Here is a 67,432-nt window from a genome sequence, read left to right on the forward strand (position 1 = left end):
CCTTCCTACTCTTCTTCCATCCTGCCCCTCTTCCTTTCTGCCCCTCTTCCTTCCTGCCCCCCTTCCTTCCTGCCCCTCTTCCATCCTGCCCCTCTTCCTTCCTGCCCCCCTTCCTTCCTGCCCCTCTTCCATCCTGCCCCTCTTCCTTCCTGCCCCTTTTCCTCCCTGCCCCTCTTCCTTCCTGCCCCCCTTCCTTCCTGCCCCTCTTCCATCCTGCCCCTCTTCCTTCCTGCCCCTCTTCCTTCCTGCCCCTCTTCCTTCCTGCCCCCCTTCCTTCCTGCCCCTCTTCCTTCCTGCCCCTCTTCCTTCCTGCCCCCCTTCCTTCCTGCCCCTCTTCCTTCCTGCCCCCCTTCCTTCCTGCCCCTCTTCCTTCCTGCCTCCCTTCCTTCCTGCCCCCCTTCCTTCCTGCCTCTCTTCCTTCCTACTCTTCTTCCATCCTGCCCCTCTTCCTTCCTGCCCCTCTTCCTTCCTGCCCCCCTTCCTTCCTACTCTTCTTCCATCCTGCCCCTCTTCCTTCCTGCCACTCTTCCTTCCTGCCCCCCTTCCTTCCTGCCCCTCTTCCTTCCTGCCCCTCTTCCATCCTGCCCCTCTTCCATCCTGCCCCTCTTCCTTCCTGCCCCCCTTCCTTCCTGCCCCCCTTCCTTCCTGCCCCTCTTCCTTCCTGCCCCCCTTCCTTCCTGCCCCTCTTCCATCCTGCCCCTCTTCCTTCCTGCCCCCCTTCCTTCCTGCCCCTCTTCCATCCTGCCCCTCTTCCTTCCTGCCCCTCTTCCTCCCTGCCCCTCTTCCTTCCTGCCCCCCTTCCTTCCTGCCCCTCTTCCATCCTGCCCCTCTTCCATCCTGCCCCTCTTCCTTCCTGCCCCACTTCCTTCCTGCCCCCCTTCCTTCCTGCCCCCCTTCCTTCCTGCCCCTCTTCCTTCCTGCCCCCCTTCCTTCCTGCCCCTCTTCCTTCCTGCCCCTCTTCCTTCCTGCCCCCCTTCCTTCCTGCCCCTCTTCCTTCCTGCCCCCCTTCCTTCCTGCCCCTCTTCCTTCCTGCCCCTCTTCCTTCCTGCCCCCCTTCCTTCCTGCCCCCCTTCCTTCCTGCCCCTCTTCCTTCCTGCCCCCCTTCCTTCCTGCCCCCCTTCCTTCCTGCCCCTCTTCCTTCCTGCCCCTCTTCCTTCCTGCCCCCCTTCCTTCCTGCCCCCCTTCCTTCCTGCCCCCCTTCCTTCCTGCCCCTCTTCCTTCCTGCCCCTCTTCCTTCCTGCCCCTCTTCCTTCCTGCCCCTCTTCCTTCCTGCCCCCCTTCCTTCCTGCCCCTCTTCCTTCCTGCCCCTCTTCCTTCCTGCACCCCTTCCTTCCTGCCCCTCTTCCTTCCTACTCTTCTTCCATCCTGCCCCTCTTCCTTCCTGCCCCTCTTCCTTCCTGCCCCCCTTCCTTCCTACTCTTCTTCCATCCTGCCCCTCTTCCTTTCTGCCCCTCTTCCTTCCTGCCCCCCTTCCTTCCTGCCCCTCTTCCTTCCTGCCCCTCTTCCATCCTGCCCCTCTTCCTTCCTGCCCCTTTTCCTCCCTGCCCCTCTTCCTTCCTGCCCCCCTTCCTTCCTGCCCCTCTTCCATCCTGCCCCTCTTCCTTCCTGCCCCTCTTCCTTCCTGCCCCTCTTCCTTCCTGCCCCCCTTCCTTCCTGCCCCTCTTCCTTCCTGCCCCTCTTCCTTCCTGCCCCTCTTCCTTCCTGCCCCCCTTCCTTCCTGCCCCTCTTCCTTCCTGCCTCCCTTCCTTCCTGCCCCCCTTCCTTCCTGCCCCTCTTCCTTCCTACTCTTCTTCCATCCTGCCCCTCTTCCTTCCTGCCCCTCTTCCTTCCTGCCCCCCTTCCTTCCTACTCTTCTTCCATCCTGCCCCTCTTCCTTCCTGCCACTCTTCCTTCCTGCCCCCCTTCCTTCCTGCCCCTCTTCCATCCTGCCCCTCTTCCTTCCTGCCCCTCTTCCATTCTGCCCCTCTTCCTTCCTGCCCCTCTTCCTTCCTGCCCCCCTTCCTTCCTGCCCCTCTTCCTTCCTGCCCCCCTTCCTTCCTGCCCCTCTTCCATCCTGCCCCTCTTCCTTCCTGCCCCCCTTCCTTCCTGCCCCTCTTCCATCCTGCCCCTCTTCCTTCCTGCCCCTCTTCCTCCCTGCCCCTCTTCCTTCCTGCCCCCCTTCCTTCCTGCCCCTCTTCCATCCTGCCCCTCTTCCATCCTGCCCCTCTTCCTTCCTGCCCCTCTTCCTCCCTGCCCCTCTTCCTTCCTGCCCCCCTTCCTTCCTGCCCCTCTTCCATCCTGCCCCTCTTCCATCCTGCCCCTCTTCCTTCCTGCCCCACTTCCTTCCTGCCCCTCTTCCTTCCTGCCCCTCTTCTTTCCTGCCCCCCTTCCTTCCTGCCCCCCTTCCTTCCTGCCCCTCTTCCTTCCTGCCCCCCTTCCTTCCTGCCCCTCTTCCTTCCTGCCCCTCTTCCTTCCTGCCCCCCTTCCTTCCTGCCCCTCTTCCTTCCTGCCCCCCTTCCTTCCTGCCCCTCTTCCTTCCTGCCCCTCTTCCTTCCTGCCCCCCTTCCTTCCTGCCCCCCTTCCTTCCTGCCCCTCTTCCTTCCTGCCCCTCTTCCATCCTGCCCCTCTTCCTTCCTGCCCCTCTTCCTTCCTGCCCCTCTTCCTTCCTGCCCCCCTTCCTTCCTGCCCCTCTTCCTTCCTGCCCCTCTTCCTTCCTGCCCCCCTTCCTTCCTGCCCCTCTTCCTTCCTGCCCCCCTTCCTTCCTGCCCCTCTTCCTTCCTGCCTCCCTTCCTTCCTGCCCCCCTTCCTTCCTGCCTCTCTTCCTTCCTACTCTTCTTCCATCCTGCCCCTCTTCCTTCCTGCCCCTCTTCCTTCCTGCCCCCCTTCCTTCCTACTCTTCTTCCATCCTGCCCCTCTTCCTTCCTGCCACTCTTCCTTCCTGCCCCCCTTCCTTCCTGCCCCTCTTCCATCCTGCCCCTCTTCCTTCCTGCCCCTCTTCCATCCTGCCCCTCTTCCTTCCTGCCCCTCTTCCTTCCTGCCCCCCTTCCTTCCTGCCCCTCTTCCTTCCTGCCCCCCTTCCTTCCTGCCCCTCTTCCATCCTGCCCCTCTTCCTTCCTGCCCCCCTTCCTTCCTGCCCCTCTTCCATCCTGCCCCTCTTCCTTCCTGCCCCTCTTCCTCCCTGCCCCTCTTCCTTCCTGCCCCCCTTCCTTCCTGCCCCTCTTCCATCCTGCCCCTCTTCCATCCTGCCCCTCTTCCTTCCTGCCCCCCTTCCTTCCTGCCCCCCTTCCTTCCTGCCCCTCTTCCTTCCTGCCCCCCTTCCTTCCTGCCCCTCTTCCTTCCTGCCCCTCTTCCTTCCTGCCCCCCTTCCTTCCTGCCCCTCTTCCTTCCTGCCCCCCTTCCTTCCTGCCCCTCTTCCTTCCTGCCCCTCTTCCTTCCTGCCCCCCTTCCTTCCTGCCCCCCTTCCTTCCTGCCCCTCTTCCTTCCTGCCCCTCTTCCTTCCTGCCCCCCTTCCTTCCTGCCCCCCTTCCTTCCTGCCCCTCTTCCTTCCTGCCCCTCTTCCTTCCTGCCCCCCTTCCTTCCTGCCCCCCTTCCTTCCTGCCCCCCTTCCTTCCTGCCCCTCTTCCTTCCTGCCCCTCTTCCTTCCTGCCCCTCTTCCTTCCTGCCCCCCTTCCTTCCTGCCCCTCTTCCATCCTGCCCCTCTTCCTTCCTGCCCCTCTTCCTCCCTGCCCCTCTTCCTTCCTGCCCCCCTTCCTTCCTGCCCCTCTTCCATCCTGCCCCTCTTCCATCCTGCCCCTCTTCCTTCCTGCCCCACTTCCTTCCTGCCCCTCTTCCTTCCTGCCCCTCTTCCTTCCTGCCCCCCTTCCTTCCTGCCCCCCTTCCTTCCTGCCCCTCTTCCTTCCTGCCCCCCTTCCTTCCTGCCCCTCTTCCTTCCTGCCCCTCTTCCTTCCTGCCCCCCTTCCTTCCTGCCCCCCTTCCTTCCTGCCCCTCTTCCTTCCTGCCCCCCTTCCTTCCTGCCCCCCTTCCTTCCTGCCCCTCTTCCTTCCTGCCCCCCTTCCTTCCTGCCCCCCTTCCTTCCTGCCCCTCTTCCTTCCTGCCCCTCTTCCTTCCTGCCCCCCTTCCTTCCTGCCCCCCTTCCTTCCTGCCCCCCTTCCTTCCTGCCCCTCTTCCTTCCTGCCCCTCTTCCTTCCTGCCCCTCTTCCTTCCTGCCCCCCTTCCTTCCTGCCCCTCTTCCTTCCTGCCCCTCTTCCTTCCTGCCCCCCTTCCTTCCTGCCCCCCTTCCTTCCTGCCCCTCTTCCTTCCTGCGCCACAGCTCTGCATCGCACCGTCTGCTTTTCCATCTGAGCTCCCTCCTGAGAGGAGCAGAGCCAGAGAAAAGGATGCTGGTTCCCTCCCTCCCTCTCAGCCGTGCTCCTTAGAGCCTCTGGGTGATTGAAGCTGCAGGTCTGATGCACAATGACACGGTTGTTTTGGGGGTGGGGTGGGTTGCAATGTCACCCACACACCCCTCCCCAAAATAGCCATTTGAATTTGCCTTATCACTGGTCTGCATGACCTGTATTTGTGTGTTGACTGTGTGACGAGTTTGTGAGGTAGATACAGATATCAGATAGAGGGAGAAGGAACTTGTAGGTTCTCTGCCCCCATGGCCTGTGTGTAGCCCATCATAGCCCAGTGAACAGAACACTGATAGCCCATCATAGCCCAGTGAACAGAACACTGATAGCCCATCATAGCCCAGTGAACAGAACACTGATAGCCCATCATAGCCCAGTGAAGAGAACACTGATAGCCCCTCGTAGTGTCCAGAGAAGAGAACACTGATAGCCCCTCGTAGTGTCCAGAGAAGAGAACACTGATAGCCCCTCGTAGTGTCCAGAGAAGAGAACACTGATAGCCCCTCGTAGTGTCCAGAGAAGAGAACACTGATAGCCCCTCGTAGTGTCCAGAGAAGAGAACACTGATAGCCCCTCGTAGTGTCCAGAGAAGAGAACACTGATAGCCCCTCGTAGTGTCCAGAGAAGAGAACACTGATAGCCCCTCGTAGTGTCCAGAGAAGAGAACACTGATAGCCCCTCGTAGTGTCCAGAGAAGAGAACACTGATAGCCCCTCGTAGTGTCCAGAGAAGAGAACACTGATAGCCCCTCGTAGTGTCCAGAGAAGAGAACACTGATAGCCCCTCGTAGTGTCCAGAGAAGAGAACACTGATAGCCCCTCGTAGTGTCCAGAGAAGAGAACACTGATAGCCCCTCGTAGTGTCCAGAGAAGAGAACACTGATAGCTGATAGCCCCTCGTAGTGTCCAGAGAAGAGAACACTGATAGCCCCTCGTAGTGTCCAGAGAAGAGAACACTGATAGCCCCTCGTAGTGTCCAGAGAAGAGAACACTGATAGCCCCTCGTAGTGTCCAGAGAAGAGAACACTGATAGCCCCTCGTAGTGTCCAGAGAAGAGAACACTGATAGCCCCTCGTAGTGTCCAGAGAAGAGAACACTGATAGCCCCTCGTAGTGTCCAGAGAAGAGAACACTGATAGCCCCTCGTAGTGTCCAGAGAAGAGAACACTGATAGCCCCTCGTAGTGTCCAGAGAAGAGAACACTGATAGCCCCTCGTAGTGTCCAGAGAAGAGAACACTGATAGCCCCTCGTAGTGTCCAGAGAAGGGTCGATGACGGTGACCCAGGCTTGGGAATGGAATGTTTGGTGAGTGGGACTAGCCAACCCTTGTTAGTGTGTCTCTACTAGCAAACACCATGCTGGGAGGGGAGGGAGGGAGGGAGGGGGAGAGGGAGGGGGAGAGGGAGGGAGGGAGGGAGGGAGGGAGGGAGGGAGGGAGGGAGGGAGGGGAGAGAGAGAGAGAGAGAGGGAGGGAGGGAGGGAGGGAGGGGGAGAGGGAGGGAGGGGGGGGGGGGAGAGGGAGGGAGGGAGGGAGGGAGGGGGAGAGGAAGGGAGGGAGGGCTCAGGGCTCTAGCTGGTGGTGACTGACTATCGGGGACAAGTGTGTTTTGTGTGTGGGTGTGTAGGGGACAGGAGCACTGACCCACTCTCCCATCGCAGAGGTTGGACTGAGTTCACGCCAGTACAACAGTAAATTTGATTGAATTTCATGTACAATTGTGAGAGAATCCCAAGGCCCAGTACATTTGACTGTGTATCACAGGTTCAAGAGAGGCAGATATAATCAATCCCAGAGGATTTGATTTTGCCATATGGAAAGGAAGAATGGTTGCAGATTGACAGTGGCAATGAAACACTAATGAATATGGGCCAGATCTTATACAATCAAACTGCTGTCCGGAGAGATTAGTTCTTGCTCATGTTGTTGCTCACCTCGGGATTAATTAAGGCAACAAATCCTCAAGGCACGATGTGAAGTAGAATTTATACCAGGTCTCACTTGTAAATAACTTGAACGTAGACTGTATCTGGTTTATAATTAATTCAAAAATATATGATTACATTATCCAATAGGATATTGCCTATATCCTCATGAATATTTATGGATCATTTTTCACAGCCGTTTTTCTTCACGTATGTTTGCAATTCGTCGACTCATAAAAACCCTTCAGGCTACTGCACTGACAGAGGAAGTGACATGTAGCCTACAATGACATGAAATGGACAATAATGTCATTTATCATTATGATTATGCAGGTGTCACATTATAATCATTAACGTGTCATTTAACCACACCCCAACGTTTAACATGCTACTCACCTCTGCATACACAAACAGTGGCAGAACCAACACTGCCAACATCAAATCAGCAACAGCCAAACTGACAATGAAGTAGTTCGTTGTAGTTTTCAAAGATTTTTCTGTGTGAACGCTGAGACAGACTAGTAAATTCCCACAAATGATGACCACGATTAGCAAAATTCCGAATATAAGAGCTGGAAAGTTATATTCACTGTCCCGGACTAGCACAGTGTTGTTTGAGACGGTGAGATTGGCTTGCATTTCTGCAAACAGCCGCTTTCGCCCAGAAAAGGTTCCACTCTCCCTCATTGACCGCGGTCAGAGCGAAAGCGGCGGTCTTGGTAATACTTTTCATGTGGGTATCGGCTCAAACCTGCATTCAAGATGTTTTTCATTTCGAAGTTTCATTTCAAAAGCTTGTCCTTCGTCCGTCAGTCGTCTTCGCGCCGAAGAAAAGATGAGGAGGCGCAGCGTCGTGCTACTCGCCATCAAACTTTTGAGCGCGTTCTTTACGCAGGGCTCTCGAGCCAGTCAGGCAGGAACAATACATCACCAGCATGAATCAAACTTCAGCCAGACGCATGCACTGTCCCATACATATTTTGATGTAGCCTACCGGTTCATTCTAATCAATGATTTAAACTAGTCTTACAATTTGGCACGGTTCTACACTTCCTCGGCAGCCCGGTTATTCCCCACTAAGTGACGAGGCTTATCAACAACACTGCTCCAAATCCACAGGCTTAAAGCCGCTTACACCTTTGTTTCCATTCTGTCCTTGAGCTCTGGTCAGAACAGTCTGGAGCTGCGCGGTGCATTTATGTGCCAGTCACAAGGCCATCCGAGTGGGAGTTTTAACGGCAATAATGACGGATTCTACGTAGACCTCGATTTAACGAGTAGCAAGCAGATATATTACCTCAGCAACAATTAAGTAGGCCGGTATGGGTTAAAAAAGATAATAGGAAACGTAGTTTATTTCATTATAGTACTGTAGCATAATTGTATAAGTCCCTGTTGAATATCAGACTGAATATGTGCGCTTGCACGATGCAGCTGCGTTTTTCCACTTGGTTTGTCAAAATAACCACAGAATACGTCTGGTCCCCAAGTGGGAGCCAGCGGATCCCAATCGCCTCAGGTCAAACTGAACAAAAGCACAAGTGCACTCGCCCAAGACTTGCCACTTCCGAATTGTGATTCAAGTGCCAACCTCTTTCTGTCTGGGAAGGAAACTGTTATCAACTGGCAGCGATGTGACTGATACGTGCTGTTCTTTTCTCCTTTGACTATGCACTCGATCCCCTAACCCATCCTCTGGATAAACAGAACGAGACTAAGAAGGAATTCCAAGTGCGTCTAACGTTGCATCACCAGATGCAAAGAATCGTTGAACAAACCTGAATTATGAAATGTCTATAGTTAACCTATGTTATCTACACCCATGATGAGTCTGTGTTTGACAGTGGCAAATGACAAAGTAATCAAAGTGAATCTTTTTCTGCAGACTATTGTTGAGAATTGCAGCAAGGCGATCAATAGCCTACTCATGAAACTGTAACCGCGTTATTCCTCCCCCTGGATAGATCCGAAGTGAGTGTTCTGACTTGTTGGAAGCCGATACTTCACCCACAGAGGCCTATACTTCGATTCAGTGTTATTTTATCGGTTCTGTCTGTAATGTACGTGGGTCCGTGCGTGTGTGTGCGGGCTTATTTCCATGGAGACTTGATGAGTTCATGATGATACTGTTGATGGAGTCGTCAGGCGCCCGACCCTCTGGCCGTCTCGCGCGTAGTGTCCCGGTGGGCCAGTTGTTTGGATAAGTCACAAATGTTCTCAATAATGCCGAATCTCATCAGATTATTTATTTGCCCTTTCTGTCGCTTTTGTCTGCCAGTAATTGGTCTATAAACACGTGCGGATGTTCTGTAGGCCTACATGCATGGAAATCACAGAAAATCAACCAACAATATTGTTTTAGTAGGCGACTTTAAAGTGTTCAAACGTGAACCAGTAAGCTATTTGAGTTAGTTTACAGGATATTGTGTCAGAAATATTAATCTATCAACCATTGCACAGCCAGTCGGTGAACAAGTTTAAGAAATCTTTATTGCTTGTGGCCGGCCCACAAGGAGACAAAAACATCACACGCCATTGCGCTACAAGTTTGTCTGCTAGCATGTTGTGCTCGCGAGCTATTTAAGGAGCCCCGCTCTTTACAGTCATTGGTTAAGACAAAGGCATGCAAATGTCCCATGGCTCTTCTTCATTGGCTCCCTTGCATAGACCTGGCACGCGCGTGTGGAAACTTACAGAGTTCTCTGACCCTAGGCTTGACCATATGATTCACTAAGCACAGATGGGGTTAACACATTTATTGCACCTCTAGTAAGAATGGTCAGCCTAGGTCAGTTTTTTTACGTAAGCCAAGTGTTACCCAGAGTTCATGTTGGGAGAGGGCTCTCTACTGACAAGGAATGCTGAACACAGAATCATTTTTATTACAGGATAACAGTTACATCTTTAACTTTTCTAACATATTGATCCTAGTTCTCCGTTTTCTGTCATTATCTAATTTTGATGTCGCTGAGATTCACATGTTTCACTCTGAAAACAATGTTGGAAACACATTTCTACTTTACAATGTTGGCCCTGAGATCAAACCAACAAGAACAACAACAATTCCTCCTCTTCAACTGCTTCCTATCAATTCTGAAGGACAAATATAGTCCCTTTCTCCCAGGGCGGGTGAGGCACCTCCAGACAGATTGATGCCTTTCAGGCTGTTGAGGGATGAGGATGTGTCTAATGGTCCTAACGACATTGGTGGCGCTCCACTGCCCCTGCTGACTGGCCCTGCCGACTGTGAACAATGAGGCGTGCAGACCCTTACGCTGCGGACCAGCGGCCAGTTAAACGCTGCGTCTACAAATCTGAGCTCCACTCGCTCGCATCACAGAGCCAGAACCACAACTGTGGGGGCATCCCTGAAGATCACACTGTTTACAAGATGCTTCAGTCACACTGTGTCCTCTACTGGCACCGCACATTTCATTAGAAAAATACGTCTGGCCAATTTACATCTACCAGCACTGCACAGCCATTTGTAAGACTGATTGATATTTTTCTGCGGAGAGAGGATATTTTAGGACCAGGTCATTTAGAGTTTCAGGGAAGCAAGGTTAACGGATGGTTCTGTCCCAGCCAGATTATTTATTGTCATGTTTTTGCAATTCCATCGTGTGCAGCTAATCTTGAAGAAACTGTTTGCCACACCAGTGGAACATCTGCGGAAATTGCTTCAATGGCTCTTAAATGTGCTCGCTGATCCCCCCCCCCAACACACACACACACACAGTCCTTACGCCCTTTCACTGCTGCCTGTGACTTCTAACAGAAGTGCTGGGAAGAGAGACATTAGAAGAGGGAGAGAGGGAGTTAATTGCTACATAAAAAACAGGAATAATCACATTTCTGCCATCTTATCACTTTCACACTTGTTGTTTTCCCTGACAGACAGGTCAGGTTTTTTGTAATATGTTTTTGGTCAGTTTCATGCTTTATTGGACTGATGTGTGACAGGAAAGACAGCGAGAGAGAGAGAGAGAGAGAGAGAGGGGGGGGGGGGGGACGGTGGGACAGAGAGGGGGGACGGGACGGTGGGACAGAAAGAGAGTGACATGCAGCAAAGGGCCAGGGCCAGTCTTCCGTACAGTACCTTGACACCTGGTCTTTCCTGAATGCCAGCGAGGAGAACTCTGGTGGGCTGAGAGAGAAAGAGAGGGGGAGAGAGAGAGGGCGAGAGAGAGAGAGAGAGAGAGAGTGAGAGAGAGAGAGAGAGAGAGAGAGAGAGAGAGAGAGAGAGAGAGAGAGAGAGAGAGAAGGGGAACTGGAAAGGCACTGGCAGACGCTTGTTAAAACTGTCAGGTTTCAGGGAGTCAGTCAAAAAACGAAGGAATTAATCCTCTCTCTTTCAGCAGTTCGTTATCGATTAAAGTAGTCTGAAGGAGGAATACAATATTGTCCCCATTTTAATGAAATCAATACAAGAGTGTGACAGATTTCAAATGAGAAACATCGATCACTATACCATCGACAGCTTATTAGTAAAAGTTTTCTTCGATGCCACCCCATACAATAGAATGAAAGGTAGTTTCAAGATCATACTTTAGAATTTTGTTTGTCCAAAACAAAGATCATCAACTCAGCAGAGATTATCCTGCGTGAATATTCTCTCACTATTTTTTGTGTCGATACCTGACACTGGCTAAAAGATTTGGATGTGCAAACAATAACAAAAAAACATTCACAAAAATGGAATCATTCCATATCAGCACGTAACCATCAGAACCTCTGAACCACCCTGCACATCCCACACTGTGGCTTGTGCTCAATGAATGACACATTGCAATGCTGTTCCAGATATTTGTAATTTAAATGTATTCTCAACCGTGTGATTTAAAACCGTTAACATATCAAATACGTTTGAATAATGACCTTCTGCGGGGGCAGGTATCATGCTGTATTCCTTGGAAGCTCAATATATTTCTGAATGCTCATTTGAGATGTAAGGGGAAACATCACCATGGTCGAGACTGAATCTTGTCCCAGAGGGAGACGCTCTGTTTCTCACCTGACTCCTGATGGTGGGTTTCTCCAGAATATTCTGCGGGTGTTTCTGTGCTGCTGTTTCCCTCACCCTGAGGCTCAGCCAGCCGGAGGGACTGGTCCTGCTGCTCTCTTGGGATGAAGCACCAAGTGCCACAAAGGGACAAAGTTTAGGCTTTTTCTCTGCAAACATCCATGAAACTAACATTACTTATTTTTTGGATTTCATGTTCTGTCCTACCATAGATGGGGTCCAATTAATTATGTTGAAATTAAATGTTAATAAAAAAACATTGAGATTCTTCATAAATGAATAGCTACTGTACACAGAGGCTCTGCTGTGGTCTGTGTTACTGCTGTGGTCTGTGTTAGTGCTGTGGTCTGTGTTACTGCTGTGGTCTGTGTTAGTGCTGTGGTCTTTGTTACTGCTGTGGTCTGTGTTACTGCTGTGGTCTGTGTTAGTGCTGTGGTCTGTGTTACTGCTGTGGTCTGTGTTACTGCTGTGGTCTGTGTTAGTGCTGTGGTCTGTGTTACTGCTGTGGTCTGTGTTAGTGCTGTGGTCTGTGTTACTGCTGTGGTCTGTGTTAGTGCTGTGGTCTGTGTTACTGCTGTGGTCTGTGTTACTGCTGTGGTCTGTGTTAGTGCTGTGGTCTGTGTTACTGCTGTGGTCTGTGTTAGTGCTGTGGTCTGTGTTACTGCTGTGGTCTGTGTTAGTGCTGTGGTCTGTGTTACTGCTGTGGTCTGTGTTAGTGCTGTGGTCTGTGTTACTGCTGTGGTCTGTGTTACTGCTGTGGTCTGTGTTAGTGCTGTGGTCTGTGTTAGTGCTGTGGTCTGTGTTACTGCTGTGGTCTGTGTTACTGCTGTGGTCTGTGTTAGTGCTGTGGTCTGTGTTACTGCTGTGGTCTGTGTTACTGCTGTGGTCTGTGTTACTGCTGTGGTCTGTGTTAGTGCTGTGGTCTGTGTTAGTTCTGTGTTAGTGCTGTGGTCTGTGTTACTGCTGTGGTCTGTGTTAGTGCTGTGCAGTACATTTGAACACCAGAATGCCACATACCTTCAGGTCACAAATCAGTAATCTAATAGAAAAGTGTCAAACAAAAGCTGCTATACTGATCCAGAGCAAGACCAAACATTACAGACAACAAATGTTTTATTTCCCCTGAATACAATCGGGCCTTTGTAGAGTCTTTTTAGATTTGGTTCCAGGAAAGAAAAAAAGACTTCTCAAAGACTGTTTGATGTTATGACCAAGCATCCAGCCTCCTGTGGTTACGGTGATTGGTGTGGTCAGTTACAGTAAAGTCCTATGGAAGGAGATCTGCTATAATTGATAGGCCGAGCATTGAGAAGGATTCCACCTGTCAAAAGCAGTTCAGGGCCGTTCAGCAGATGCCTCTGTTGTGTTGGCCACACCGTTCTCCTTATATGGGCACTGAACCATCTCTGCAGTCTGAACCAGTTTGTGTACACAGAGGGTTATTGTGACCCAAACAGAGTCTAAACTGGGGGAACTGGGGGCATATGATAGGGGGGGGGGGGGGTGCTTCTAACTGGAGTTTAGGTCTGGAGATGTTTTTGAGGGTTCAGATCAAATCCTGGTCTCCTGATCTGCTGGTCTCCTGGTCTCCTGGTCTGCTGGTCTCCTGGTCTCCTGGTCTGCTGGTCTGCTGGTCTCCTGGTCTCCAGGTCTCCTAGTCTCCAGGTCTCCTAGTCTCCTGGTCTCCTGGTCTCCTTGTCTCCTAGTCTCCTGGTTTGCTGGTCTGTTGGTGTCCTGGTCTGCTGGTCTCCTGGTGTCCTAGTCTCCTGGTCTGCTGGTCTCCTGGTGTCCTGGTGTCCTGGTGTCCTGGTCTGTTGGTCTGCTGGTCTGCTGGTCTCCTGGTGTCCTGGTCTGCTGGTCTCCTGGTCTCTTGGTCTGCTGGTCTCCTGGTCTCCTGGTCTCTTGGTCTGCTGGTCTGCTGATCTGCTGGTCTGCTGGTCTGCTGGTCTGCTGGTGTCCTGGTCTGCTGGTCCGCTGGTCTCCTGGTTTCTTGGTCTGCTGGTCTGCTGATCTGCTGGTCTGCTGGTCTGCTGGTCTGCTGGTGTCCTGGTCTGCTGGTCTCCTGGTCTCCTGGTGTCCTGCTCTGCTGGTGTCCTGGTCTCCTGGTGTCCTGCTCTGCTGGTCTCCTGGTCTCCTGGTCTCCTGGTCAGGTCATGCAGAAGGCCCTGTGGGGGCCCATGTCCTTGTTTGCTTTCCTCTCCACACAGTGGGCCCCTCCGGCTGTGGGGCCATGCTATTGTTATCCTGCCTTAATGATGATTGGTCTTTTTGTCCCATAATGATCCCTTTGTTATTCTGTTTTCATTCAGACAGGAATCACCCTCTTTTCATTCTAGGTAAATTTCACATTAGCTGAACTGCATATTAGAGTGCTGCATCATTTACTTCCAGCTAATATACTGTTGTTAACGTAATCTAATTGTGTTTCAGATGGGCTTGCATACAACAATTGTACCTGATATACAATGGATGTAAAGCATGTATCTAAAATGTTTTGTTTTTTCAGAAAATAATTTTGGGACATAAATGTGTGAAGATAATGATGAACAATCCCTTCCCAGACTGTCATCTGGGTCAGTGATCCTCTGTTGCCGGGGTGGGGAACGTCTGGCCCACTGGCTGTAATGCGGTGTTGGTTTGGGCTAAGACCCGAATGTTTACAACGTATGGCTCCGCGCCTGATTAACACTCGGATCGATAAGCAGTCTCAAAAATGGTAGCAATATAAAAAATTATACAATCCCTTTCCGTAATCATGATACCCCTACAGTAATGTTCACTGCAACCCTAGTCAAAACAGGTTGCATCCGTGCCAGCTAACATCACAAACCTCACCAAAGAGAAGCAGTTCCAGACATCACATTAGGGGTGAGTTAATTAAATGTTTGACCAAATATAGCAGGTACATTTTTAAGTTGATAATTCTGTACGGCCCCCGAATGATTTGATAAATATCCAAATGGCCCTTGGCAGAAAACAAGTCCCCCCCCCTGCTCTATTGGATCCAGCTGTGGATAGGATGATACCTTGTCAGCTGGACTCAGTGTGTTTTTCAGACATGGATGATGCTCTCCCTCTCATCCCCTATCATCAGAGGGTTGGAGTCATCCATCATCTCCTTCTCTCCAGGCCTCAGTCTCTGTGGACAGTGTGCCTTGCTATTCTACTATTTTAGGTAATTTGCGGATGTGGAGACAGATGGCTGCAGTTAGTCCAATGGAGAGGGGAGAGAGGGGGGGGGGGGGGGGGGGGGGGAGAGAGAGGGGGGGAGAGAGAAGAGAGAAAGGGGAGTAAGAGGGGGAGAAAGAGAGGCACTGATTTAAAAACAGCTTTGGGTGTAAAGCTGGTCTGAGTCAAGGACGTAGTCTCACCTTGGCCCCTCCACCTTCCTGAGGGTGAATGGAGAAGGATCAATTACCATAGCAGAAACAGGCCATCTGATGGGGCGGACAGTAGCAGAAACAGGCCACCTGATGGGGCGGACAGATATTGTGTTTCTCATCTCAAAATATTCCAAAACAACAGAAAGAACAAAAAGATGCAATTTCTTTCCCCTCCCTCTCACCTTTCATGCAGAAAAGATGCAAAAAGCAACTAAACCAGAGAATCTTATCAAAGATAATCCTGAACAGATAAGGTGGCCTGGCTTTCACTTCCAGATCCCAAAATTAGGCTGTGAAACAATTGTGTTGCATTGTAGCGTTGAGGTTCAGATTCAGAAGGATTGATTTGGCCAAGGTCACATGGGTGCCCCCCTGCACCTCCTGTCAGACTGCTGGCTTTTGGTAGCACATGAAAAGTTCCTAGATGTCTCTTTTAGACGAGATATTGACAAAGGTTGTTGCTGGTCCAGTGCAAAGCAGCTGCTCCAGGGAAGCTATTCAGACCCATTCTTCGGATCTCACCGGCACCCGTTCCACTCGGAAGAAAATCAGGTTCAGTGAAGGTTCGAAAACAAAGAACAAAAGAAACAAATTAAAAGATGTCAGATTTGGGTCAACTGAGTAGAAAAAGGACAGGACTGTGGCCAGAAAGTTTCGGACAGAAGTTATTTCTTAAAACTTTCGAAAACTTTTGAGGTGCTGTTTCTGACATGAGGGTGATGATGCAATGTAACGCTTCTCTGCCTGTTCTGGCTCTGGTTTCAGGAAGCAGCATCCCAGTCGCTCTCTCAGTAACTGCATCAGCTTTCCTCCTTGCCATCTCATATAGTCATTTGGGAATATATTTTTTATCTCTAAAATATTTGCCTACATATTGCATATACATATCTTAACGTGATTTAAATATCAAAACAGGGTTGAGTGTATCTTTCTTTAAATGGACAGTTTTTTCTCCCCCAGAATATTAATTGGTGCCTAAATGCAGTTTCCGGTCTAATTTATGTATGTATGTCTGTACCAGTATCTTAGCTCTACAGTAATGATGTCGAATCTTTTTACTTTTACTTGACATGCAGTAACCGTGCAATTTCCCCTTGGGAATCATTGAGTCAATCCACCTACCTACATATCCACCTACTTAACTATTGGGAACTGAATGGTGAATGGTTGATGAAAAAAGGTAGAAGGTCAATTTTATTTATACCTGGAGGAATGTAAAATGTTAATACAGAAAACACAACTTCAATTGTTGTGTTATTCAAATTTCTGGTGAATGATTCCAAGTGCCTGTCTTTTTGTTCAACCTTTGCACCTTCCTTAAGGTTAAGGTTGAACTTAAGGTTTTTCTGCTGGGTGCACCACACACACACACTCACGCACACACTCACACACACCATGCATACACACACACACCACACACACACACACACACCATGCATACACACACACTCACACACACCATGCATACACACACACCTCACACACACTCACACACACCAAGCATACACACAAACCTCACACACACTCACACACTCAGACACACCACACACACTCACACACACCACACACACACACACACACCAGAGTATAAATGCCTTTAATACACTCAGGGATGGCAGACTCATTGATCCTCTCATGTCTTCCTGATCATGGGAAGATACAGTTTACTGAACCATCAAATTACATAGTCACAGACAAGCATTAGTTCTCGTACAGTACGACTGATCGGTAATCAAGCTTTTACACATGCAGAATTGAAATTTGCAACTGCTGCCATGATCAGTGTTTGGGAGGATACTTAGATTGGGAGTGTAGACATGAGATGGATCAGTCTTGGCTTCATTCACTTCTCATGATACAGAATTAGTCACTTTTATTGACATTCTGTACCTGTAGGCACTTTAATTATTTAGTTTTGTCTCATTTCTCAGAGGGTTTGAACTTCAGGCCTTCACCTCTAGAGAGTGCTGTGTGCTTCCTCTTTTGAGTGAAGGAGTCATAAACAAGTTTGAGCCTCAGGCCTCATCATGATCAGAGAGACCTCGTAGGAGAGAGTCATCATCATGATCAGAGAGACCTCGTAGGAGAGAGTCATCATCATGATCAGAGAGACCTCGTAGGAGAGAGTCATCATCATGATCAGAGAGAGCTCGTAGGAGAGAGTCATCATCATGATCAGAGAGACCTCGTAGGAGAGAGTCATCATCATGATCAGAGAGAGCTCGTAGGTGAGTCATCATCATGATCAGAGAGACCACGCAGGTGAGTCATCATCATGATCAGAAAGACCTCGCAGGTGAGTCATCATCATGATCAGAGAGACCACGCAGGTGAGTCATCATCATGATCAGAGAGACCACGCAGGTGAGTCATCATCATGATCAGAGAGACCACGCAGGTGAGTCATCATCATGATCAGAGAGACCACGCAGGTGAGTCATCATCATGATCAGAGAGACCACGCAGGTGAGTCATCATCATGATCAGAGAGACCACGCAGGTGAGTCATCATCATGGTCAGAGAGACCACGCAGGTGAGTCATCATCCACTAGGATGCTCTTCTTGCAAGTTCAGTCAAGACACTCACGTATTGATTTGACCATTCATTGATAACCATAGACATGGAAATAGGATTTACTTTGGCGGACTGGATGTATCTTGAAGTAACACAGGTGTAGCTGATGAGCGGGATGACCTTTGACTGGACTTAAAGGTCGTGTAGGCAAGTTGTGCAAAGCGAGCTATTTTAGCTTCAATTCCAAACAATTCAAATCATGATATCCCACCCCCTCCCTTCAAAGCCACTCCCACAAAACTATATTTAATGAGCATTGAGTGCAGGGGCAGAGTGCACGCTGGTAGACAGACAGCTCGTCCAATCATTGGTCAGGGTAATGATTGGTTGTGTTTATTACAGTCTTGCGACGCCCACAGACGTCGGATTCATTTCATTTTACCATCAAACCTTTATATGAATTAGTTGCTATCAAGATGTGAAGTTTATTTAGACAAATATGACCAAAAGCATTGCCTACCCTGGCTTTAATTGATTGATGTACTTTGTGGATGTTTGCAGTTTTGGCCCCTGTTTGGAAAGCGGAGGGTTTAGAATAGCACAAACTGAAAGTCCTTCTTGGCAAACATTACAGAAACAAACAAAACAGCATTTTGTCATCATTCTCTTTCAAATGTACAAAATATAGTTTACAGTTCAATAATATGAAGGGTTGAACATTTCAGATAGCAAATTGTGATAGTGTTTTACATCTACAGCCACTGCCAGAGCAAAACTATCAGCTAGGGGGAGACTCCCTTCAGCCAACCTTCACAGCACAGTTAAACAAACAACACAAACATCCTGTACTTCAACTTCAGACACAAACAAGTCTTTCTACTTCAGGTCACAACCTTATTATACCTGTGGTGATTGACTAGCCTGTTCATAACTGGATACCTGCCACAGTGTCGTGTTCCTGCCCCCTGACATGGAGGTAAGAAAGGTAAATAACTCCACCATGTCTAGTATACCAGCCTATCTCATCGCTGGCATTGATTTTTGGATGATTTCATCCCCACAAACACCAAGACGTAATGCCAAAAGGTGCAATCGAGGCAGTCAAAGATAATTAACCGAACGCACAGCGGTAATATCTCTGAGCTTTAACATGCCAGGCACACAAATGTGACCATCATACCGTAATTAGAAATCAGATGACAAACACACATAATGACCTGTGCAAATAGGCAGGCCAATAAATGCGTGTGTCATGTATTGAGGAGGGTCAGAGGGTGGAGGGGTAAATCACGGCGGAGCGTACATAAGGAGACCGAGGAGAGAGGAACACACACACCTGCAGGGAGTTCATCCTCACAACAACACTCATCAGGACCAAGGTGAGTGGTGTGGTTACAGGTCCCTCTCAGATTCAGCATGACACCTCCTCAACTCTAAGGAACAACGTCTAGCTAGGATAGTGGAAGCTTCCAGGATTGTAGGATGAGCTGATGCTTTCTGCTTGTGCTGCATGGGTGTGGGAAGGTGCTGTAGGGGTTGTCTGGGCCTGCACGGTTGCTGAGAGTGGGTACTGTAGTTGTTCACGTACCGTCTCTGGAGGAGGGGATCCCTCACTGAATCGCTCCTCCCGAGGTTTCTTCCATTTTTTATCAATGAGTTTTGCTGGAAGTTTTTCCTTGTCTTCCCTGAGGGTTTAGGTTGGTTGAGGGGCAGTTCTCTGGGCGTATGTGAAGCCCTCTGTGACATTGCTTGTAAAAAGGGCTGTCCAAAAAAAGTTTGATTTGATTTGTTGGCTGTTTGTTAGTGTTGCTAACTGTTGTGTTTCCCCAGGTAGAGGAACGACATGACTGTTCTTAGACGTGTGGGACAGCTGCTGCTGTTCGCCTCTCTTCTGCTCCAACACACCTCCGCTTCTCCAGTCTGGGAGAGGTGAGGTGACCCTGGCCACAACCCAGGTCGTCTGGATTTCAACCCCCTCTTTCTTTTTTGTGTGACGTGTGACGACACCTGGAAACGTCCTCTCCTGTCTCTGTTCTGCCTGCTGATCTGTACAGCTGTACTGTTCCTGCCAAGGAATCACAGAGATCACTTTCTACTACTGTTCTTCACATCTTGGCTCTTTGAGCTTGTTCTGATGTGTAGTGTGTAGTGTGTAGTGGTGGTTGTGATGTGAAGTGTGAAGCGTGTAGTGGTGGTTGTGATGTGAAGTGTGAAGCGTGTAGTGGTGGTTGTGATGTGTAGTGTGAAGCGTGTAGTGGTGGTTGTGATGTGAAGTGTGAAGCGTGTAGTGGTGGTTGTGATGTGAAGTGTGAAGCGTGTAGTGGTGGTTGTGATGTGAAGTGTGAAGCGTGTAGTGGTGGTTGTGATGTGAAGTGTGAAGCGTGTAGTGGTGGTTGTGATGTGAAGTGTGAAGCGTGTAGTGGTTGTTGTGGTGAGTTGATGCTGGACTGCTAACAGGATCATTTCCCTCCTGCCTGCAGGAGTCTGCAGGATGATTTGGAGAGGGTCATTAGAGGTGAGATCGGTCACTTAAACGCTCAGGTTGCAAGGAACTACGTGGATGCTCTTGTGGAAGCCAGACTAGGTCCAGTTATAAATCAGCATTACAGGTACCTACAGTGAACTCCCCTCTCCATCCCTCTCTCTCTCTGTGTCCCTATCCCCCCCCCCCTCCCTCCCTCCCACCCCCCCACTCCCTCCCTCCCTCCCTTTTTGTCTGTCCACCTCCCTCACAATGTGAACCACAAGCACAGGCTCCAGCTGGTACACCGTAACGTTTTGTTCTCCAGGAGGTCTGGTCCACACACCCGGCAGCTGGGGGACATCGAGTTCTCCAACAGGTACTCAGAGTACCTGAGGGCCAAAGCCAAACACTCGTCAGTCTGTGCCTTCTTACTCCGCATGCAGAGCGTGAAGAAGAGGTGATGTTACAACTCTGCTTTGCTTTCAAGAGACACAGTAGGAACTGATTAACTGATATGATTAACGGGATACATTGAAGGTCAAAATATTTTTATGGACCATTAATCATTAAGAAATATATGTATTGCCTGTGATATGTAATACGGATATTAATATTTTATCCTTCTCTTTGTCCTCAGCGGTCTGACCGGAGAAACTGAAAATGTGAACCAACTTCTAAAGCAGTACATGTGTCCACATGTCTATGAGTGGGCAACTGATCTGTAGTTGGACAATGACTGAGTTTCTAAAAACAATGGGTACGACTTGAGCATCGGGTGGACTGCTGTAATATGTTGAACGCAATCAAAGCATGCAACCTATGATATACACAGTATAACATCTAATAACATCACAATAACAGGAAGTGGGTTCTGAAGGCCTCAGGTGGAAAACAAAGCTTGTTATTACAATCCCAGTCACAGTACCGATGCTATGTTCATTTGGTGATGACTATATTCATTCAACTTCCTCACTGCCACACGTTTTCATCTGTGTATCTGCCTGCAATATTTCTTTCTGATATCAAACAGATATTTGTTTCTGGCTTTTTCATGCTGGTTGAAGCGTGCATTGTTTAAGAATGGCAAGTTACACCTGTTGTGAATAAATACTTGTTGTTTTCGAAGAGAATGTGTTGTGTTAGTCACCATGTAGACAACAACTCACTGACATCACAGCCGTCCTGTCTAAACAGTCCAACTACTGAAGTGACTTCCTCAACTGGAAGCAGCAAGTGAAGTATAAACAATCACTGTCTACAGTGTCAAAATACTTTACAGTTATTTACTTTGTTATAATGCTTGAAGGATTTAAGGATTGAAAAGCATTATATCATGTGTTTCTTGATGGGATTGTCCAGCTAATGTCCAGCTAGTGTTGGGGCTAATTCCTTCCAGTAGGTTTAACACAGTGAGTCAAGCACAGCAATTCAGATCTCTACTGATACCAAATCCCAGTCTACTACCTGGTGTTCCACCCTGTCAAAGGTCTGTCATCATCTCTCACAGGGCTGTTAAACAATCTCATTCATATGATACTAGATTGTTCAAACAATAATCCATCCTGTACTATGGTCTGTGTCCTGTACTATGGTGTGTGTCCTGTACTATGGTCTGTGTGCTGTACTATGGTCTGTGTGCTGTACTATGGTCTGTGTCCTGTACTATGGTGTGTGTCCTGTACTATGGTGTGTGTCCTGTCCTGTACTATGGTCTGTGTCCTGTACTATGGTCTGTGTCCTGTACTATGGTGTGTGTCCTGTACTATGGTCTGTGTCCTGTACTATGGTCTGTGTCCTGTACTATGGTGTGTGTCCTGTACTATGGTCTGTGTCCTGTACTGTGGTGTGTGTCCTGTACTATGGTCTGTGTCCTGTACTATGGTGTGTGTCCTGTACTATGGTCTGTGTCCTGTACTATGGTAGATGTAAGTGCTGTTGTGGATTGAATGTGCAAGATTGATTAAGTCATGGCCACCATGGCAACCAACAGAGATGGGAAGTAACAAAGTACTGTGACAGATCACTGGGTTTGTGTTTTCGGTCGGTTGGGAACAAATCTCCTGTCCAGGCAGAATCTCACTGTTGGGCTATGTTTATTTTCTGAAGTGCGACCAGAACAGTCCTTTTCCCAAGACCCGTGGCATAAGAGAAAAAGAATTACAGTTTATTTAAAAAAAATAAACCTCCTTGTAAGGGGAACCATAATTGGGGATGGATGGACCAAAAAAGACAATTGTCCTCAACTTCCTCCACTTATATCCATCACATTAACCAATACTCTTGACATGAGCATAAATACAGATCTTACTTTTGCCAGTCAATACCACACCTCTTCCAGTCATCTCTCTCTCCCCCCACCAGAATCCTCTGCCATTATAGGGGTCTCAGCTAATTACCAAACTTGATTCAGGTGTGTATAATTAGTATAATTATGTGTACTGTTCTGTTGGAAACTAGGAAAATAGGAAAAAAAAATTCTAGTAATGATCACATTTCCTTTTACACCAAGTCATACTTTGTTGTAGTCATGGTTTAGATAATAATAAAAAAAAAACATTTATACATTACAATTTCAGTATAGATTCTTCTTTCTAATAAAAAAAAAAAAAATGTAATTGAACACATCAGTTCATCTTAGCTAGTTTTACATAAAAAGAGAATTGAAATTTAGAAAACACCAAGCAACAAACCGTTCAGACAGTGACTTAGGTGTGCTGTGCCTGCTGGGTGTCTGAACAGAGCAAAGTGTTCCTGATCCGGGGCCCTCTTGACGGCAGATGCGTGATGCTGTATTGTGGGGGTGAAAGTCCAGCCTATACATGGCTCTTCTGGTCATAAATTGCTAGATAAGCATTTGTCACAAAGGTTGGAAGGGAAGAGAGTGCTCTTTCCATTTCAGACAAGACAGACATTGTTTTATGTGGCCAAGGAACAGTTTGTACAAAAGGGTGCTAAGTCTGTGTTTCGTCAGCGTCGATCTGAGAGCGTTCATCTGAGAGCGTTGATCTGAGAGCGATGGAGAAGATCTTTTCTTTGCGGAGCATGTTGAGTTTTCTGCTTCTGATTTGGCTCAACAAATCCCACGCCCAAGACTGTGAGTTCTTCTATCTTGTTGAACTGGCTGTGAACTTACAGCTTTGTGTTTGATGTTCATAATTAGGTGGTGGTGGTTCTGTATGATTCATGTCTATTGTGAATAAATCAGTTCTACCTCACCCGAATGACTATCAGAACTCACATCCGTTTTGCTGTCCCTGTTCTAGTTTGCACATGGACTCCTGTCAATCCTACTATTAGAGAAAACAACTCCGTGAACGCTGTTGTCACGACGATCACCACCACCCCGGGGGTCACCCTGCAGCTCACTGAACCCATCAACAGCAACTTCTCTCTGAAAGGGAATGACGTGATCGCAAACATAGTTTTGGACCATGAGGTGGGTCATGGGTTGAAGACTGCTAGCCAACATCACAATATCCCTAAACCTCTATCTTGTTGTTTAATTTAGTTGTATTTATTGTCTTAACTGTGGCTTTTTGAAATGCAGGCAATTGTGTGGTAAAGTGTACAACAGACACTTCAATGTGTTTATTGTATTTTACAGGAAACTCAAATCCAAAGAGTTGGAATTCTATGCAGACTGGATGAAACGCCAGTAAGCATTTATAAAAATCTCCGTTGCATTTCCTAGTTGAAACATTCAATCACACACAGACTAAGAACCAACACTGTAATAATAATAATAAACTTGTATGATGTCTCCACCTTTCAGTTGGTCAAAGACATGATCATACTTATTGAAGGTATAAATGATAATCCACCGGTCTTTGCACAAAGCCAGTACTCTCTGAGTGTCGAAGAGGTGAGTGAAGAGATCCTTTGTCTGATTCTGTGGAGAAGCTGAATCATAACACAGCAACAGGAAAATATAAAACCATATATTTTGTAAAACCCCTTACAGCTGCTACCTATTGACACGTCTGTTGGTACGTTTCCTGCCACCGACAGAGATGGTGATCGCCTTTATTACACCCTGGATCCAGACACAGTAAGAATCTCACTCTTAGTGTGTATTGATTTGAGATGAGTTTTTTTCAATTCTCATCTTTCTTTTCCCAAATTGTTTGTTCTCACAGACTGGCTTTAAACTGCAAGGAAGCAACACTCCTAATATTTTGGTGCAGAGTGTTTTAGACTATGATACCATCAAAAGTGTGTCGCTGACACTGTATGCTCAGGTGAGTTTAGTCTCTTTACAGCTTCCAGATTTATATTGAAGTAAGTGTTTTTTGCTTTAGAATTGTTTTTACATTTGTATGCTGAGGATATTATTTTTATCTGTGTGCATTGTAGTTCCACATTTCTGACTAGTGTAAAATTTAGGTTGAACTTCTGCCTGGATTCTGGAAAGGATCAAGTGTGTTTTATGGGGCAGTGATAACAGCAGAGCAGTGACTGACGTACTTTACGAACACTGGCTGTTTGTGTTTCCAGGACACTCCACCAGGGGGGGCCCCAGGGGGCGGACCATCATACACAGCCTCAGCCTCCATCCTGGTCACCATCCAAGACGTTGACAACCGTCCTCCCTGGTTCCAGCCCTGCACCCTCACCGTCGTGGGCACAGCCAAGATCTGCGTCAGCCACGGATACTCTGGCCAGGTCAACCTCACAGTCCAGGAGGTAGGCTCCAGGCAAGGCCCCAGTCAGGCCCCAGTCAGGCCCCAGTCAGGCCCCAGGGAGGCCCCAGTCAGGCCCCAGTCAGGCCCCAGTCAGGCCCCAGGGAGGCCCCAGTCAGGCCCCAGGGAGGCCCCAGGGAGACTCCAGTCAGGCTCCAGTCAGGCCCCAGTCAGGCCCCAGTCAAGGCCCCAGGGAGGCCCCAGGGAGACTCCAGTCAGGCTCCAGTCAGGCCCCAGTCAGGCCCCAGTCAAGGCCCCAGTCAGGCCCCAGGGAGGCCCCAGTCAAGGCCCCAGGCAAGGCCCCAGGGAGGCCCCAGTCAAGGCCCCAGGCAAGGCCCCAGGGAGGCCCCAGTCAGGCCCCAGTCAGGCCCCATTCAGGCCCCAGGGAGGCCCCAGTCAGGCACCAGGGAGGCCCCAGTCAGGCCCCAGTCAGGCCCCAGGGAGGCCCAAGGGAGACTCCAGGCAAGGCCCCAGTCAAGGCCCCAGGGAGGCCCCAGTCAGGCCCCAGTCAGGCCCCAGGGAGGCCCCAGTCAAGGCCCCAGTCAGGCCCCAGGGAGGCCCCAGGGAGGCCCCAGTCAGGCCCCAGTCAGGCCCCAGTCAGGCCCCAGGCAAGGCCCCAGTCAAGGCCCCAGTCAGGCCCCAGGGAGGCCCCAGGCAAGGCCCCAGTCAGGCCCCAGGGAGGCCCCAGTCAGGCCCCAGGGAGGCCCCAGGCAAGGCCCCAGTCAGGCCCCAGTCAGGCCCCAGTCAGGCCCCAGTCAGGCCCAGTCAGGCCCCAGGGAGGCCCCAGGCAAGGCCCCAGTCAGGCCCCAGTCAGGCCCCAGTCAGGCCCCAGGGAGGCCCCAGTCAGGCCCCAGGGAGGCCCCAGTCAAGGCCCCAGGCAAGGCCCCAGTCAAGGCCCCAGTCAGGCCCCAGGGAGGCCCCAGTCAAGGCCCCAGGCAAGGCCCCAGGGAGGCCCCAGTCAAGGCCCCAGGCAAGGCCCCAGGGAGGCCCCAGTCAGGCCCCAGTCAGGCCCCATTCAGGCCCCAGGGAGGCCCCAGTCAGGCACCAGGGAGGCCCCAGTCAGGCCCCAGTCAGGTCCCAGGGAGGCCCCAGGCAAGGCCCCAGGGAGGCCCCAGTCAGGCCCCAGTCAGGCCCCAGGCAAGGCCCCAGGCAAGGCCCCAGTCAAGGCCCCAGTCAGGCCCCAGGCAAGGTCCCAGTCAAGGCCCCAGTCAGGCCCCAGTCAGGCCCCAGGGAGGCCCCAGGGAGGCCCCAGTCAGGCCCCAGTCAGGCCCCAGGGAGGCCCCAGTCAGGCCCCAGTCAGGCCCCAGTCAGGCCCCAGGGAGGCCCCAGTCAAGGCCCCAGTCAGGCCCCAGGGAGGCCCCAGGGAGGCCCCAGTCAGGCCCCAGTCAGGCCCCAGTCAGGCCCCAGGCAAGGCCCCAGTCAAGGCCCCAGTCAGGCCCCAGGGAGGCCCCAGGCAAGGCCCCAGTCAGGCCCCAGGGAGGCCCCAGTCAGGCCCCAGGGAGGCCCCAGGCAAGGCCCCAGTCAGGCCCCAGTCAGGCCCCAGTCAGGCCCCAGGGGAGGCCCTCTGTCTTTATCTCTCTCTCTTTGTAGATATATTTTTGTCTTTTTTGGACAGAAACAGTTAGATGTAGACAAGAGGGGGAGAGAGGGGAAGACATGCAGTAATGACCCAAGCCGGAATCGAACCGCTGCGTGGCTCATCCCGTATAGTAGGCGCCCTCTTTCAAGGGAACACTAAATCGGCCGCGTCCACTCACACATCCAGCAGCAACTTGTCTCTGCAACCCCTCCAGACATCTGGAGAAATGTTTCGCCAAAACTAAAGTGCTTGAAACTGCTGCAGTCCACAGGGAAGTATTTACTGAGTCTATAATCTCTGCATGTTGATTGGATGTTTGTCTGGGGTATGTTGCAGGTTGGTGCGTTGTCCTTACAACCAGGACCAGTGTATGCCATTGATGGAGACTCTGGTCTAAACGTGGAGATTACATATAGTTTTCTAAGTGGTAAGTATACACAGCTTAAAATACCATGCAATTTACAGCAACAACAGCATTTAGTTCTAATGTCATGCTGCTTATTTGTCTTATTTTGTCCTTAAAGGGAACGCGGCAGGCACATTTGAAATCAATGCCAACACGGGGAACATCACGATGACAAAGCCAGTGGACGTACCTGGCCCTCTGGTTCTAACAGTCCTGGTAACAGATGTTTCATTTGCTTAGTTCAAACACCGCCCAGCTTCTAGTCAACAGTGTATAATATCCAATTACACCAGATGCTTTCAATGATCTTCATTTAATTTTTTATCAGGCCACGCAGAAAGTGGACAGCGATAAGTTTGCGACCGCCACAGTTACCCTGGAAGTTGTGAAGAAGTCTTTAAACCCGCCTCAGTTCACCCAGCCAGAGTATGAGGGTTTCATCTCAGCGGACGCCGGCCAGGGCAGCATGGTCCTGGAAGGGAAGGGCTCCACCACGCCGCTCAGAGTCCTGGCCACCGACAAGGACTATGCAGATGTGGGCTGGTTCCTCTCTCCCCGGGGTCTAGGCTTGTTCAAACATTTACAAACTTGTGCAGGCTGGTTGGCAGCCGTTTTAATAACCCAGTCTCTTGTCACACAGGGAGTGAACCCAGATGTGAGGTATGAAGTTCTCGGGACAACAGACTTCTCTGTCACTCCGCAGGGCTACGTCCTGTTGGCCAAAGACCTCAGTCCAGGAACTGTGACCATAGAAGTAAAGCGTTAAGGAGTCTAACAGTTTCATCAGACTGAAGTGTGTCAGTCATGCCAAATGTCTGATTCATGCCAATCAACCCTTGTGTGAACCTTTCTTTTTTTCTTCTCAAGTTAAAAGCTGTTGACTCATCAAATGAAGAATCAAGCACAGCGCCATTAGTCGTAGAGGTTACTCCAGGTGAGAGAAAACGAATGTCCTGACATAGTTACAGAGCCATGTTGATTGAAAACCACCCTTGCTTTCGTCTGCATGCACACGTTTCCATCTACGCCGGTAGCTCTGCCTTGCCTTGCTTCTGGGGTGTGTAGGGATGTGTGAGAGCATGTTCGCTTGCCTGCTGAATGCGGGTGTCCCTGCTTTCCCTGCAGGAATTCCAACCACAACCATGGCAACCACATCCTCCACAGACATGATGCCCACGTCCGTAGACGTGACCAGTGACACCACACATGCACCTAACCAGTCCACCTCTAACCCCAGCATGACCTCTCAAGACATTCGCACCTCCACCTTATCAGCTCGTACAGAGAGTGCTACAGGTAGAACCACTCCTTCCTTCTCACCGAATCTGTCCCCATGACAACAATCTTGGATAACGATGATCCCTTTTTATACAGGGTGACAATAAAAACACACACACAGAGACACACACACACTCAGAAATCTATCTGGTGGCTTGTTGCTCACTAACACTGAAATGTGACTCAATCTTTCATGGTCAAAATCGATCTCACACAATCATATTGCTTTAGACTGCCCTCAATCAGACTGCACAATCAACCACACCTAGCCCAAGTTCAATCGGTTTCTGCTTCAAATTCAGTCTGCTCCAATTTCTCCCATGACCTTTGACCCCCACAGGGGGTGCTCTGGGGCCGGGGGGAGATGGGTACAGCGTGGTGGACATGGCAGCACTGGGGGTCAGTCTCGCCGTCCTCCTGGTCGTCTGCATGGTGGTCATCGGACTCCTCGTCTTCCACCTCCAGAAGGGAAAAGCAGCCTGGAGGAAACTGTCTGAAGCCAGCATCTTCCGCAGCTCTGTGAATATCTTTATGAATAGAGAAAATACTTACTTAGTAAAAAATATGCTTTTCCATTGATTGCGATTTGAATTGACAGTATTTGTAACTATGGAGTTGACAGGCTAATAGGTGGAGATAAGAAATATGTTTGTAAACCCTGACGTCTGCATCAAATCATTCATTATCACGACACTAAAATTTTAGGTCTAGGTTACCTTCAGTCTCGCCTCCTTCTCGATGATCCCCATCTTCATGTTTGTCCCCTTATGCAGCTGGTAGGGGGCTCTGGCGGGGCCAAGGAGGGGGTGCAGTACACCAACGAGGGCTTCCACAAGGACGATGACGCCAGCAGCACCGGCTCCCACGTCCCAGACGAGGTGGACGTGGGGCGGGGGAGCGTCCCGGGGGCCAGGGCGGTGGAGCTGCCCAAGGAGGAGGTGGTCCTGAGGGCCTCAGCTCCGCTGCACGCCCTGCTCCCTGACAGCAGCAGCCTGGACGGATCAGACCGGGCGGACAGCGAGAGGGAGGTCAAGCCCATCCTCACCAAGGAGCGCAGGGTGGAGGAGGGGTACAAGTCTGTCTGGTTCAAAGAGGACATCGACCCCAACGCCAAGGAGGAAGTGGTCATCATCCCTGACAACGGAGAGCGGGAGGGGGATGAGGAGGAGTCTCTGGGAAGTGGGGCGGAGGAAGATGATTTGCCACGCTCGACTCCGAAGGTGTTCTTTACCAACGCTGATGTGGATAGTGGACTTGAGGGTCAAAGTAACCAGGAGTCCGATGATGATGATGATGAGAGTCAAACAGCTGACCTCTAAGGAGGAAGAGATTCTGTCTCTCCGAGAGAATTGACTGGTAAAGTTGCTCAAGTTCATTCTCACTTGAAACATCACAGAAATCAAGGGTCGTATTTTCATTAACGACACGTGATTAGATGTTGACCTCTGCCAGTATAAATTACTTGCATTGATTTGATTAGTTGCAGTTAGGGCTTACATCAAGTTAAAGCTGGCTAGCTTTTGACCAAGGACAATCTTAGTATTTATCAAGTCTCTTAAACTTGGCAGAGCAGTTATCAAAAGTGTCAGTTACTATTGTTTGTCTAACAAACCTTAGTTGTTCTTACCAAGCTTAGCTGCTTCATCTTCTAAATGTATTTTTGTTTATGCCGCTTAATATGTTGCTATATGAAAATGGAGGTGTAGTTTAATACGTTTCTATTACATAATTTATTGGATGCCTACTTTTATTACTAGTTTTATCTTTGTAAATATGTAACAATAATGTAAGTCTAATCTATAACACACATTCTGAGTAAAAAGTTTCTAACATAGTATTCATGTTACCAGTCTCAAAGGAGACTAGTAGCTAGTTAAATAACTAACAACAGAAAGCAGCAAGTCGCCCATTGTTACTGCTTGTTTATGATACGGTTCTCGATACCAACAGTGGAGGCTGTAAAACTTAATACACCGATGACCACAACTGCACGTTGTACTTTAATCAAATAATCCATGCACAATAATCATAAAATCTTTGTGAGTGGTTCAGCCTCCCTAATGCTAGATCTACAACACCTAACCTAACTTTGATCCTATTTCTTAATAAAAGCTAAGCATTTACGAGTCTAACAACAGAATTTTTATTTAGCAGAATGTGTATATTTCCCTCCCAGTAGTTTGTGGCTGAGGCCACAGTGCAGTGTGCAGACAGGATCTGCAGAGGAAACTAACATTTCCCCATAGCAACAGCGTAATCATAACACATGCTGCACAAGTTACGTTCCACCCATCAGATCCGACCATGGAGACAACATGGAGGATACAGCGAGGCCAGAAAAACAGGAAGTCTCATGTTTTGAGGAGATTCACAATCTAAAAGAGATTATGAGGTGTTTTATTTTTAAAGATCATTGAAATGCTCTATTGATAAATCATTTCAGAGCATGTGTGATTGTTGGTATTTGTAAATTTTTTTTAGTAATTATTGGGATATGTGACTATACTTTAGAAACAATAAGTTGACAAAATACAAATAAAAAAACGTTATGTTTGGCAAAGTTTCAGCCCCTATAACGGTCCTTTCATCATGACATGTAATGTTGGGTCAGTGAGTGGTTGATAAGCATGAGAATACCATAGTTCTGAGTGGACTCTGCATCGTGATCCAATGCTCCCCTCCCCTGGTCAGTGTGGAAACACTGCGCCAGCACCTTCTACAGTGGAACTGCCTTTTAATCACTACAGTATGGGAACTTTATACCAAATTCAACACTGAATTTTATTTCCATAAATCCTTTAAGAAAGTCCTGTATAAACTCACACCATCATGCTCTCAGTCCATCAATCTATCACTCCATCAATCTATCACTCTATCACTGCGTCATGCTGTCACATGACTCCATCTCTCCAGCCTCCCTCCCCCAGCGTGGCGCCCCCTGGTGCGAGGAACAGGCCGTCCACACAGAGGACGTGAGGCTGCAGCAGGCGCAGGATGGGGCTGGGTGGAGCTCCAGCCAGGGAGAAAGCCTCGTCCACCAGCACGCCCCAGCCCCGCAGGGTCCGCAGGGCCCGGGCACACACGTCTCTGGAGCCCCACACCGTCACCAGGCCAGCCCGCAGGGGGCTGCCCACCAGCCCAAACCTGCTCCTCATCTCACCCATCTGCACGGCAAACTCCTTCACCGAGTCCTGAGGAGAGATGACAGGGTATTGTGAGGGGGCTGGGGGAACCAGGGACGGGGTGATGCGTTCGTAACACGACCAATCAGAGAACACAACCAATCAGAAAACACGACCAATCAGAAAACACCAGTGATTAATGTTGTGCGCTAGAGCATTAGCTGTGTGTCAGGTTGATCACTACCTTGGCAGCTTTGAGAGACTGCAGCTGGGGCTCAGTGAAGCCCTGCCCTCTCAGGCTGGACAGGTCGTCCTGGGAGAAGCCGATGGCGTCGCCTGAGAACACGACTTTGAGCTCCTTCCAGTCCTGCTGCTCCCAGTCCTGCTGAGGGAACAGAAGTGCAGAGGGGATACCTACAATGGCAGAAACATGAACAAAATGATATGGTGACACAAATTTAGGACGATTCTTTATTCCGAGCGACAAAGCTATACATTTGTGTCAAGTCAATCCAAAACAACGAAACAATACCTTGTTGTGAAGCCGAGAAGACATCATTTCTGTCCGTTGACAAGAACAGCTTTGCGTCACTTGATTGTAAACTCTCTATGTTGTCATCCTTGTTACAAAAGCAAAACCTGCCGATAGCAAGACCTGCACCAAGGTAATACAGACACCATCAACCATAACATACAGCAAGACCTGCACCAAAGTAATACAGACACCATCAACCATAACATACAGCAAGACCTGCACCAAGGTAATACAGACACCATCAACCATAACATACAGCAAGACCTGCACCAAGGTAATACAGACACCATCAACCATAACATACAGCAAGACCTGCACCAAGGTAATACAGACACCATCAACCATAACATACAGCAAGACCTGCACCAAGGTAATACAGACACCATCAACCATAACATACAGCAAGACCTGCACCAAGGTAATACAGACACCATCAACCATAACATGCAGCAAGACCTGCACCAAGGTAATACAGACACCATCAACCATAACATACAGCAAGACCTGCACCAAGGTAATACAGACACCATCAACCATAACATACAGCAAGACCTGCAGCAAGGTAATACAGACACCAACCATAACATACTAAAGTCCCAGACTGCAAGGTAATAAAGACACCATCAACCGTAAGATACTGAAGTCCAAGGTAATACAGACATCATCAACCATAAGATACTTAAGTCCCAGACTACTTCATGTAAGTTGGGCAATCCAAAGCGTTTGATTGTATATTTCTAAAGCCCATATATTGAGTTTGATATGTGTACTGTTATCACTGTAAAGAAAAAAAGTCTGACTTTCAAATTGGAAGTACCATAATGCTTGACACTGGCAATGATCTTTGAGTTGGTGTCCTTGCTGTCATTAGATAGCAGGATCACATCAAACAGCAAAGTTTCCGCTGGATTTTTGTCCAACAGTTTTTTGTTCACTTGCTGCACTGCCTAACAGGGAAATACAAATATTCAAATTCAGTTGCTTACTCGACTAGATGTCTGACATAGTTAATAGTTAATACATTAACCACAAAAGGCAATTTTCTGCAAGAACCACTGTTGCACCTAAAGCTGTGACCCATCAGAAACAGTGACCGCAGCTGCACATCGTCTTCAGGTGCGTGTACAATGTTTTTAAGTTTAACTCCTTTATTAAGCAGTTAGAGTGGGTTCACATATTCTGACAACTTACCCAATGTGCTGGTCCATTACATATTAAGTTCTTTCTTTTCTTTACGGTAGAATATTATTATTTAAAGTTTTAAATGTAGGTCTTGTGTAAGGTTTTAGGAAGGTTATTACAAATGTAACTCGTGCATGCGGTCACACAGAAATACATGTTTAGAAACATTTCAGAGAACATTTACCTAAATATATTTCATTTACTTTCAAACATGATACTACCGCGAATAATCATGCGGTCACAGTTTCTGATGGATCACATATTTCGGTACACCTCCTGCACCAATGTAACCCAATGGGCGGGTGCGTCTTGAATCCTGTAGCTGAATTGTATTGTTTTGGTATCGATACCCAATTACCTCGATGAACGAGAACGCTGGCCCTTTTTTCAAAAGGTCTGGTAAACCTGGGTCTGGTTCCGTCTCTGAGTCAAAGACAGCTTGGGATGACACTGCAACAACAACGGCTTGAGATGACCTCTGCAGAAGAACGAAAAATGTAACAACTAACAAAACTCTCAAGTTCAAGTTCAAGTGAGCCTATCAATGCATACTTCATTTTAGTCTTACCTGTTCAACATCGGTATTGCACACAATTGAACACATTGTTATGGATAAACATGTAAGTTGCAGAAGGATTTATTTGTCTTTATTTATACTTCCTTTGAAGTGGATTTTTTCAGATGTGTGAGGATCGCCTCTGACTATAATTTGAGTTCGTATAGCCTATCTACAATATGCGTAAAGTCTGGGCTTTTGAGTGTCTTTCGCAAACGTAATGTTGACAAACAAAACACAAACATTTAGCAAGAACGGTTATCCCTAAACTTGATCACTAAAGTTGCACTTAAAACTAGCGAAGTGCAGATGTCAAATCCGTGAGCTGCTGTGCCGTTTGATTATTATCTTTTCCGTACTGTACTCTTGACTATCAAAGCCACAGAAATACTGCCTCCCACTGAACAGGAGTAGTATCGTGCGCAAAATATTGACTTAAAAATGTCTTAAATATTTTATCCAACATACCAATGATTACGATAATGATTAGTCTAAATTCAGCTGGGGTCATTAATGAAAATGATTAGCCTTTATTTTGCCATGTAAACTGGTCTCCATAAGATTGCAGCACATGTAATTGGCTGAAGGGGAACATCATTTTACATAGGGATGTAACTAAACCGGTTCTATTGTGTAATTTCTGAATAAATTAAATAGTCGTATGTTTCTGAGACGAGAGTTAGCCACACCAGGATGATGTATAATACAGTAGCTGACACACAAACAGGTGTTTGTTTAAGATCCTCAGGAGGTGTATTTGTGCATTCCAGTGTGCACAGGTGAAAGCACACACATCTTATAACCTCCTTGTCACACACACGCACACAAGAACTCTTACAGAATGTGTCATTGTGTGTACTTGAGGTGTGGTGCTCTGAGTTAGCATTCAGAGGACATGCAAGACTGTGGGCCTTTCAAGACAGACCAGGTCACAGAAACCCACTAGACCATGTACGGTCCTCGACATGGATTAAGAAATAGCAAATGATTGGAAATAACAAATGATTGGAAAATACTTTAAGCAAATCAAGAAAGAAGGTTTTCTGATACAGGATATTGTAGTCAGGTATGAATCCATTTCTCTACTGTTTTCTCTGCCATCGCTTACTTCTCTCTGTTACAGAACCTGTTCACTCTGTGATTAAACTGCACATTCAGAAGTACACTATGTTGTATTAGTAGTCATTCTGATTCTTTACAGTGTTCCTGTGTAGTGTTCAATCCAGAAGGCCTCATGACACATATTTACAAGAGCACAATGACACACAATCCTCAGTTTTCTTGAAACCCCACAAACAAACTGAAGGGCCAGTTGTACACTACGAACAAGGAGCATCAAATAACATGACCTGTCAGATAGATGTTTAGTAGCTGTCTGGATATTGCCACCAGACAGTTTCCTCTTAATGATCAAACAAAGCAGTATGTTTAAGGGCCGACCCAGCTACTTAGAGGGGGAAGGAACTTCCTTCCGTGAGTTGTTGTTATCCTGTAGAACTCCCGCTATCCAGATCATTTCAAGGGTAAAGAACTAATTCAACACAGTCGTCAAGTAAGGATACCATCCGGACTACACTTGTAACCTAACAGTGAGTGTTGCTCTCTGTGCTAGATAACATAGTTTTAGAAGTCTTTATTCTCACTTTTGAACGTTTTATAGTTCCTACAATCCATGATTTACCTTTTTGAGTACATTGTTGATAAAAGATAAGGGCACATTTTTAGGCAAGCTTTCATCTTTCAAATAACACTTTTCATATAATCTTTTACTCTTATACTCACTTTAGCTACTAAAAACCCTTCCAGGGCATCAGGGTCAGTGTATAGTTGAACTCTGTTTGTGAGTCCCAAGCTTTCAATGTTGACACATCCATACGTTAGTAAACTCTAACTCGACATGGTCTGCTTCCTACAGCTTGTATTTTACAGCCTATAATCTTAAAACAATCTTTTTTTTCTGTTTCTTAACCGTAGAAAACAGTTTGATCTGTGGATGAATCATGCTCTCAGTTGTAAGGTGCTATACCTGTCAGCACACCCTCAGGTTGTTTGCCATTGGCGGAGGCCTGTCTCTGCTAAGGCATGAACAGGTTTGCAGTGTGCGTGTGGAGTGAGGAATGGATGAAGTGGACGTCAGATTGATAAAGAGATAGCTTGTCTGGTGGCTACTCTAATCCAACTCTGAAACATGAAACATCTGTGAGGCTTTAAATGAGAACGCGAGTGGGTTTGGGTGGGCGCTCCTTCGCCAGCAGAGGGCGCTGCGGTTCAGGCCACAGTCAGCAGAGTGACGATGGTGCGAGGGTCATCCGTCAAGACAGGAACCAAGAGCCCTGAGGACTGAGCTAGAGGCTTCTCCTCAGCACTGTGTTTCTGATATTCTGCTCTCACTGCTTTAGGTATCTGCTACCTCATCTCATTCACCATGCCCCCCCAGTCCCACCCAACTAACGCCAGAATCCCCACAACCACAGCCTCCTACTCTAACAGCACCTCTGCTCCCTACTCCATCATCCCTGACTTCATTTCTCAACTCCTGGACAAAATCCCTTGTGAGTACACCAGCATCCTCTTACTGACCTCGCTAAACCCTCTGGCCTGGGTTCTGCCTCCGTCTGCCTCTACTACATTCATCTGCCTCTGTCTGCCTCTCTCTACCTTCATCTGCCTCCTTTCTGCCTCCACCTGCCTCTTACCGCCCTGGTACTTTGTCTGGGATGGAACACTGTATGGGCACCTGTTCCATCCCATCAGATCTAATTCCACGTCAAGCGCACATTTCTTCCCTCTCAATTTTCACTTGTTACAAGTTTATCTCTGCTTAATCCTACCGGCTTTTCTGCTGCCTCATGCTTGTCGTGCGTGTCATAGCGAGACACTTCTGTGCTGGATCTCAGGTCGGTAGTGAGGCACAAGTCTTTTTTTGAAACTCTGCTTGTTCTTGACTCTCTCTGTCTCCGTCGCAGTGCCAAGATGGGCGATCTATACAATCGCTGCTGTGATCCTCTTCTTGTTTCTGGTCTGTATTTTGTGTATCTGTGCCAAATGCTGCTGCAAGAGTAAGAGGAAACAAAAGAAGAAAGACAATATGGATCTGAAAGGCCTGAAGGAAACCTCAACTTCTGCACTGGTGAGTGAGTTACGTTCTCTATGTGCAAGAACGTTCTACGGGTTTTGTCGTGTTGTAAGAGTAGTCTAGAAACTGTATGAATTGTTTGGTTGGGGATCTGCGTGGAGTGAGTGTGATTGGCTGGTTACAGTAGTAACTCCTGTTGATCTGCGAGGAGTGAGTGTGATTGGCTGGTTAAAGTAGTAACTCCTGTTGATCTGCGAGGAGTGAGTGTGATTGGCTGGTTACAGTAGTAACTCCTGTTGATCTGCGAGGAGTGAGTGTGATTGGCTGGTTAAAGTAGTAACTCCTGTTGATCTGCGAGGAGTGAGTGTGATTGGCTGGTTACAGTAGTAACTCCTGTTGATCTGCGAGGAGTGAGTGTGATTGGCTGGTTACAGTAGTAACTCCTGTTGATCTGCGAGGAGTGAGTGTGATTGGCTGGTTACAGTAGTAACTCCTGTTGATCTGCGAGGAGTGAGTGTGATTGGCTGGTTACAGTAGTAACTCCTGTTAACGGGCAGGTCCAGCCTGGGGCAGATGAGGCGGTCTACGGATCGACCAAGGAACCAAGAGGACAGCTGCTCTACTCTCTGGAATACAACTCACCCCAATCAGAGGTCAGGGGTCACGGCTGGTGACACTGTGGTGGGGGGGGTTCATCACGCAACACAGGAGTGGCAAAAGAGTCACCGCTGTTCTATCAAATGTTGCATTTCTGTGTCTGGTTTCTCATGTGTTTGCTGGCCTGGAGCTCCATCTGAAGCTGCCTGGTTCTCTTGCAGCTCACTGTGGGGATAAAAGAAGCCAGAGGGTTGAAAGCCATGGACACGGGGGGAACTTCTGACCCTTATGTCAAGGTCTACATCAGCCCCTCCAAGTCTAAAACATGCGAGACCAGGGTCTTTAGGAAGACACTGAACCCAGTTTTCAATGAACTCTTTACATTTAAGGTACTGTTCAGTTCATTTAGTTGTGTTTTGATTCATCACATACATTGTACATAACATATAAATACTACTCAAATTGTTTAATGGACAAGACGAATTGTTAATTTTCTGTTTTGCTTGGTTTACTCAGTTTAATGTCCAGTTCATCTGTAATTACTGCTAATGTCAGACTCGTATTTAATGCTCAGGTCCCCATGTCAGAGCTTAATGAGTGCACAGCAGTCATGCAGGTCTTTGACTTCAACAAGTTCACCAAACACTGCATCATAGGGGAGATCCGGTTACAGCTCAACACCGTCGACTGGAATCACGTCATCGAGGAATGGAAAGATCTGATGGAGGCGTCCAAGTTTGATGTTCGAAACTTTATCTTTTCCTCAAAAGAATATCCTGCATTTTAACACTACACTTCCAAGATTTTCTGAGGCTGCCAATTGAAATTGTATTATAAACAAATCTAAGTAAGACTGTGGCTGCACGTTTTCTGCTGTCATCAATAACTGTAAGTCATAGACTATGCATGTGCATATGGATGGCTCTTCTGCTGTTATGATTACAGAACGAGAACCTGGGAGAGATATGTTTCTCCTTGCGCTACGTCCCAACTGCCAGCAAGCTAACTGTTGTCATCCTAGAGGCCAAAAACCTCAAGTCTATGGATCCAGGCGGGTCATCAGGTCAGTTCTTCTGTAGCCTGCCTCTTCCAGGCGGTTGCTTGGTGACACTGATGCCACAGAGGATGCTAGGCTCATAGATTGTTAAAAATAATTAAAGGAAATATCAATTAGCGTTCCTTTTAAATAACTGTTTATTTTTCTTATTCTGGGTATTGGCAAATCACTTGAATGACTCATTTAATAGGCCTATGGGCCTACTTGTTAAAGTGACCTGTCAAAACAACCTTCCCGTCTGTGTTTAGATCCTTACGTGAAAGTGCAACTCACTTTAGATAAGAAGAAGTGGAAGAGAAAGAAGACATCGGTGAAGAAGAACACTCTGAATCCCTACTTCAACGAGTCATTTAACTTTGAGGTTTCGTTTAATCAAATCAAAGTGAGTAGTACAGTAGGTTGGAGTGAACCCAAAATAGGTTCACGGACACACTGGTGCAAAATCTGCCAAATTCAGCATGAGAGTAACTGTCCTGTTCTCGGATGTTTGTCCAGAGGGTTCATCTGGTGATCGCCGTATGGGACTACGACAAGATGACGCGAAATGACGCTATCGGCAAGATCTTTCTGGGATGCGACGCGTCAGGGAACCAGCTGAGACACTGGGCAGACATGCTTTCCAACCCTCGCAGGCCAGTGGCTCAGTGGCACACGCTCCTGTCAGCCCAGCAGGTGGACAGCACCCTGGCTCTCAAACGCACCATCAAGATCCCGTTTACAGATAAGAGCTACTAGACAATGGTTACCGGTAGCCTACTATTTACGCTTACATACCATACTGACATGTCAATAATATATGCTTCCAGGTTAATTTCAAATGAGTTATTAACAAGCTGTTTTTGTATATTGGAAATGATTGAATTTAGTATACTTTTTCCATTTCCAACACTTTTTTATAGTCCTTTATACTGAATACTGCTTTAATTGTACAGACACTGAATTAGAATGCTCCTGAATGAAGACATTCCGTACCAATTTCCATGCATTAACCTTCCCTTTCAAATTGGTGTTAGGAAGATGCCCTTTCTGCACTTTTATAACACTGCCCCTAAAGATTTGAAATAAATTAGTCTGCAATTAATTGATTCTATTTGCACATTACCTGACCTATCTCAAGTGCTCGACACAGCAGCTTTCTGCTCCCCTGCGACAGCAGGAACACAGGGTACTCATAATAACCACCACAGCAGGAACACTGGGGAGTCATAATAACCACCACAGCAGGAACACAGGGGAGTCATAATAACCACAGCACGAACACAGGGGAGTCATAACCAGCACAGCAGTGTCAGCTAGACACACACAAGCCTGCACCTTGTTCACCTAAGTAGCATGGGTCCTCCTGGTACTGACAACAACAACAACAGGTTTCCCTACTTCAGCACCTAATCATCCTCATCAATACCTCCTCATTAGGATTCTGAGATCCTGAAAGGGCCCTATCTGGAAAGATGACTCTCAGGGGGTGCTGCTTACGTCAGCCTTATTAAATATACATTTTAGATGACATCCTACAAAAGGCTCATGTTGTGCAGCTTATAAAGCAGTAAGATTACAAGATGCAATGCAAGTAAAGCAGCTTTTATCAAATGCACTTAAATTTTTAGTGTCCTAAGGGAAACAGAGTAGATTTGGCGTCCATGAGCACTGCTTCCATGATGGGGGAAGTGGCTAGGCTCAGGTTCCATGAACAGGAAGGGTTTAGGACCCAGTGAGGGCTCCAGGGACCGTAGGTCATGACTCAGTGTGCTGTGAACTCACCCTGCTCTGATCGTCCCGCTGTGGAGCCTGTTCTGAACAGGCCCATGACAGAGCCACCCCTGGGTGACCTGAGGTGAAACAGGAGGAGGATCAAACAGCCGGCAGGGGCCTGCAACCTTACCAGCTTCATCCAGTCAGAACCAGAAAGAGCTGTTTAGATCATAGGATTTAGATACATGAAACCAGACCAAAAAAGTCAGTAAGAGAGTCATTAGAATACAAATAAAGATTCTGATGTTAGTGCTGTGTCCTACTGTCATAATGTTATCCACAATCTTAGGCTCTGTCTCCAGCTCACGGTAAATGTCGTTTTAAGCAGGTAGCCTGTGTTTAGACACATCCCCGTTCAGCAGCCCAGGGTTAGTGACAGAGACAGGGAGAATAGGCAGAGAGGACAGGCCCCACAAGGCCACTGTCTTGGCAACAGGCTGGTCAGGACATCTTCAGCTGTTGAGCAGACTTACTGATGCACTTCTTGTACCTGAAAATGAATAGTTAAGCAGCTTGGGTTCTTTGAGATGTAAATGACACCACTTACCCAGTGTGTTTATCTCCTAGCATTAATGTCCACTAGACAAGATTATATCCCGATGTCTGTTTTAATCTCTTGGCTGTTTTTCCCTTGCTAGGTTTTCTGGTGAGTGTAACAGGGTAGTAAGAAATAAGACAATTATGAAGAAAGCTGCATTTTCTACCCAGACGATGAAGAAGCGTTATGTAAAATCAGGATGGCACCTGACATGCTTGAGTATTAAAATACCACAAATGCTATTTTTAGATATTCAAAAGAATCGCAAAAGGTTGCCTTTGTTAACACACATTATAATATGAGGTTCACTTCACTGATACCAGATGTGTCAATAGCTTCTGTGTTTGCACAGTGGCATCATCTGACAGGGGCAGTACAGGGCTGTCCAATTAAAGCCTGTCTCATCTTGTGTAGGGTAGCTTATACTGCAACCTACAACCAGCTTAGTCTGTGATCCCGGGAAATTAGAAGATACTAAATACCTACCTGGTACCTGCAATAATTTATCACCATCAACATAGGTGAGTTTTATGAGCTTTCTAAACAAGTGACATAGTCTTGTGTCTCTCCATGATGATAATTGTATGCTTTGTTGCATTCAACTGAACCATTTTGGATGAGATAGGCAACTAAGATAACTTGATGGTTAACTCGCTGTGATGAAAACCCAATTTACTGTGTGGTGAGTCTGGTGACATGAACAGAATGGAATAGTAGTTTCCTTGATTCATAATTTTGTTCTTTTTCCTTCACACAGTTTGTGTAGAACAATTATTTTAGGAACTGTAAGCATTTTAAAAGGCAAACATCACTTTTTTTGCCGACAATACGCGAGGTGAACACAACCAGACAGATCACATTCACCCCAATTTCGGTCATCGTGATGTTGAGGGGAGATGCGTTCACGTGCGCTTCACAGTGCTGCAGAGCGAGACCAGTGGATGGCCCGGGCTCGTGCTACCGTACGCTCCTCCTTCGGTCGCGGAGCTAGTAGTAGCAGCTATGGACTCTACTGTGTTACCGAGAGGGTTTCCACAGGTGTGGTTTAAAAGTTTGGCTCTGTTACTTGACAACAGATCGCCATTAAACTAGCAAGCCAGACAGCGAGCTAGTTAGTTATAATGCAGCAAAGACAGCTCATCTGGATGAGCAGTACGTAGTAGCTAACTAGCTAGGTCTAGCTAGGTATCATTAAGAGATTTCAGCAACATTTCGAGAAAATGCTGAATTATCTGGTAACGTTGTCAAGCTTTATTATTATAGGCTGACATCATTCACAGTTAGTACGCGTGTAATGACTCAATCCATTCACTAGTAGTGTGTAGTTTGCTGTCAATCTCGCAAGATAGCCAGCCTAGCATTGTAGCATGAACTTCATAGACAACAAGCCAGCGACGAGCTTTCTAGCTAACTGCTCATTATGAGTCATACGTATTTGCAAGTCCTGGCCACGAACGAGTTGTCATTCCTCTGTTTTTGTGTGTGGTATACCTTCCGAAATAAATCGCTGACACAGGTCGTGGATGCTGTATTGATAGGTGACGTTAGATTACCGCACCGGGCTGCACACTCCAAAGCACACAAGCCTGTAGCTAGTTAATTAGGTACCTAGCTATGATGGCCATCGGGAACACTGAGACCTGTATTGCATACGATGGGCAACCTCACCGAACGCTTGACATGCCTCTGTCAACAGGAGGCAGAACATGGAAACCGTGGAGAAATTGAATAAAGACCTAGTTTCACATAAACTGTTGGATAAAAAGGTGCTTTCCAAACAGAATGGCAGAACAGGTAAGTTTTGCGTTGTGCGAATGATGTTGCTAACTCAGTCACCTGTGTTAAAAGTGAACTGAAGTTGCATGAAAATACCTATAACGTCTCAGATTACAAGCCCTTGTCCTTTGAATTGCAGGTATTGCCAAGCATCTTTACAACACATTCAAAATACACACTTTGCAGATACAGTCCATAAATCGCTCAGAATGTGCCACTGGTAAGTCTCGTCTTCCTGGATATACCGTTACAGACAATACAGATACCTATGAGCATAGTTAAACTCTTGAGAACCACAAGCAAAACTTGATAACATTTTAGCCCTTAGTATTTACTGCTATAGGGATAGTATAATGTCATTTAACAAACCGCATACATATTTACTGTGCTGCAGTTGGTTTTTCCTGCGATATCTGTTACTCTGTAATCGTGCTGATCCAGTTGCGTTTCCATTCATCTGGTTCCATGCCCCAGGCTCATGTCCCAATCTGATGATGAGTAGGAACGAACAGCAGGACGTCCGCTCGTCCCCCCTGGCCCCCCTAGCCCCCTCGGCCCTCACCCCCCAGCTGCCCCCCCGCGTCCACCGGCCCCTCTGCCTCTCCGTGTCCTCCGACAGCAATGGCCGCTTCAAGACCCTGGAGACCCAGGAGTGGAAGAACAACCTCAAAGCTCAGGTACTAACAGACAGTCAAACTGATCAAAACTCCTAAAACACCGTCATGTTTCAATTATCAAGCGGGCAGTCTAAACGCAAGGTCATTGTGAACAGTGACATTCTTGGGACATGGCAAGCAACAGCTACTTAGTAGACATAAACTAATATTTAAGTGTCACAAATAAGGACAAGAACAGCAGTAAAACACAAGCAGTTGTTCCAGAGCCAGGAACAAGTACATTTACATTTAGTCGTTTAGCAGACGATCTTATCCAGAGCGACTTACAGTGAGTACAGGGACATTCCCCCGAGGCAAGTAGGGTGAAGTGCCTGTGCCCAAGGACACAACATCATTTTGCACGACCGGGAATCAAACCGGTAACCTTCCAATTAATAGCCCGATCACCTAACCGCTCAGCCATCTGACTCCCGTAACCAAGTAATGTGCAGGCAACCAACACTGCAGGCACTTCCAATGCAATTCACATTTAAACCTGAGATTTCTTGATCTGCAGTGGTGCTCTACCACTGAGCTGTACCTTCCCTATACATTTAGTTTTAGCATTTAGCAGATGCTCTTATCCAGAGAGACTTACAGTAACTACAGGGACATTCCGCCTGAGGCAAGTAGGGTGAAGTGCCTTGCCCAAGGACACAACGTCATTTGGCTCGGCCAGGAATCGAACTGGCGACCTTCAGATTACCAGCCTGATTCCTTCACCGTTCAGCCACCTGACTCCCTCCATACATTAGCAGTCCTGCAGATGAGGGGTTTTCTCTACGTGTTGTGTATGAGATCCTGTTGGATCACTCTTGTAAGAGACTTCATATGTCTTTTGCTGCACTGTACAGTATATCATATGGTAACTGAGACTTTTATTGTTGCATACTGCCTGGTAGCTGACATGAGGTCACCTGGTAAACACAGAGCGTCCGTTGACTCTGACGACCTGAATACTTTTAGCGCCTCTGGGCCGTTATTCGCTGTTCCACATGCACTATTTGTATGTCACTTTGAAAAAAACTGTTTTTTAAAAGACTCAAATGTAACATGAGGCATGGAACGTAAACAGATGTCATGTATCCTCTGAGGGGGACAGGATAAGCATCCAGCAGCCAAATGCTGCTAAAATATGTGAGAGGCTAGTCGATTTCCTACACTCGCCACCCCCAAAAAATTGTCATCTATTGATGGGCCGCTCAAAATTGAACGTCCACTATCCATTTGGCTGGTGGACATGTGCCTGCTCCTGTCAGTGCTGTGTGGGTGCTGGGCTGCTGCAGCTCCAGTGTGGATGTCCTGTGTTGCAGATGGAGCAGGCCCACAGTGCCGGGGCCGCCAGCAGCACTGGCTCCCTGGAGAGAGCCTCCCTGTTCTGCGCCTCCAGCTCCGGCCTGCCCAGCCCGGTGGAGACCCTCACCAAGAGCAAGTCCTCCAGTCGCTTCTCCCTCTTCTCCCCTCCCTGGAACAGCAGCTCTGAGTCCGACTCCAACCCCCCCTCCCGCTCAGGCTCCAAGAAGCTGCGGAACTACAGCCGCCGGGCGGCTACAGGGCCGGCCGGGGTGGGCGGCAGGACCCCCGACGCCCCGGAGCCCAAACCCAGCGGCCCCGAGCACTTCCAGTACTCTGAGCCCGTCATCTCCAAGGTGACGGACTACATCTACGTGGGCAACCTGAACGCAGCCTACAGCGGGCGCACGCTGTGTCGTAACAACATCGACATCATCATCGACATGAGCGGTCTGCCAGGGGAACCAGGGCCCGGGCGCTGCCTCAGCCTCATCCCCTGCACCTGCTCCCGCGGTGCCCGGCACAGCTGGTCCCGCCTCAAGGTGGACATAGCACAGGTCCCCGACGCGCCGGGTGACAGCCCCGCCCTCAAGCAGCGCTGCTTCGACGACATCAACGGCTGCATCGACGCGTCCACGGAGAAGAGGAAGCGCGTGCTGGTGCACTGCCGCGACGGCTACTCTCTGGCGCCCGCCTGCATTATCCAGTACCTGATGGTGAAGCAGAACATGAGGCTTCTGACCGCCTACGAGCTGCTGAGAGCCAAGTACCCCCTGAACATCCGGGAGTGCCACCAGGACGTGCTGGTGAGCCTGGAGAGGGCTCTGAGGCCGGGGGGCAGCGGGGACCCTGAGGGCTTCAAGCAGGCCATCTCCCGGAGGGTAGCCTGGTCCTGACCGGATCCAACACACTCTGATCATCTGGGTTTGGTTTTTTAGTATCATGGTACGGGCATTTGATCTTTTTTGTTTTTATTTTCGGGGGTTTTAAAGAGTGATCTATGGGCATCTTTACATGTTGTCGTTAGACTTGCCAGTCAGGTGTAATTGCCACACCTGCGTCACAAAAGTTGTGAAATGGAGTTGCTGCTGGTGTTGCCATTGAACAGCCTGTGAATGTGATCTGGGATTTCTTGTAGTTTTTCTCTCCATTTCCATACGAGGAGACAGACAAGATGTTCTGTGTCCAGCTGCTAATACAGTCAAATGATTATGTTCTAGAATCCAAGAAGTGAGCTGAAAACCATGCCTTTGGCCGCTCATCCTGCGGCCATGGCTCAGGTTTGGTTTCAGGGGAATATGAAAATATGAATATGAACCGAAATGCTTGGAAGACTCAGGATACCTATTGATGTCATTCCAATAAGCTACAAACTGCTTCTGGTGCCTGGCAACAGAAGACTGGACTTGTTACTGGATAATCTGCCCTTCTCCTGGGGGGTGGAGGGGGGTGGAGGGGCCTCATGCTGGGAGACTTTGCACATGGATACCTGTTGCTATACATGGGAGCCTCTACTCTCATCATCTTACACACAGACAGTATGGTATCCTCAAGACATTCTCCATGGTCACCAAACCAGTTGGAAGATCATAGCTGCCCTCTGTGAGGAAAACTGTCTTAATCTAACTGACATTCTTTTAACCTTTTTTTTTTTTTGACGTAGTGGTGCTTGGAAACTGTGGCTTTGTGATTTTAGCTTTGGTGTATGCAGTTAAACTGATGGTCAGTACCTTTTTTTATACAAAGTCAGTATTATAATCAGGCTGAATAACAATTCAGTGTGTTATACTGCAACAGATCGAATTGCACTACTAGCAAGACTCCAGAAATGCACCGTTTGGTAGGTTGTAGTGAGCAGACAGTGCTTTCGCCTGTTGGATCACTTTTTGAGTTTACATCACTTCTCAAAGACCTCTGGATTTCAATTAATGTAATAACATTGTGTTACATTAAAATATGGTAATAACATACTGATCTAGTCTAGGTAATTACATAGTGATCTAGTCTAGGTAATTACATAGTGATCTAGTCTAGTGGTTTCAGTTCTTACCCTCCGGAGTGGTTGCAGTGTCACAGAGGAGGAATAATTCTTAATAACATCCGTGTAGATATTTCTCGTCGGGTTGTTGTACATGTGTGTTAATGTGTGGTGATTCTCTATGAAAGGAACCTGGAGGTTTGGTGCTGTGGTTTGGGTTGGTGTCTTGTGACGATACAGTGACACTTGCACACATTGTATGCAGTTGTTGGGCATTGATAACATTTTTGTTCACTTTCCTATTGATGCTATTAAAGTTTTATCAGGACACATGATGTTATGATATTACAAAATAATCTTCTTCTGTGAATTGGTTTAATGCTGTAACTTCTGTTGGTGATAAATCGCTGTATAGTGCTTGTATTTTTACAAATGCAAAATGTGGTGAATGGTGACCAATCACCCCATGGTGATTAGGAGCTGTTTTGTTTTCTTCTGTAATTAACTACTGTGGCCATCGTTTCCTTTTGTTTCTCAAGGCAATCACTATAGCGTAGAACTCTTTTAAACTGAATTGATGTTGTAGTAAAGATGATTTGGGATCTTGACGTGTTTTGGATGTTTCAACATGTTACAACTTGTTCTCAGGTGAATTCTAAATGGTCCATAATCTTCTGGATGATTATGAAATTAGAATATGTGAAGCAATGTATTTCCTGTGTCATGTTTTTTAGAGTCTGATGCATTTTTATGTGTAAATATGAAAGGGAAAAGCATATTATTCTAAACATGATCTCCATAACTCTAAGATGTGTGTGGTCTGGTTTGTTGATTAGATCAGTGGTCTGTAAGGGTTATTATTATGAAGTGCTGCCATCATATTAGATCTTCTGGGGGCTGTTTCCTCCATGATGCAATCCTGTCACATTGGGAAGAAGGGGGTAACAGTTTACATGAAAATTAAGCAAAGTTGCAAAAATAAAAGATCTCTATTCACAAATAAACATGCTTCAAAAAAAGAAAGAAAAAAGTCATAGCAACGTACTGTTGGTTTATTTGTCCAGTGTACTGTACGTCTGTTTGGAAACACGAGCCACTTCCTAGTTAGCCTCCGGGGGGGATTCCTGAAGCATTTCACAGTGTTGTCTTTATAAATTCCTGTCAACCTAACTGGATGCCAACGTCTTGAATTTGAGTTGCGAATCGTGTCCCATTAAGGCAGGTAGACCTGACAGTCTGCAGGACAGAGGTCCCATTAAGGCAGGTAGACCTGACAGTCTGCAGGACAGAGGTCTCATTAAGGCAGGTAGACCTGACAGTCTGCAGGACAGAGGTCCCATTAAGGCAGGTAGACCTGACAGTCTGCAGGACAGAGGTCCCATTAAGGCAGGTAGACCTGACAGTCTGCAGGACAGAGGTCCCATTAAGGCAGGTAGACCTGACCACCTGCAGGACAGAGGTCCCATTAAGGCAGATAGACCTGACAGTCTGCAGGACAGAGGTCCCATTAAGGCAGGTAGACCTGACCACCTGCAGGACAGAGGTTTCATTAAGGCAGGTAGACCTGACCACCTGTGGGGACAGGGGTCCCATTAAGGCAGATAGACATGACAAAGAGTTCATAGAAATGTTCAGAGTGAATTTTTACTATAATAAATAAATTATAGTAAATTTATTATAGTAAATTTACTATAATAAATAAAAATGGGACAAGGATTGTCCCATTCTCCGTCCTCCTGCCCCCTAGTTGAAGGATGTGTCTGAGGACATGAAGGATGTGTCTGAGGACATGAAGGATGTGTCTGAGGACATGAAGGATGTGTCTGAGGACGTGAAGGATGTGTCTCAGGACATTACGGATGTGGCTGAGGACATGAAGGATCTGTCTGAGGACATGAAGGATGTGTCTCAGGACATGAAGGATGTATCTGAGGACATAAATGTTCCAGCTGGCAGACGCATTAGTGATTATCTGCTTAGTGCAGATTTACATGCCACGGTCATTTAATAGCTTAATCCCACCTGTGCCCAGTCCAGCCCTGCAGCTGAATGTCTCGTAATAGAGAGGTTAAAACAGCCGTGTCCAGACTTGCTAAGTAGGTGTATGTTTCCTAATCCTTCAACTCAATTACTAACAATTAATTTGTTTGTCTCCCCCGATTAATCAGTGATTGAGTTAGGAAAGGCTGCCATATTCAGGGAGGAAACTCCTCCCAACATCTATTGTTTGCTAAAAAAGCACCAATTCTATAAAAAGATACTTATTTCCTGCTGTTTTACCACAGCAGTACACTAACATATCCCTAGACCTCATTATTTACTGTGCAACTCCTCAACCTCCATCAGCTACATCTGCACCAGCTGTTCCTGCAGCTGTCCCTACAGGTCTGGGTCACACCTGCTTAAACTGACTCAAACTCAACGTGTTCACGTTATATTGCCCTTTACTACGTAGCAGCAGTTACTGTTCAAACGCAAGTCTAACTAATATAGTTGATTCTCGCCTCCTTTGCTTTAATGCATTGGATGCCGACTGCTTTTAGGCGTGAAACTGGAAAGGAAGTATCACACAAGCACTTCCTGCCCAGAAGGAGCTCCACTAAAGACCTTGACTAATCATAAAAATAATAGTCGTAATGTGAAAGAGAGGGTTATTTATAATAGAGGGAGATGGGGGGAGTTGGGGGTTGGATATAGTATTTCAGGTGCTTGCTAGCTTATTGGTCTGTGGGTGAATCTACTTCCATAAAGAGAATGATGTTGCCCTGTTGCCATCAGGGAATGCAATATATACCTACTTCTAACGGCATCAACAAGCCACTGCCCAGTAGCTGCCATCCTCCTGCCAAAATCGTCTGCTCCCGGGTCTAGGTGAGAACTGCTCCTATTTCATCCTGCTATGCTGCTGCTTCAGTTCAAGACTTATTTGGATTTACAGAATTGATTGTTAACTGCTTGTTTTTCATTTCCACTGTGTTACTTTGGTTTGTGGATGAAGTTGTTACCTGGTGACTTTGTTCCTTTCTAAAGTGCTGCTGGTGTGTAGTTGCAGTGTAGTCTGTGTTGGTTATATTGCTGCATCACTTGTTTTTAATGTGTGTAATATGGGTCTTTGTAAAAATCTGTGTCTTCACTTGAGATTGTAAAGATTCCTCATCCGCCTTGCATGAAGTTTAGACAATTGAATTTGAGAGATATCTTGTTAAAATTATAAGTTTGGTAAGATCAGAATTTAGGATGGGATATGTCTGTTGTCTGATGAAGGGATGTGTTGAAACTGGATGTCATCGCAAACTCTTTGGATGTAAATAATACGTCCCAGACAGTTGAGGGCTAGCCTGCTGCAGCTGGCGTGGGACCTGTGTCCGCAGGGTGCTGACAGGAAGGCATGCGTCACAGCCTAACACACTACCTGGATGTTAGGGAATCTGCTTCGATAAGACAGGACATGACGGAATCATGTTGGATGACATTATGCAAATGTATGATTGTCTTGAAGATGGATCTTTCTGTGCCTTTTTTAATTAAGAGAACACTTTTTTTTATCAGGAATTGACTTATATCAGTCCTGTATGTATATAATGTGTCATATTGTTGAACTTAATTCCATCACTTTGCTTTTGTGTTTTTTGGTGACAATTTGGATACTTTTCTACATTTTTTAAGTTCTCATACTATAGTTATACCACACAAATTGCTTTCTCAGTCAGGGCTTTGCAAGGCTCTCAGTCTAGCTGCGTTTGAGCCCACAGGGAAGCAAAAGGATCCTCACAATACGTTTAACTGATCTTGACAGTATGTTCTTACCGGCACACGGAAGAGCCTGTATTCATACTGGATGAGGGGTGTTAACTACTGCAGCCCCAGACCCTGGGGAGACGCTGGGGAGACGCCGGCGATCTGGACAGCCTGTATTTCAGGGGAGGGGTAATGCCTCGGCCATGTTAGAGATGTGCCACCAGGGCACAAGGGGCCTTAATAGAGGTGCTATCAGGTTTTTGATCATCTTCCAGAGCACAAACCTTCCATGACACAGCCACCCAAGAGGAGCAGCCGGCCCCACATAGCTCTAGCTTTATTTAGCTGATGCTTTTCCACGGCCAAAACGTTTGTGTGGGTATCGAGTTTCTCCTCAGAGGAACAATCATGCCTGAATGCATTGGATAGGGACATTCCATGCTAATGTGCAGCAGGGTTGCTGCTTGAGCCTCTCTTGGGTTCCTTCTTAAGATGCACTTTTCAATCTGTGTTTGGCTGAGATTCAGACCTAATTGTTTGAGAGTTGTTGACAAAGATGCTCATGTGCAATGAAACAAATAAAAAAAACTGTTAATTAACAACATGAGAATGGTAGTAAGATATTGTGATATTTAGAAAAATCTGTTCAAGTAGTTTATCTCCTGTTTGTCCTCAGGGTGTGAAACCAAACAAACGCCACCATGTCAGAGTGAGTACGAAATAACGACTTAAATAATTCTGCTTTTTCCTTTACTTGATTTTAATTGCATTAATCTCATACTCCATAAACTAACCTTTCAGAAAAAAGATGTCGTCAAGTCGCAAGCATAGTCTGAAGGTAAGATGCAGTATCTTACACTGCAAAAAAAACCAAGACAACAGAATGAGGGTCATGTTACTAATTTCGCTCTCGTACAGAGTTTGATGCTCGCCATCGCCAAGGGTTTACTTGAAGAAGAGGCGAAAGAGCAGGTGGAATGGAGGAAGAGGTACATGGAGGAGACCTGCCCTCCTCTGTCTCTGCCCAGAACCATGCAGGAGCTGCAGGTACCACACACAAACACGCCTCCGCACTCTACTCCCATATGGCTCTGATCAGCCCACAAAAACTGAATTGTGTCATTTAACTGATTTATAACAGTTTTTTTTATTTGTTTCATGTATTATGAGTGAAACTTGAATAGATAATCCTCTATGTGTGATGCAGGATTTCTGCAAAGAGATTCACCATAAGATCGATGTGATAGATGAGGAGAGATATGACCTGGAGAGCAAAGTCAATAAAAGTGCCAAGGAGGTATTCTCACTTTCCTCAACACAAGCTTGTGTGCACAATGATTGTTTGTGTTCAAGCAAGTGCAACTGTCATACTAACATTGAAACAAAACTTAACTCTAACCAACAAAAATATTAAAAAGTATTTTCTCACTGGTTCCTACAGATTGAAGACCTGCACATCAAGGTGCAGGACCTGAAGGGGAAGTTCAAGAAGCCAGCTCTGAGGAAAGTGAGGATGTCAGCTGACGCAATGCTCAAGGCTCTTCTGGGCTCCAAACACACTGTGAACATGGATCTGAGGGCCAACCTGAAACAAGTGAAGAAGGAGGTCAAGGAGGAGGTGAGAATTTAACGCTTTTTCATGTGGTTATTGACCTTACAGAGCCTTGAATTGATGTAAGATGCCCTTTCCATAAAGCTTTACAAAAGTTTTCTTAATCTTTCGCATGAAAGAAATGAACGGATTTGGATTCTGTTTCATGAAATGTTTCTAGTCGTACTTGTCAAGGTGTTTCTGGTTAGGTGTTTCTGGTCGTACTGGTCAAGGTGTTTCTGGTTAAGGGGTTTCTGGTCGTACTGCTCAAGGTGTTTGTGGTTAAGGTGTTTCTGGTCGTACTGATCAAGGTGTTTCTGGTTAAGGTGTTTCTGGTCATACTGGTCAAGGTGTTTCTGGTTAAGGTGTTTCTGGTCATATTGGTCAAGGTGTTTCTGGTTAAGATGTTCCTGGTCGTACTTGTCAAGGTGTTTCTGGTTAAGGTGTTTCTGGTCGTACTGGTCAAGGTGTTTCTGGTTAAGATGTTCCTGGTCGTACTTGTCAAGGTGTTTCGGGTTAAGGTGTTTCTGGTCATACTGGTCAAGGTGTTTCTGGTTAAGGTGTTTCTGGTCATACTGGTCAAGGTGTTTCGGGTTAAGATGTTCCTGGTCGTACTTGTCAAGGTGTTTCTGGTTGAGGTGTTTCTGGTCGTACTTGTCAAGGTGTTTCGGGTTTAACCATTTTTACAATTTATCAAACTTTAAAACAACTCTTAAAAAGCTCATTGTTTAATATTCTTGTGTATGAGTCTGGGCCCTACTGATCTACTTCTTCTTTCACTCTCTACTTTTAAAGGACAAAGAAGCTGTAGGTGACTGGCGTAAGAACATTGAGGACAAGGCTGACAGGAAGAAGATGTTTGAGACATCCTAGACGCTGAGATGGAGGTCAAGGAGGAGGTGAGAGGAAACAAGCTAAGCACAAGCTATCATGTATCATCAGGTTCTTCTGTAATGACTGTGATATATTCATCTAGAGTTCATATGTATGTTCAGTAGGGGGCCCCAAAGTTATGACAACTTGGTAGATATCTTTGCCAATAATTCATTTGCCCTGTTACAGGATACAGAAATGAGTGACGTTGGCTACTGGTGTAAGAACAAGGACAAGTCAATCATGGATTACAGAAAGAAGATGCTTATTGCAACTAACTTCATGTCCCCATTGAATGCATCTCTCCCTTTTTTACCCAGTCCTTAAATGAATGACACTGAACAACTGTTATCAACAACTGTATATTTCTGTAAAACAACAAAGATAGATTTTCTTGGGTGTGAACTCAAACAACAAAAACTTGCTTTAATAAATTGCTTTAAGATTACCAGTACTTTGTAGATTGGCTTTGTCTCTGTGCAGTTTTATCACTAGCACTTGACTGGATTTTTCAACAAGGCTTCCTACACAGAAACCAGCAGTCATATGTTTCCCCCCCATGGGAACATCTGGGTTCACATCAACTTGACTCCAGGTAACAAAGATTAGATTCATTGTTGTGTTTATAATATTACTACATGACATGCTATAGAGCTGGAATGATTTAAAAATCATTGCAAGAGGAGGTATGAAGCATGAATTCACAGCGGCTGCAAAAGTGGTGCCTAGGAAGAAGAAACACAAAGGCTAATATCCATCAAGCCCTGAGAGATCAAGGATGAGGGTACGTTCTTCTAGGGAGTTTCTGTTCCTGCATGTCTCTGTTAATGTGTGTTCTAGTCTTTGAATGAGATCTTTGCGTATGCTGTTTTGATTGAAAACACACCTTCGATGTTCAGTGTGGGTCATCAGATATAAGAACAATATCTCAGAGTAAGGGTTAATATTTGCTTAGTTAGGGTTAAGTAAGGTATGGTAATATTTGCATGGCTTATCTTGGCTGGTCTAAATTGAGAACATATTTTAATCTATTGTTTTGTCGAGTCCAAAGTTCCACTGTGTAAACTGGCATCGTAGCAACTGCTCTTTTCTTTTTCTGTAAAAAAGAAAAAGATCAGTTGGATAAAATGGAGAAACAGACACGTCAACACAAACGTCTGATGCCTGGAAGGTACGGCCAAGTCAAACGCTTGTAAATGGTTTTATAAAGTTGCTTGACAGTTCTAAAACAGATCTCAAATTGTGTGTAAACGACTCCCTTCCCAGTCCCTGGTAACAAGCCTTCTGCCATGTTTCTTTGTGTGGTCTGTCGGAAGCCTTTTCTCTATTTGAATTACAGAGGATGCCTTCTGCTATATAAAAGATAGTAAAATAAGAACAACAATCTTGAAGGACAGGTTATTTATAATGGAAGCACCCGTGAAAGGGGGGTTGCTGGTGGGGGTGGTGAGGGGGTTGACTGGACTGTATTTCATGACCTTGCCAGCTCATTGGTTTGGGTTATAATCCCCCTTCCATAAAGAGAAAGACAGGGATTTAGAGGGATATCACAGAATGCAATATATACCTTCTTAACGCTTGAACTGCCTGTGGTCTCTCTCCCCCATCATCCCCTAACAAGCCTGCTCTGCTCTCCTCAGCGCCACGGTGAGGACCAATCATTCTCTCTGTCTCTATGCTGCTCCTGCCTTTATGACCGTTTCTGAGGAAAAGGAATCATTTAAATTAAGTATTAATTGATATATTTTGGCTATATGGTTGTGCACATCATTTAATGATACAGCAGAACCATTGTGTATGGTTATGTCTTTTGGAGGAATGATTTTGAGATGGCTTTTTAGTCTGTGTGTGAGAAGGAAGATATCTGTATAAGGGTTATTTCTGTCAAGCTTCTTTACATACTATGAGTGGTTGAAAGCATGTTTACTCATATCTACGATTAATTTATTGATGTTTTAACGATCCTCTGTTGGCCAATCGCCATGAATTCTGAATCTTACTTTCTTTCCAACGGTCGTTAAAATCTGTGAACTGGATTGTATTATCTGAAGACATCTTGAACATACAGATGCAATTTTAGCAAAATGTTGAACAATGACTTGTGGATTGCTGTAATATTAGATCAGGATGTTAAAGTAACAGGCTACAGCTGAGTTTTAGGGGAAATCATTTCTGATAACGTGGAGGCGTCTGGTCCTTCTCAGCCAGTGAATCTTGATATACGAACAGGTGATGGTGCGGCATGCTGTAAGGCTACACCACTACAAGTCATACAATCACAAGCGATTCTCAGATACACCACTACAAGTCATACAATCACAAGCGATTCTCAGGTACACCACTACAAGTCATACAATCACAAGCGATTCTCAGATACACCACTACAAGTCATACAATCACAAGCGATTCTCAGGTACACCACTACAAGTCATACAATCACAAGCGATTCTCAAATGTTTTACTTCCTGTCAACACCAAATCTGGGACATAAATTCAATCTAATTAGACAGATTTTACCTCATTCTGCTTAACCTATAATCCTCAAACAATACTGCACATTTTCTTGTTTGTATTTTAGGACATATTGATGTTGTTATTATTGGCTTGCTAAGACTACTCTAGTGATGGGAGAACAGATGCCCCCTTCAGTGAAAGGTTAATGATAGCAGGTGCTGAAATCTTAAGAGTTGCTTAAAACCTCTTTGACTGTTCAGATGAACCAAGTTAAGGACTGAGAATACATGATTATTGCAGAGCCCTGTAATCACACAGTGACTTGACAGCTCTGTGCAACTCTGTTGAACCCCCTTGACAAAGAGCTGGCAGTCCGAGCCAGCGAGGACAGCCCTCAGCAGTTATTTTAGAGACGTGCTCTAAGGTCTTGGTCATCTCAGGGATGTTCCAGAAGGCCAATCTCCCTCCACCAGCTGTGGTGTTGGGTTACCATGACCTCCAGGAGACAAGCCTCCCGTAACACAGCTACTTAGGATGGGATCTGCCAACCGATTTAGATCTCTACCCAGCACTGATGATATGACAACTGTCTCCAAGGAAATATCCTGTTGGATTAAAAAGACTCAGGGGGTATTCTTGACCGAGGGAATGACAGAGTGTTTAAGTTCATGAGAAAGAGAGCAGCCATGTTCAGTTGAGCCAGAATGAATATCCACACGTTTGGCCAGTTTGACCCTTTTTGAATTATTGCTATGAAATCGAATTTTGCAAGTTTATGGGATGCAATGTGATGTATGTTGCTGCATTTATTTGAATGTGGAAGTCCAGCTGTCAGAAACGTACATTTAAAACAACGCCTATGTGTAAAAACACATCAGAATGATTCCATTGTGATTAAACAAACGTGTAATGTCTAATGCAGGTCAGTCACTCTCCTAGTCCTGTTTTCCATCTGCAGGGAGTGAGCACGCCCAGCTGCCAAGATGACAGAGTAAGTACACAGGGTTACTTCATGTTTCTAAGCCAGATTACTGAATCAAAACATGTTCTCTAACACACTTGTCATCCGTTTACAGCAAACGAATGTCCATGAGCCGTAAGCACAACATTAAGGTGAGAGATCTCTTGAAGTGGTTTAGCTAAGAATTTTGTTTGCAGTGTTTCGTGAAGTGTTGTAGTGACAGTTCGAGTCGGAAAGTGAATCTGAAAGAGTGGTCGATTTGATTCCCAGAGCTGTATGTTGGGGGTTGCCAAGGACTTACTTGAGGCTGAAGCGAAAGAAAAGGTGGAAGAGAGGAAGAAGTACATGGAGGAGAACTGTCCTCCTCTGGACATGCCTCACTCCAAGGAGGAGCTCATGGTAAATACACACATCACGTTTAGCAACACTGACCACTTGTACTGTTCAGCTTAGCTTAGAATTGAAGTACCGAATGGTAGTTCCTTAAAGTAAAAAACAAACAAACATGCTTTATTCCACTTTAGGAATATTGCAGAAATTTGCACCAAAGTATTGAAGTCATTGATGAAGAGAGGTACATCTTAGAGTTCAAAGCAAACATGGTAGTGGAAGAGGTAAGGACTGTCTAGCCTATTACTTTCAGTAATTTAGTTTATGTGTCTATGATGGTCACCTAAATCATGAACTTTTCTGCTCCAAACTCAAATGACCAGGTTAAGGACCTGAACATCAAAATCATTGACCTGAAGGGCAAGTTCAAGAAGCCAGCTCTGAAGAAAGTGAGGATGTCAGCTGACGCAATGCTCAAGGCTCTGCTTGGCTCCAAACACACTGTGAACATGGATCTGAGGTCCAGCCTGAAACAAGTGAAGAAGGAGGTCAAGGAGGAGGTGAGAATTTACTGTTATAAACCTGACAAAGCCTTGAAGTGATTTAAGGTGGCCTCTCCAGACAGCAGCCCAAAAGGGATCTTAACCTAACTGGACAGAGCTGTGGACCTATCCTTATCTCTCTGTTCTACTACTGTATATATCTACGGTTATTTCCCCTCCCCCCCCCCCCCCCTCCCCCTGCAGGACAAGCAGTTACGTGATGTTGGCGACTGGCGAAAGAACATTGAGGACAAGTCTGACATGGGAGGCAGGAAGAAGATGTTTGAGACTGATGCGTAGATTGAAAGATTGTAAGACCGAAATGGATTTAAGTTACTGATATCTTTGTTTTGAGTAAACTTGTCATGTGTCTTTCATTCAAACCGCATGCTGCCACCTGCTACTCTGTGTGAAGACCCGTCTCGACAGCGATGTCTGACCTTCGAGCGTTAGTCTTCAGTTTCACACTCAAGTCCTTCATGAACAGTCTGTAAGTCGTTTATATGTTCACAATCATGCAATGCTTTCTAATAAACTGTCCTGTGAAAATCAGTTGATTTCAATGTTTGTTTTTTGTTCTCGTCCTCCTCAAATGTTGTTCTTTGAAACCCGAGTCTGTATATCACCCAGCCTCTACAATGTTCCTCCCTACAGGACTTGTTGTGCATGTCAGTCACCCGTATCTTGTTCTTAATGCAACAGCTCACGTGTACTGCACTGCAGTGGGACACACACAGGCGGTCCTGTCAGATGTTCAGTCTTAATTGATTGGAATGTGTCTTGTATCTGTCAGATTAGCAACAGGCTGATGCCTCTGTAATATTACCTACTCTGTTGAAATATACCGTTAAAGTTTATTGTAGGAACAGTTTATTATTCACTTATGATGTTGTTTAAGAACATGTCTTTGAAATCACTTCAGTGACTGTTCGTAATTCCACTCTTGAGACCATGACGACTTTATATATCTTGAACATTGATGGTTTTGCTTGTTCCCAGTGCGCTAGGCCTGCTGTAGTGCTGGTGCTGACAGTAAGACAGTATCTGTGTAGAGCCTGATTTTGAAGCAATAGGACAGTCGAAGGGGAGTTTCATTATATGTTCACTTATTGGCACAATATCGTTAAGTCTTCTGTGTGCAACAGAACTCCTCTCAGCAGAAAGGTGAGAATACACTTTTCAGAATCTTGTTAACCAATGAAATCTTGCACATAATCTGCTTTTGACTTCATTTCCCCATTCAACAGGCACAGTGTATTCTGAAGGAGAGCTTTTGACATAAGGTAAATGTCTCGATTTGAAAACGTTTGTTTGTGCGCAATAGACAATATGCTTGACACAATACTAACACCGATCGCATTCATCACTCAAAATCTGAAAGTAACTGGCATGTATGGTGTACACCGTAAATTTGTAAACCATCCTAGTTAAATAAATGGGCAATACTACCATGTTAACAATCTGTAAAGGTTGGATATTTATACTGCTTGAGGGCTCCAGGGAGGGGGTTGTGTCTTGAGTTACAGAGGCTAGCTGAACCATTGGTCTACAGAGTCTCCGCTTCCATACTGATTTCCTGAGCCAACACAGAATGTGATTCAAACCCACATAGCAGTTAAGCCCCTGGGGCAAACCAGATTGAAGTCCTGCTCAGCTCTCTGTCCAATGTAGCAGGTAAGGTCACATCCTGCCCTCTCCTCACTATCCACCTCTCCACCTGGTCTGGTGTGCGTTCAGCATCTCTCCTCACTCTCTACCTGGTCTGGTGTGCGTTCAGCATCGCTCCTCCCTCTCCACCTGGTCTGGTGTGCGTTCAGCATCGCTCCTCCCTCTCAACCTGGTCTGGTGTGCGTTCAGCATCTCTCCTCCCTCTCCACCTGGTCTGGTGTGCGTTCAGCATCGCTCCTCCCTCTCCACCTGGTCTGGTGTGCGTTCAGCATCGCTCTTCACTCTCCACCTGGTCTGGTGTGCGTTCAGCATCGCTCCTCCCTCTCCACCTGGTCTGGTGTGCGTTCAGCATCGCTCTTCACTCTCCACCTGGTCCGGTGTGCGTTCAGCATCTCTCCTCCCTCTCCACTTCTCCACCTGGTCTGGTTTGCGTTCAGCATATCTCCTCCCTCTCTACCTCTCTAACTGGTCTGGTGTGCGTTCAGCATCTCTCCTCCCTCTCTACCTGGTCTGGTGTGCGTTCAGCATCGCTCCTCCCTCTCTACCTGGTCTGGTGTGCGTTCAGCATCCCTCCTCCCTCTCTACCTGGTCTGGTGTGCGTTCAGCATCGCTCCTCCCTCTCCACCTGGTCTGGTGTGCGTTCAGCATCTCTCCTCCCTCTCTACCTGGTCTGGTGTGCGTTCAGCATCGCTCCTCCCTCTCCACCTGGTCTGGTGTGCGTTCAGCATCGCTCTTCACTCTCCACCTGGTCTGGTGTGCGTTCAGCATCGCTCCTCCCTCTCCACCTGGTCTGGTGTGCGTTCAGCATCGCTCTTCACTCTCCACCTGGTCCGGTGTGCGTTCAGCATCTCTCCTCCCTCTCCACTTCTCCACCTGGTCTGGTTTGCGTTCAGCATATCTCCTCCCTCTCTACCTCTCTAACTGGTCTGGTGTGCGTTCAGCATCTCTCCTCCCTCTCTACCTGGTCTGGTGTGCGTTCAGCATCGCTCCTCCCTCTCTACCTGGTCTGGTGTGCGTTCAGCATCTCTCCTCCCTCTCTACCTCTCCACCTGGTCTGGTGTGCGTTCAGCATCGCTCCTCCCTCTCTACCTGGTCTGGTGTGCGTTCAGCATCGCTCCTCCCTCTCTACCTGGTCTGGTGTGCGTTCAGCATCTCTCCTCCCTCTTTACCTCTCCACCTGGTCTGGTGTGCGTTCAGCATCTCTCCTCCCTCTCTACCTGGTCTGGTGTGCGTTCAGCATCTCTCCTCCCTCTCTACCTCTCCACCTGGTCTGGTGTGCGTTCAGCATCTCTCCTCCCTCTCTACCTGGTCTGGTGTGCGTTCAGCATCTCTCCTCCCTCTCTACCTGGTCTGGTGTGCGTTCAGCATCGTTCTTCACTCTCCACCTGGTCTGGTGTGCGTTCAGCATCTCTCCTCCCTCTCTACCTGGTCTGGTGTGCGTTCAGCATCTCTCCTCCCTCTCCTCCCTCTCTACCTGGTCTGGTGTGCGTTCAGCATCTCTCCTCCCTCTCTACCTGGTCTGGTGTGCGTTCAGCATCACCGGCATTTAAGCCATTCCTCTGTTCCTCCTGTTCCTCCTGTTCTGGATTAGTCCTCTTCCCTTCTGGAAACTTGACATCAGACCACAGTACTCAGATCTCTGTGTGTTCATCAGAAAGACAGTGACATGGTCACAATGTGAACTTCACAGCACCAACCTTCTAGAGCAGAAATCTGTGCCAACAGGCACACTGAAACAAAGTTGGTGCTTGATATTACAAGAAGACATTTTCAATAATTAATAATTATTGCCTCCGTTTGTGATGTGAAACCACCAGTATGTTTGGTATATATATGAATGATGTTTTCCGATCCTTTGCATGAGTTGCATGATAATGCATATTGGTGTCTGATTGCAGATCGTGGCATTATCGCAATACCGCGTGTGCTACACCATTAATATATAAATCTTCAACAAATTTTGCGGTGTTTTAGATGGGAAGATAAAGCTTTGTCCAAAACTTATTTTTAGGACAGTTTTTTGCTTTGTTTTTGATATCTACATAATATCTATATCTAATTTAGTATATGTATAAATACGTACATATTTAAAGTAAATTTACTGTCTTTACCATGTATCAATACACCCTTTGTGTCTTCAGACATAGCTCTTGTTTGTGTGATGTTGGTAGCAGAGTAACTTGACAGAGCAGAGGAGCATGATGTGGGGACAACACGACCCAGTCCCTCACAGTTTGGGCGTTCACTCCCTCACAGTTTGGGCGTTCACTCCCTCACAGTTTGGGCGTTCACTCCCTCACAGTTTGGGCGTTCACTCCCTCACAGTTTGGGCGTTCACTCCCTCACAGTTTGGGCGTTCACTCCCTCACAGTTTGGGCGTTCACTCCCTCACAGTTTGGGCGTTCACTCCCTCACAGTTTGGGCGTTCACTCCCTCACAGTTTGGGCGTTCACTCCCTCACAGTTTGGGCGTTCACTCCCTCACAGTTTGGGCGTTCACTCCCTCACAGTTTGGGCGTTCACTCCCTCACAGTTTGGGCGTTCACTCCCTCACAGTTTGGGCGTTCACTCCCTCACAGTTTGGGCGTTCACTCCCTCACAGTTTGGGCATTCACTCCCGGCTGTCTCAGTGATGCCGTCTAGTACCTTAAGGATTAGTAGCACATGCCAGAGTGTTGGGTTATTAATGACCCCCTGATGACAAGTGTGCCACAAGAGCAGTCCTTAGGAGACAGCTGGTTCCATTCTCTCACACGGGTCACTTCTAGAAGGGTCCGCCCTTCCTCCTTGAGCTCATCACGAGGTTCAGATGGGAAATGAAATATGCATCCTGCAGCAGGACTGGGATTCTGAGTCATACTAATGTTTCTTTTTTTGTTTGGTTATTATTATATTAAAATATGCAAAATTATAATAAAGATAAACTATCATATTTATCTTATGCAGGTCTGTTCCTTTGGTGTTGAGGACAACCAACTGGCCAAGAGGTCTGAGTGAGTCCTATAATGCATCACTGCAACTAACAACATTTAGTATCGATACAAAACATGACTTGAGCAGAAAGCAGAAAGTCTTGGTCTAGTTCTTTTCATCATCTTGCTCTCTACTGTTCCACATCTACAATGTGCTCCTTCTTTACTTTCACTCAGATCTTTATGTTCCGTTTTAGGAAGAAAATGTTGTCAAGCCGGAAGCATCATCTGAAGGTGAGGAGTTGTGCTTCCATTTTAAAGGTTGCTGGTGTTAGTGGGCGGTGTAATCCCAATCCTGACCTGTTTCTGTGTGTTGCCTAGAGCATGATGGCCCTGATCGCTAAAAGCCTGTAGAGGCAGAGGCTGTGGAGGCAAAGGAAGATAGAGTCAGGTACATGGTGGAGGCAGAGGAAGATAGAGTCAGCTACATGGTTGAGGCAGAGGAAGATAGAGTCAGCTACATGGTGGAGGCAGAGGAAGATAGAGTCAGCTACATGGTGGAGGCAGAGGAAGATAGTCAGGTACATGGTGGAGGCAGAGGAAGATAGAGTCAGCTACATGGTGGAGGCAGAGGAAGATAGAGTCAGCTACATGGTGGAGGCAGAGGAAGATAGAGTCAGCTACATGGTGGAGGCAGAGGAAGATAGTCAGGTACATGGTGGAGGCAGAGGAAGATAGAGTCAGGTACATGGAGGCAAACTGCCCCCCCCCTGGACCTGCACAGCTCATCTCAGGTGACAAATCAGGAAAAACAGGTTGAGATCTTTGATTATCACCTTGAAACGTCCTCAAAGGTTCTTCTCCTGCTGACCAACTGCAGGAACTGTGCAAAAAGATCCACCAGAGAGTGGATAAGATTGACGAGGAGAGATACGACTTGCCAAGTAAAGTTGGATAGTGTGAGAAAGAGGTGCGTCCATGCCCAGGATCCTGTTCAGAGTGTCTGCACAGGAAGCTCCGGCTGGCTGGCCGGCGGCAAGTCACACCCCGTCAGAAAGATGACTTGAAGATAAAAGTGCAAGAAGCCTGTTCTGAGGACAGTGAGGATGTCCACTGACTCCATGCTTCAGGCTCTGCTGGGCTCCAAGCACAAGGTGACCATGGACCTGAGAGCCAACCTCAAACAGGTGAAGAAGGAGCTCAAGGAGGAGGCGAGAGGCCCAATTTCAAAACCTTGACCCTGAACTGACCTTTCCAGCATAACAGTGGCATGAACACTGGTCTCTCCTGAACTTGCGTTCTCTCCTGTCCTCCTAACCGGACAAAGATGCACTTGGTGACTGGCGTAAACACATTGAGGACAAGGCTGACAGGAAGAAGATGTTTGAGACATCCTTAAACCAGCTGCACAGCTCACAGTGTCTTAAGAACTCACCAACCCTGCTTTGACTTTGTCTTGGATGTATAATTGTGTTATGTTCACTTTCGCAAAAACTTTGATCCAAAGCAACATGCAGGATGGATTTGAACCTCTTGATCTGTAATCACCCCTCCCCTGAGTGTGATGGTAGAAGTTAGATGGGGATGATTCATGTGAGCATGCGGCTAAACTTCACACTGGCCTTTCTCATCACTCTGTGTTTCTGATAACAGATGCACTTCCTCACTGTAAAGACGCATGTGAATAAGAATACATTATTCAAGATGCGGTTGTTTTCTAATAGTTCTTTTACTTCCATGGTTTTTTGACACAGCTCCATTTTAACTCGATCCTGATGTCACAGAACTGGATCAGTGTTTGCGTTGTACGCTTGTGCTCGTTGTCAAGGCTTGGGTAACAAGGCACAGACAAACTTTAATGCCAACTAATTAAATACACAGCAGGTTATTCTTGAAAGACTGTCATCCTTTAGATATTTCATCCTATGATCTTAATGATGAATCCATGCTACATTAGTTTGTCTGAGCTGTGGTCCACTTTCTCTAATCTGTGTCCTGTTCTTCTGCATCTCGCTCATTGGTGTCAGTACAAAACATTGAAATCTTCACAAATCTAGGAAATGATTATTAATTTCATGTGATATAAATTTACATTTGATTAATTGTAAGTGAAGTTTTCATATCACTTTTGTCTGATTCTTTACAGACTTACAGACAACTACCACAGTCTTGTCCTGTGTCAATGATAGAGTGCAGCGGAGGAGCAGTAAGGATGTGTCGCCCTCTACAGGTGAGTGATATAACCCTCTGGCAGTGTCCCACTCACACGTTCAGAGGTGTATCCTCCCTGACTAACGTTTACTCTGTGGCCATATCTGTTACTGTCTGGTCACTTTGCTTGATGTATGACGATGTTTAGCTTGTGTTCTGCACCTCTCTGTCACCAACCGTCTCTGGAGGAGGGGATCCCTTAATGAATTGCTCTTCACAAGGTTTCTGACATTTTCTCTCAAATTCGTTATTCTGCGAGTTTTTCCTTGTTTTCCTTCAGGGTTTAGGTTTGTTGAGGGGCAGTTCTATGGGTATATGTGAAGCCCTCTGTGACATTGCTTGTAAAAAGGGCTATACAAATACATTTGATTTGATTTTTGGTCAGAATGTAATGTACAGGTGGACTTGTAGTGTCCAGTTCTTAACTCTTTTACAAGATCTTTTAGGATCCTTTTATGGTATCTTGAAATCCCACATCTGGATTGACTTCAGCTACTCCACCCTAGTGTAGTCTCTGATCTTGATGCTCAGGAGAAAGTCGACTCACTGTTCAGATCACTCTTCATCCAGGTCTGCAGAGTACAATGTTCTACATGGATCAGGCTCAATGCTCTAGATGGATCAGGCTCAATGTTCTACATGGATCAGGCTCAATGCTCTAGATGGATCAGGCTCAATGCTAGTCTAGATGGATCAGGCTAAAAGCTAGTCTACATGGATCAGGCTCAATGCTAGTTTAGATGGATCAGGCTCAAAGCTAGTCTACATGGATCAGGCTCAATGCTAGTCTAGATGGATCAGGCTCAAAGCTAGTCTAGATGGATCAGGCTCAAAGCTAGTCTACATGGATCAGGCTCAATGCTAGTCTAGATGGATCAGGCTCAAAGCTAGTCTACATGGATCAGGCTCAAAGCTAGTCTAGATGGATCAGGCTCAAAGCTAGTTTACATGGATCAGACTCAATGCTAGTCTAGATGGATCAGGCTCAAAGCTAGTCTAGATGGATCAGGCTCAAAGCTAGTCTAGATGGATCAGGCTCTGTGTTCTACATGGATCAGGGTGGATGCAAATTAGAGAAACAAGAGATTTTTTCTGTGTGCTCCGGATAGAGACATCTTAATCAAGTGAAAACCAAACTCAAAGACAAATACTCGCCAGTTTCATTTGTTTTGGTGCTTCCTCAAACGCATGAAGTGAACACGGTCAGTTATCAGAAGTGAACACTGAACACGGTCAGTTATCAGAAGTGAACACTGAACACAGTCAGTTGTCAGAAGTGAACACGGTCAGTTATCAGAAGTGAACACTGAACACGGTCAGTTATCAGAAGTGAACACTGAACATGGTTAGTTGTCAGAAGTGAACACGGTCAGTTATAAGAAGTGAACACTGAACACGGTCAGTTATCAGAAGTGAACACTGAACATGGTTAGTTGTCAGAAGTGAACACGGTCAGTTATAAGAAGTGAACACTGAACACGGTCAGTTATCAGAAGTGAACACTGAACACAGTCAATTGTCAGAAGTGAACACGGTCAGTTATCAGAAGTGAACACTGAACACGGTCAGTTATCAGAAGTGAACACGGTCAGTTATCAGAAGTGAACACTGAACACGGTCAGTTATCAGAAGTGAACACGGTCATTTATCAGAAGTGAACACAGTCAGTTATCAGAAGTGAAGACAGTCAGTTATCAGAAGTGAACACGGTCATTTATCAGAAGTGAACACGGTCAGTTATCAGAAGTGAAGACAGTCAGTTATCAGAAGTGAACACGGTCAGTTATCAGAAGTGAACAAGTCAGTTATCAGAAGTGAACACGGTCAGTTATCAGAAGTGAACACGGTCAGTTATCAACCACAAGCCCTCTCTAGAACACAGCAGAGGACCTCATGATTGTCTTCAATGTGTTTAACCACTGGGGGCAAAAGAGCTGGGATTTACCACCAAAAAATCCTAAATAACATGTCGGGTTTTGTTATGTGTAGTTCCTCTTTAAGCATTTTAGAATTTAGTCCACTGTTTGTTAGATAGAAATGCCCCAAACAGTTCTCTTTTTTCATGAGCAAAAGGACAAAGACAGAGACCTGGGTGGCCTCCCCAGTTACAAGTCAAACATTGAATACACATAGAATACAGAGCCCCCACCCCCCACCAAACTGGCCTGTTTGCAAATTAACCTTGTATCATTCAGCCTGTTCTCCTTAACCATGCCTGTCTACTTTCTCCCCTCGTTGTTAAAACTGAACAAGTTTGTAGTGCATGGAGTTTGTGTAATTATAGATCAGACAGGACACACAGGACGCTGAGGTACATCTCTGCGTTCTTTCTACCACCAAGAAGAACCACAAGATGTCAGTACATGACTTTCTGCTTGTTTCACTTCCTTACTCACTCTCACTCTTGCCTTTGACCTTCATTCTCAGCTGCCAACAAACATTTCTCTCTTGCCAACTGCTTTTCTCTCCAGAGTCAGCCTGTCACTATGTACAAACTGAGGAGGACTTGGTGAACTTGACACACACTCAAGGAGAAAACGTTACCCCCCCAGAATAGCATCTAAACACAACTATACGCCACCTTGACATCAATTAAGTCAATATCGGTATCAACTAATTGGAAGGAACATGGGTCTTCCTTTTGATGATCTGTGAACTGTGTTTGTTCATAAAGGCTTTCGTCATGTTCCGCCGTGTCTAACTGTAATCCTCTCCTCTGTTGCTCACTTGAAACTCGATCCCGTCTTTCAGATGAAATGGTCAGGAATGTCCTGTGTCCTACTGTATCGTGTATGGACCTCAAGGCTCCTACAGACCCGCAGATAACTCATTGGAGGAGACATTTTATGAGGCCAGGGAGAAACCGCCTATGGTATTTAAGGAGCTCGTGGGCCTATTGGTCTAAGATGTGTTCACACCCATAAACAGTACCTTGTTTTTCTGCTGAGCCAACACTTACCCACATAAAAACCCTGTAGATTTTTTCCACAGTCTGTGACTTGCCAGTGCTTCCCTTTCATCCACCAAGTGCCTCCTCACCTCCTCCTCTCCTTCTTCTCTCATAGGTGAGAATCTGTGTGTTCCACTTGTTTTGTCTGCACTGGCTAAAAGGGAACTCTCTTTATTGGGTGATTGCACACATAAAACCGATGCCATTTCACCTGTACACCCTTAAAATACAGATTATCGTGTGTCATTCAGTTACAGTTTGTGAACATGTTGGTGGTAATTTTGTCAGGCCTTTGATCCTCAAAGCCAGTAGATGCTGACAGCTTCTCAGACAGCTGTAGAGTTATCTGATCCCAGACTGGCTTTGCTGGCTTGGGTTAGGAATTGTCACTCCTCTGGTACAGTACAGCAGCTCCTCTGGCTAACACAATAATATGCTGATAAAAGGGATAAATAACCATTGGACTCATTCAGATGAAACTAGCCTGCAGAACATGATGATCTAGAAAAGGACACAGATCGTCTGAGCTAGTCGTGACAGAGGCTCCAGTAGATGTGTTCCTGTTCGTAGGGTTCTACCTTCATCTCTGCCACAGTAGTTTGCATGTCCTGTTTCCAGATGAAAGATGCTTTTGTTTATGAGTCACAATCATTATTAACAGGTGTGATTAGACACGTATGCTTATATATGGTTTTCTTCTTGTGATGGTTCTGAAAATAGTGACGCTTTAAATGAGTACTAGTAATTTATCTATATTCATCAATTGATTGATTAATTTATGAATCTGTTTATGAGTTATTAAAGTTCAGTGTCTGTAACTTTGGAAATTGTACAAAGCAACTGTAAAAAATGTCAGTGTTGACATTTGACCTTAACTAACTCAAATTAGCTCAATAACAACTGATCCGCCTGGTCTCAGCTAACCACGCAGCGGCTCCTGTTTCCAGTACAGACAAAAACTGGAACAAGACATTTCTAAATTTAGAAAAGTACTTTCTGACAAACCTGCGATGAACAGCGTCTGGTCCTAACAGTGTCTGGTCCTGTGCAGATCAGTGTTTAACAAAGATCAGTAAAACACTTACATGTTTCGTAAAGGGACAACTCTTGTTTACAATTAAACTGAATCAAGATTTTAATTAAAATTAAATTCTTAATTCTGAAGATATAGAATGTTCACCAAATGTTTCTTGATGATGTGCTGGAGTCACATTGTCCTGTATCTTTTAACAGGAGTCACATTGTCCTGTATCTTTTAACAGGAGTCACATTGTCCTGTATCTTTTAACAGGAGTCACATTGTCCTGTATCTTTTAACAGGAGTCACATTGTCCTGTATCTTTTAACAGGAGTCACATTGTCCTGTATCTTTTAACAGGAGTCACATTGTCCTGTATCTTTTAACAGGAGTCACATTGTCCTGTATCTTTTAACAGGAGTCACATTGTCCTGTATCTTTTAA

At 46.5% G+C, this 67,432-nt stretch overlaps 8 protein-coding genes across 19 annotated transcripts in view; 6 read left to right on the forward strand and 2 right to left on the reverse strand.

The window, feature by feature from the left end:
• drd4a (dopamine receptor D4a) overlaps positions 1-7,515 on the reverse strand; it is a 14,879-nt gene extending 7,364 nt beyond the window's left edge. Inside the window, exon 1 of the mRNA XM_047034919.1 lies at positions 6,692-7,515. Coding sequence (XP_046890875.1) covers positions 6,692-6,982 — 291 coding nt within the window. The 5' untranslated portion in view covers positions 6,983-7,515. The remainder of the gene's footprint in view (positions 1-6,691) is intronic.
• Positions 7,516-23,811: 16,296 nt separating this feature from the next.
• Positions 23,812-28,976, forward strand: cdhr5b (cadherin-related family member 5b; the record flags this gene model as incomplete). The annotated part of the gene is made up of 9 exons (XM_047034098.1): positions 23,812-23,919; positions 24,176-24,364; positions 26,276-26,366; positions 26,464-26,561; positions 26,674-26,880; positions 26,986-27,099; positions 27,213-27,279; positions 27,964-28,142; positions 28,397-28,976. Coding segments are annotated over 9 exons (1,599 nt in total), but the record flags the coding sequence as incomplete, so codon positions are not given.
• Positions 28,977-29,610: 634 nt separating this feature from the next.
• Positions 29,611-33,517, reverse strand: LOC124476762 (cytosolic 5'-nucleotidase 1A). Its single transcript, XM_047034099.1, has 6 exons — positions 33,031-33,517; positions 32,821-32,940; positions 32,098-32,227; positions 31,278-31,400; positions 30,990-31,159; positions 29,611-30,814 (listed from the first exon to the last, which is right to left on the reverse strand). Exons 1-6 carry the CDS (start codon positions 33,064-33,066, stop codon positions 30,515-30,517), a joined length of 879 nt encoding a protein of 292 aa, XP_046890055.1. The 5' UTR covers positions 33,067-33,517; the 3' UTR covers positions 29,611-30,514.
• On the forward strand, positions 31,731-38,787 carry syt8 (synaptotagmin VIII). 6 transcript variants are annotated; one of them, XM_047034095.1, is made up of 9 exons: positions 31,731-32,396; positions 35,418-35,570; positions 35,985-36,148; positions 36,652-36,747; positions 36,913-37,080; positions 37,266-37,433; positions 37,637-37,754; positions 37,997-38,130; positions 38,244-38,787. In XM_047034095.1, exons 2-9 carry the CDS (start codon positions 35,444-35,446, stop codon positions 38,481-38,483), a joined length of 1,215 nt encoding a protein of 404 aa, XP_046890051.1. In that variant the 5' UTR covers positions 31,731-32,396; positions 35,418-35,443; the 3' UTR covers positions 38,484-38,787. The 6 variants fall into 6 exon arrangements, with proteins under 6 accessions (XP_046890051.1, XP_046890052.1, XP_046890050.1 ...); XM_047034096.1 differs by lacking the exon at positions 31,731-32,396 and adding an exon at positions 32,944-32,959; XM_047034094.1 differs by lacking the exon at positions 31,731-32,396 and adding an exon at positions 32,976-32,994.
• A 1,650-nt stretch (positions 38,788-40,437) lies between these two features.
• LOC124476759 lies at positions 40,438-46,811 on the forward strand. Of its 4 annotated transcripts, none has more exons than XM_047034089.1 (5): positions 40,438-40,559; positions 41,735-41,832; positions 41,954-42,034; positions 42,289-42,491; positions 43,784-46,796. In XM_047034089.1, exons 2-5 carry the CDS (start codon positions 41,745-41,747, stop codon positions 44,657-44,659), a joined length of 1,248 nt encoding a protein of 415 aa, XP_046890045.1. In that variant the 5' UTR covers positions 40,438-40,559; positions 41,735-41,744; the 3' UTR covers positions 44,660-46,796. The 4 variants fall into 4 exon arrangements, with proteins under 4 accessions (XP_046890045.1, XP_046890047.1, XP_046890043.1 ...); XM_047034087.1 differs by lacking the exon at positions 40,438-40,559 and adding an exon at positions 40,592-41,273 and having other exon boundaries at positions 43,784-46,797; XM_047034088.1 differs by lacking the exon at positions 40,438-40,559 and adding an exon at positions 40,593-41,076.
• Positions 46,812-48,537: 1,726 nt separating this feature from the next.
• On the forward strand, positions 48,538-52,391 carry LOC124476763 (troponin I, fast skeletal muscle-like). 2 transcript variants are annotated; one of them, XM_047034101.1, is made up of 8 exons: positions 48,538-48,612; positions 50,156-50,188; positions 50,281-50,317; positions 50,398-50,526; positions 50,687-50,776; positions 50,921-51,097; positions 51,866-51,969; positions 52,133-52,391. In XM_047034101.1, exons 2-7 carry the CDS (start codon positions 50,181-50,183, stop codon positions 51,941-51,943), a joined length of 519 nt encoding a protein of 172 aa, XP_046890057.1. In that variant the 5' UTR covers positions 48,538-48,612; positions 50,156-50,180; the 3' UTR covers positions 51,944-51,969; positions 52,133-52,391. The 2 variants fall into 2 exon arrangements, with proteins under 2 accessions (XP_046890057.1, XP_046890056.1); XM_047034100.1 differs by lacking the exon at positions 51,866-51,969.
• A 1,095-nt stretch (positions 52,392-53,486) lies between these two features.
• Positions 53,487-56,782, forward strand: tnni2a.2 (troponin I type 2a (skeletal, fast), tandem duplicate 2). Of its 2 annotated transcripts, none has more exons than XM_047034102.1 (7): positions 53,487-53,590; positions 55,320-55,388; positions 55,474-55,510; positions 55,629-55,757; positions 55,883-55,972; positions 56,072-56,248; positions 56,435-56,782. In XM_047034102.1, the coding sequence occupies exons 2-7, from the start codon at positions 55,381-55,383 to the stop codon at positions 56,528-56,530; spliced, it is 537 nt and encodes a 178-aa protein (XP_046890058.1). In that variant the 5' UTR covers positions 53,487-53,590; positions 55,320-55,380; the 3' UTR covers positions 56,531-56,782. The 2 variants fall into 2 exon arrangements, with proteins under 2 accessions (XP_046890058.1, XP_046890059.1); XM_047034103.1 differs by having other exon boundaries at positions 53,506-53,590; positions 55,356-55,388.
• Positions 56,783-66,055: 9,273 nt separating this feature from the next.
• LOC124476768 (troponin I, fast skeletal muscle-like) overlaps positions 66,056-67,432 on the forward strand; it is a 3,962-nt gene continuing 2,585 nt past the window's right edge. The window contains exon 1 of one of the 2 annotated variants that reach the window (XM_047034107.1): positions 66,056-66,085. The gene's annotated coding sequence lies outside the window, so the exon portion shown is untranslated. The remainder of the gene's footprint in view (positions 66,086-67,432) is intronic. The other variant, XM_047034106.1, reaches the window with a different exon arrangement.

Source organism: Hypomesus transpacificus, chromosome 14, assembly GCF_021917145.1.
Source record: "Hypomesus transpacificus isolate Combined female chromosome 14, fHypTra1, whole genome shotgun sequence".
NCBI classification, from domain to species: domain Eukaryota; kingdom Metazoa; phylum Chordata; class Actinopteri; order Osmeriformes; family Osmeridae; genus Hypomesus; species Hypomesus transpacificus.

Bases quoted from the DNA above. Each gene is read 5' to 3' on its own strand.
- LOC124476762 (XM_047034099.1), bottom strand. From the start codon at position 33,066: ATGTGTTCAATTGTGTGCAATACCGATGTTGAACAG. The intron at 32,941-33,030 runs GTAAGACTAAAA...GTTCTTCTGCAG, and splicing joins GCAATACCGATGTTGAACAG to AGGTCATCTCAAGCCGTTGT. The intron at 30,815-30,989 runs GTAGTGATCAAC...ATCTCTCCTCAG, and splicing joins AGTCTCTCAAAGCTGCCAAG to GACTCGGTGAAGGAGTTTGC.
- syt8 (XM_047034095.1), top strand. From the start codon at position 35,444: ATGCCCCCCCAGTCCCACCCAACTAACGCCAGAATCCCCACAACCACA. The intron at 37,434-37,636 runs GTTCGAAACTTT...TTATGATTACAG, and splicing joins TGGAGGCGTCCAAGTTTGAT to AACGAGAACCTGGGAGAGAT. The intron at 37,755-37,996 runs GTCAGTTCTTCT...GTCTGTGTTTAG, and splicing joins GGATCCAGGCGGGTCATCAG to ATCCTTACGTGAAAGTGCAA.
- LOC124476759 (XM_047034089.1), top strand. From the start codon at position 41,745: ATGGAAACCGTGGAGAAATTGAATAAAGACCTAGTTTCACATAAACTG. The intron at 41,833-41,953 runs GTAAGTTTTGCG...TTTGAATTGCAG, and splicing joins CAAACAGAATGGCAGAACAG to GTATTGCCAAGCATCTTTAC. The intron at 42,035-42,288 runs GTAAGTCTCGTC...TCCATGCCCCAG, and splicing joins TCGCTCAGAATGTGCCACTG to GCTCATGTCCCAATCTGATG.
- LOC124476763 (XM_047034100.1), top strand. The intron at 50,777-50,920 runs GTATTCTCACTT...TGGTTCCTACAG, and splicing joins TCAATAAAAGTGCCAAGGAG to ATTGAAGACCTGCACATCAA. The intron at 51,098-52,132 runs GTGAGAATTTAA...GCCCTGTTACAG, and splicing joins AGAAGGAGGTCAAGGAGGAG to GATACAGAAATGAGTGACGT.
- tnni2a.2 (XM_047034102.1), top strand. The intron at 55,973-56,071 runs GTAAGGACTGTC...TCAAATGACCAG, and splicing joins CAAACATGGTAGTGGAAGAG to GTTAAGGACCTGAACATCAA. The intron at 56,249-56,434 runs GTGAGAATTTAC...CTCCCCCTGCAG, and splicing joins AGAAGGAGGTCAAGGAGGAG to GACAAGCAGTTACGTGATGT.